At 43.0% G+C, this 72,089-nt stretch overlaps 1 pseudogene; it reads right to left on the bottom strand.

The window, feature by feature from the left end:
- Positions 1 to 33,148: 33,148 nt before the first annotated feature.
- LOC146823037 (small ribosomal subunit protein uS14 pseudogene) lies at positions 33,149 to 33,379 on the bottom strand (annotated as a pseudogene).
- Between the last annotated feature and the right edge of the window lie 38,710 nt (positions 33,380 to 72,089).

Below are 72,089 nucleotides of genomic sequence, written 5' to 3'. Positions count from 1 at the left end.
TAGTTTTGCTGGCACCTAGCAAAACCTACAAAACCTGTATATTTTTTAAAACTATCAGCTAGTGGAAATCTGGATGGGGTGACGTGTGGCTCTCAACAGGTTGTTTTACCCAAAATCCATTGCAAACCTCAAACTTTGACAATAAAAGCACATGTTCCTCACATTTCTGTGATGGAAAGATCTGGAATCTGAGGTGAGCTACACATTTTCTTTCACCAAGTATTCCTCAAAGTCTTATGATAAATATGATAGCTCATTTGTATGGGTAGGCCCATGACAGGAAACGGCCCAAAATGCAACATGGATACATCAGATTTTTCCACTCAAAACTGACCTATTTTCTGCAAAGTGGGTATCAGTGGATTTTGTGCCCTAGTTCAGCTGGCACCTAGAGAAACCTGGCAACCCTGCCCACTTTTGAGAAATAGAAAACTAGGGTAGTCTAGGGTGGTGTGCCTGGAGTGGATTGCATGGGGTGTTTTTACCCACAATGCCAACCTAGTGCCCATGACAGGAAACGGCCCAAATGCAACATAGATACATCAGATTTTTCCACTCAAAACTGACCTATTTTCTGCAAAGTGGGTATCAGTGGATTTTGTGCCCTAGCTCAGCTGGCACCTAGAGAAACCTGGCAAACCTGCTCACTTTTGAGAAATAGAAAACTAGGGTAGTCTAGGGTGGTGTGCCTTGAGTAGATTGCATGGGGTGTTTTTACTCACAATGCCAACCTCAAACTTAAACCACACAATTTGATTAGATTTATGTCATGGAAACTTCCAGAATTCACAGGAATCCACAAAGTAGGAGTCATCAGATGCTAAATTAGCTGGGGGCCTTTCTTGTGAATGGCGCAATGAACTAGACAGAGTGTTTTGCACATGATTCTCTTCTGAATCGGTAGCCAGTGTATGGCTGCTAACGCTGGTGCAGCTGACTGATGCTTGGGAATGTTTTAGAGAATCAATGCAGCGGCGTTCTGGACTGCTTGAAGTCGTTTTCTCATGTATTTGTGGTTGTCTAGGTAGAAAGTATTACCGTAGTCCAGACATGAGTTGACCAGTCCCTGCACATATGCATATTTTTTTAATTAAACGTATGAATAGCATATCTGAGTGTTCCAAAGTCCCACAATTTCCTACTATTGTTTATACTGGAGTTGGAATAGTAAATCGTATGCCTTCAAAGTCCAACACTTTCCCTACTGTTGCTTACGTTAGAGTGCCAATTATATATCTGGCCCCTCCAAATCTAACACTTTCCTTAGTGTTGCTTGTGCTGGAGTGAAATTATTAAATATGATCCCTTTAGAGTCCAAGACTTTGACTACAGTTATTCAGGTTGGTGTGAGGATAGTAAATCTGACCCCACCAATGTCCAACACTTTCCCCACTGTTGCTCGGGTTGAGTGGAATAGTAAATCTGACCACTTCATAGGCAAACACTTCCCTATTGATGCTCAATTTAGAGTAGGAATTGTAAATAAAACTCGTCCACTTTCCCTACTATTGCTTTTGTTGGAGTGGGAATAGTAAATATGATCGTATCAAAGTTTAGCACTGACTGTACAGTTGCTCAAGTTAGAGTGGAAAAAGTAAATGTGACACCTCCAGTGACCAATACATTCTCTACTTTTTCTCACTTTGGAATGGGAATAGTAAATCTGCCCCCTTCAGAGTCCGACACTTTCCCTACTGTTGTTTATGTTGTAGTGGGAATAGTAAATGTAATCCCTCAAAAGTCGAACACTTTCACTACTTTTCCACAGATTGGAGTGGGAGTAGTGAATTTGACAGCTCAAATCAAATTTTTATGCGATTTAAAAAAAAAAGAAATTATAATATATGTTTTTGTTTTTTAATTGTAATAATATTTGAATTTAAATTATTGTTTAGTATTTATTTTAGCAATATTATTTTAATCAAATTATTTCAGTTTAATTTTCATAATGTTATTGTTCATTTTGTAATGCATTTTAGTAGCTAATATTTGTTTTTAGCATTAAATCTTAGTAGTAAATTTATCATATTTCTTATGTTTATTTCAGTCAGTCAGTCAAAATTATTTTTTTTGCTTGTTAAAAAAAAAGCACAAAAAGTGTTCTATCATCACATAAGATCAAAGATACATTAAAAAGTGCTTAAAAATTACAATCAAATCTTTAAAATAATTAAAAGACAAGGTCATAGTTATAAATTGTAAAATTATCCTCATGATTGGCTTTTGCGGGTCTTTAAAGCGCTATGTTGAAACCTGGCACCACACAATACAGATATACGGGTCAGGAAGCTGTTTTAGGAGATAAAGTGCTGGTCGACATTGCCTCAGCCCTAGTTTACGAAGGATAGGACAGATACATCTTTTCCTCTCCTCTCTATATAATGAGCAAAAGAAGAGGAAGGCGGGGCCAGCATCGGCCCCGCCGCCATTATGGTGGTCGGCCGTGCCCCTACCGCAACTGTGCCCCCCCCAATCCTGGTCTCTCCCTGGTGGACGTGCCCCGGAAGTGATTGAATCACTTCCGGGTCACGTGAGGCTCCCCCGCGCCCCGGAAGTGATCTGATCACTTCCGGGGGCGTGGGCGACCCTCTGGTCCTTAAAACCGGGGGGGAGCTCAGGACTCATTCTCTTGTATCCAGATAGCACATCGGGTGCATGTGCTCCACCTCCCTCGGGAGGCTATCTAACCGCTTGGCAGTGGTGACAGAGCGTTTCCCTGAGGAGGCACCGGCGATGGCATGCTACATGTCTAGGATTTCTACGGCGCAGGCAACAAAAGGGGGCTCGGGGTGGTTGGAGTATGACAAGAAGTTCAGGCGTATCAGGGCTTCTGATCCTACGTTAAAGTGGAATCAGGTAGAGGGCATCTCATGGTTGGATCATGTAGGCGGCCTTTCAACGGAAACTGTCAGTGACTCGCCAAAACCTCAGCCCTTTCGGGCATTCCCCCCAGCTGCGCAAGGCGGGGGGGGGCGGAAAGAAGGGATGTTGCTGGGATTACAACAGACGCTCCTGCGTTAGGGCACCAGGGACATGCAGGTTTAGGCATGCATGAAGTTTCTGTGGTAACGCAGGGCATGGCGAGGCAAAGTGCCTTAAGAAACAAAAAGATAGGGGGTGGAAGAAACGAGACGGTAGGGGTTTCCACCAGAGCTAGGACTCCCATCCTCCTCCACGCCATGATGCCCTGGTTGAATCGATATAGGTGCGCAAACTCTGCTAAAACTTTAATTGAGGGTTTCAGAGACGGTTTTAGAATCCCGGTGGAGAATTTTGTAGGTCCCTCTTTCTGCAGGAATCAAGTATCGGTCGCCCAAAATCCTGGGGTGGCAGAGGCCAAGATTGGTAAGGAATGTAGATTGGGTAGAGTGGCAGGGCCTTTTGACAGCATTCCTGTGCATAACTTCGTGTGTTCCCCCCTGGGGGTAGTCCAGAAGAAGGAACCTGGGGAGTTCAGGCTGATTCATAATTTGTCGGCGCCTCGGGGGCAGTCTGTGAACGACTCCATTGATGATGTTTGCTGCTCTGTGCGCTATGCATCTATTGATCAGGCGATTGAGATGCTGAGGGGTCTGGGGCCGGGCGCACTAATGGCAAAATCAGACATAGAGTCTGCTTTCAGGCTCCTGCCAGTACACCCGAGCGATTTTCACCTCCTGGGCTTTCAGTTTGGGGGCAAGTTTTTCATGGACATGTGCATGCCAATGGGGTGTTCTGTATCATGTGCCTACTTTGAAATGTTTAGTACGTTCTTGGAGTGGGCTTTTAGGCAGGTGACAGGTCATGGGCAGGTGCTGCATTACCTTGATGATTTTCTCTTCCTGGGACCTCCAGGGGGCGCAGGGTGTGGGCAGGCACTGGAGCAGTTCTGCGCATTAATGAAGAGCTTTGGGGTACCCCTGGCGCAAGGAAAAACCGTGGGCCCCTCCCCGGTAATAGAGTTCTTAGGGATTGAACTGGACTCAGTCGGGGGGTGCTCACGGCTCCCCGCTGACAAAGTGGCTAGGTTTGGGGAGACACTGAGGCAATGCTTGGAAGCAAAAAGGGTAACGTTGCAGCAGCTACAACAGGTTGTAGGGCAGTTGAACTTTGCACTACGCATTATACCTATGGCACGCCCCTTTTCTAGGTCCATTGCACAGGCGATGTCAGGCCTCAAGCACAAACACCATCACACCAGATTGAGCGGCGAGGTCAAGCAGGATATGCGGATTTGGCCAGCATTCCTGCGGGACTTCAATGGCTCTGTCCTGTGGCCCAGCCCTGTCACTTCTTGCAAGGAGTTGGGTTTAATGACAGACTCTGTGGGCAGTGAGGGGTTTGGCGCCATCCTGGGCGTTCGGTGGGTGGCGCAGCGTTGGCCAACATGGTGGGTGGACAGTGGACTAACGGCTAACATTGGTTTCCTGGAATTGTTCCCCATTTGGGTGGCATTATGTGTCTGGCCGGAACAACTACGCAATAAAGCAGTGGTGTTCTGGTCTGATAACATGACAGTAGTGGAGTGTATAAATAACCAGGCGGCCAAATGTAAACTGATTCTGCGTTTGATTAAGGAAATAGTGTTGAAATGCCTTCAGCTGAATTTACATTTTAGAGCGAAACATGTCCCGGGGTGTTGAATCATGCTGCTGACGCTCTGTCTCGTTTCAAGATGCAGGTGTTCAGAGCACATCTCCCGGGAGCAGCACCATGCCCAACGCCGTTTCCCGAGCAGCTCTGGCAGATTGGTGCCCACACTTACCAGACTTGGTGGCAGCAAGTCTAGCACCAGGAACGCGCAAGGCTTACGAAGGGGCGTTTGGTGCATACTGTAATTTCCTACAGAGTCAGGGTGGGACACATTGGGCAGATTCTGGCGGGGTTTGCTGCTTTTTGCAAGCCCTGCGGGACAATGGGAAGGCGGTTGGGGTAGCTAGGAGACACATAGCTGCAATTTCATTCTTTGTACAGCTGGCCAGCGGGCGGGATCCTACGCAATCATTCATAGTGCGTAAAGCATTGAAGGGCTGGCAGCGTTTGCAGGGGTCTGCGCCGGATACTAGATGCCCTATAGGTTTGAACACCCTGACTGCAGTCTTGTCAGCGCTAGAGCAGATCTGCAACGGCGTTTTTGAATGCTTATTGTTCAGGGCAGCTTTTACTTTGGCCTTCTATGGGGCATTTAGAGTAGGGGAATTAGTGGCTAGCAACAAAACGGACCTGGAGGGTGGTTTACGGGTGGGTGACATTCATTTCCATAACGGTGCTTTGCAAGTTACGATCCGGCGTTCAAAGACCGATCAGCAGGGGAGAGGTCAGGTAGTGTTTCTCAGCCGGGCACCGGGCAATCCCTGTTGCCCGGTTTATCATGTGGAGGCTTTCCTGTCACACAGGCCGGGTGATAGTGGCGGGCCTTTGCTAATACACATGGGGGGGGATCCACCGACAAGGTTCCAATTTAGGCGGGTTTTAGACAAGGCAATAGACAGAGCGGGTCTGGACCCTGGTAGTTTTGGGACACATTCGTTCAGGATTGGAGCTGCCACCGAGGCGGTTGCGCAGGGTCTCGGGGAAGAGGCGGTGCGCAGGATTGGGCGGTGGGCTTCCAATTGCTTCAGGCGTTACGTGCGTGTGGATATGTTGTGACTCCATATGTTAACGGTACTGACGGCATTCTTTTCTTGTCTACCACCCCAGTTCCCTCTGCCTGCCACGCGGGTAGAGCGACGGCGACGTCCCACCAAGACAGCATCACAGTCAAGTCCACCAGGATTTCCCAGAGGACACAGCGGGAGCGCCATGCATGTGTTTTCGGCCATTCTTATGTGTCCCGGTTGGGCAGTTTTTTCAGGGCAAGCAACGGGGCAGCACGTGCACAGCGTTTAGGCTTCAGGGTTTCCTTTTTCGGCCATGGGGGCTTGCGTTTTGACAGGTTCAGGGAACGGGTGGGACACATGCTCACCTCTTTGGATGCTCCTCCAGACGCCATTATTTTGCATCTGGGAGGCAATGATTTGGTACACCTCAACAGGAGGGTCCTGATAGAGACGGTGCTGTCGGAGTCGGCATGGCTGGCAAAGCAGTGCCCGGAGATGGTCATCGTGTGGTCACACATGATACCAAGACATGAATGGCGGGGGGGGGGTTTCAGTGAAGGCGCTCAACCGCTCGGTGCAGAGGGTCAATAACAAAATAGGCAGGCTGTTTAGGACCCCTAGATTACAGGTGATTGCTCACGGATGCATTAAGGGGGACATGTGCTACGTGCAAGACGGAGTCCACCTCTCTCGGTTGGGTAACGAGTTCTTCCTGGGCAATATTTTAGCTTGGTTGGAGGGTTTCCATTGGTAAGTATGACCTTGGGTTTGCGGGGGGCCTGATAGTCGGTCTACTATGCAGGCCTGTGCGGTAAGGTCATAGGTTGGACAGACTAAATTGACTCATCTTTTGGGGCGTCTCATTACGTGGGCCGCCCAGAGGGAAGGGACATTTGGTTCTCACCAGACTCCAGGGGCAGTTACAACCGGTTGGTTGGAACGGTGCGGGGACAAGGGGGGGGTTACGCTTTCCATTGGCTGGTTAGCCACCCCGCACGCGGGCGTAAGTAAGCTGCGCTGTCTGCATGGCCCCTTTATGGAGTAAGTCCTGAACGTTTGGGGGTTGCCTGGGGGTAAGTACTTCCGGGTCAGCTGGGCCTCCGGCGCATGCGCATCCCGGTTGGGGTGCGCGGGACAGTTTCGGGGTAAGGGGGAGGGGCCAGCTTTTGACCTTGCCGTAGGCTCAGACGAATACGCAGAAATGTGAACTACAATGTGTTTAGACTAGGATAGGAACATTTATGTATTAGAGTTTTGTTAAAGCTAGGATATAAGCAAATGTACCGAATCCTGTCTTGTCATTTCTGCGTTATGATATGTTATGAATATAATTTGTTTGTATGTTAATAAATACGATCGGGGGTCAACGACCCCCTATTCCAAAAACAAGAACGACTTCTTGTTTTTTGTCGCTGTCAGGGGAGGTGGGGGCGTTAGGCCGTACCAGACCATAGAGGAAGGCGGGGCCAGCATCGGCCCCGCCGCCATTATGGTGGTCGGCCGTGCCCCTACCGCAACTGTGCCCCCCCCAATCCTGGTCTCTCCCTGGTGGACGTGCCCCGGAAGTGATTGAATCACATCCGGGTCACGTGAGGCTCCCCCGCGCCCCGGAAGTGATCTGATCACTTACGGGGGCGTGGGCGACCCTCTGGTCCTTAAAACCGGGGGGGAGCTCAGGACTCATTCTCTTGTATCCAGATAGCACATCGGGTGCATGTGCTCCACCTCCCTCGGGAGGCTATCTAACCGCTTTTTTCCCCACCCACCATCCCTGAATTAAGAGTTTGTTGTGAAAATGTATATTTTTCTGTAAATTTTTTCCACAGGATTATCGAATTTTAATTATGTTGTGATGCCTTTTTTGTCGTGTTTTTAGGCGATATTCCGTAGGCGAGTGGTAAGGTCATAGGTTGGACAGACTAAAATGACTCATCTTTTGGGGCGTCTCATTACGTGAGCCGCCCAGAGGGGAGGGACATTTGGTTCTCACCAGACTCCAGGGGCAGTTACAACCGGTTGGTTGGAACGGTGCGGGGACAAAGGGGGGGTTACGCTTTCCATTGGCTGGTTAGCCACCCCGCACGCGGGCGTAAGTAAGCTGCGCTGTCTGCATGGCCCCTTTATGGAGTAAGTCCTGAACGTTTGGGGGTTGCCTGGGGGTAAGTACTTCCGGGTCAGCTGGGCCTCCCGCGCGTGCGCATCCTGGTTGGGGTGCGCAGGACAGTTTCGGTGTAAGGGGGAGGGGCCAGCTATTGACCTTGCCGTAGGCTCAGACGAATACGCAGAAATGTGAACTACAATGTGTTTAGACTAGGATAGGAACATTTATGTATTAGAGTTTTGTTAAAGCTAGGATATAAGCAAATGTACCGAATCCTGTCTTGTCATTTCTGCGTTATGATATGTTATGAATATAATTTGTTTGTATGTTAATAAATACGATCGGGGGTCAACGACCCCCCATTCCAAAAACAAGAACGACTTCTTGTTTTTTGTCGCCGTCAGGGGAGGTGGGGGCGTTAGACCGTACCAGACCATATAGCAAATGGAGATCACATGAGGAGTCACAAGGGCAAGGAGTCACGGCATTCAGTGAGTAGGTGTTAGCAGGGTATCCAAGCATCAATGGAATGTAATTCATGAAAAATCTTATCAACAGAAATCTGTGGTGATGATTAGTCACAAACGTTAAATAATTAAAACCCAAAGAATTTATTTTGGGGTCAAAATAATATTGTCTCAACCCGGGTTTAAGTTGATTTTTTTCCCATCTCTCCTCACCCTGCTTTACAATGAGTAGTTTTTTCAACTTTGTGCTAGAAATGGAAAAACAGGTTGTTGGGTCATCAAATACATTTGGAAGCCCAATACTGTTTAAGGTATTTTTGATAAATTGCAGCCATTTTATTCTGCTGCACCCATCTATTTTTAAACAGTCTCATAGAATGTCTTTAGAGTGTCCCTCCTCCATATCAAATTCCAAAGAAGAGTGAGAGCAGTAAAAATCTGGTCAGAAATGAAGGGGACATCTAATTTGGTGTGGCAGTTAATGGCAGGACAAGAGTGGGGAACACATAATATACGCTTCCAAAATTTGTTCTCTATATGTTGGAGTCTACAGGTCAGACTAACTCCCCACACTGCTGCACCATAGGTTGCGACTGCAATTGTTTTCGCTTCATATATCTTTTTTATAGTTTCTATAGGCTTGGTCCCTAGTTACTTAATGATGCTAAAGATGCCCCCTATGCTTATTTCCATCATAAGGGCTCAGTTTTCTAGCATATTGTGCCATATGTTTTTAGAGTCAACAGTACTCCCAGATATGTGAACGATTTGACTACTTCCAATTTCCTCTCTTCAGCATACCAATTCTTCAGCATTTTCAGTCTGGGTTCCGCCACAAGAACGAAAGACTTTGTTTAATTGACTTTCAGATCTGAATTTCGCATGAAACTAACATAATTATTTATTAGCCTCTGCAGTGCCTTCCCCGTTTGAGCCATCAGGACCGCACCATCTGCATACAGGAGTATAGGAAATGGTGCTGAGTTAATAATAGGAACGTTGCTCGTGGTCCTCACCAATGCTGCCTCCAAACCATTTGTTGTAGAGGGAGAATAAGAAGGGAGCAAGTGCGCAGCCCTGCCTTACACCTCAAGCTAAAGAGAAGGGGTGGGAGCACACCCCTTCTCTCCCCATATATACGCTAGCCACAAGTGAGGAATGCATTTCATTGATAAAATGTGTTATTGTTCTATCTATCCCCATTTTGGCCATTATGGGCCAGTGCTTCAAATGGGCCACTAGATCGAAAGATGCTGACAGGCCCATAGAGGCCATGTAAAGATGACTCTTTTTAGCCAGCGTATAATTACCTATCAGCAAGTTTAAATTGAGGCATTGATCCACTGTAAACAAAGAAAGGTACGCAGTCCCCCAAGGGGGATGGAACAACGTGAGTGGAAACCAAAAGGAGGGGAATCCTCCTAGATGGAACTAGAGTCTTCACACACCCAGCAAGCTAGATGTCATGCTTCATCATATGGAATTGCTCCTCGTCGGGTCGGCGGTGCAATACCCAACGGGCACCCATAAAGGGGCTCTTTAGCAGAGATCTTCTGTTCCTGCCGTATGGTGCCATGGGTGTGAGGGCCCTAGGGGTAAGTGTAGATGTGAGTGAGTGATTCTAAAAAAGGTTGGATAATCCACAAGAGAATTTTAATGGAGTGTTCATCCACCTTATTAAAAATACAAAAGAGAGGCTGCCTGCTGGGTCAATGATCCAGGGGAGCAATGCTCTACTCTAGAATTATGGTCAACATGTTTCACGCAGTGTGTTCAAAATGATACTGTGCATTTCATCAGGACCAATAAAAACTATCTACACATGGTGGATAGGTGGAGGAGTTCCTGCCTACCACTATTCTTACGTGCAAGCACGTTGTACCGCCAGATCTAGTGGTAACCTAACTAGGTGATGGCGCTGGCTTCTACGATATTCTCAGCACTTGACACCTCAGTGTTGGGTGTCCTGTCCATAGTTGAACACGCGCCGGAAATCTACCCTTGCGCCAGGCTGAGAAACCGGAGCTTGATCCACTGACCCTTTTTACTTTCTGAAACCATATTCTGATTGAATAAATATGTTATTCTCTTCTTCCCATAACTCTACCCTATTCAGCAGGAGTCGTTCCATTAATTTTGCAGTGCTGTCTAACAGCAAGATAGGGCGTTAGTTTTTTACTAGCGCGTTGTCCCCCTTCTTACAAATTGGTATAATAATAGACTTTTTCCAGGAATCGAGTGGGTACATTTTAGAAACTGTATTGAAGACATTGGTGAGCAACGGGGTCCAGAGCTCCTGGTTGTTTAAAAATAAGTCAATGGGAAACCCGTCGGGGCCTGCTGCCCTTAGGGGACTACATTGGTTTAGTGCCACTTTTATTTAATCTAAGTTAAAAAGTAAGTGAGAACCCTCCTGTGGAGGCTGACACTAAAAATCCTCTAAGGAGGTTTGTTTTTCACCACCAAAGACCCCAGAGAAATGTCTTACCCAGTCATCCTCCATCACATGTTGGTCTGTAGATGGATCAGACTCTTCTCTTAAAAAAGGGGCATTAATTAAATGCCAGAAATCTCTACTATTTTTTAGAGTGTCTGCTTTGGTTAATTTGTCCCATGCCTCTTCCGTTAGCTCCCTTAATCTATTCTCCCTTTCTGTTTTCCAAGTGAAACGTAAAGATTTTACCAGTGAGGTATCCCTTGGGTTAGCATGCAGGGTAGAATAAAGATTTTTGAGAGCTTTAGTACAGCGGTCGTTGAACCAGTGCACTGAGCCCCTGATCGTGCCACTAAGGGGACAAAATAGAGAACCATTGATTTTTGTTAAAATTCCATCAAAGGCTGTGCTAGTTCCTCTGGGTGTGAGAGTGGATCTAAACAAGTTGTGATTTCCTGTGCCTTGGTAGTAACTATACTGTGAGTGAGATTTTGTATATCCACTTTCTTCCACTTCAGGGTAGTTCCATTTTTTCTTGCGATAAGAGGTTTGGGAACTCGTTCGACTGAAATAGGGGTCTTCCTACCCCATGGTATTTGGCAGCTAATTGCTGCATGATCACTAAAAGGATAGACTGTTGTCTTGATAGAAGAGACCTTGGATCTTAAATTTTCAGAGGCCAGGATAAAATCTCTCATTGACTTTCAGGATTGGGCAAACAAAAGTATGTTCTGATTTGCCTGTGTTGCTATCTACTTTATTTATTATCTCCAAATTATGGATCAGTAGTAGTCTGTTTAGGAGAGTGCCATAATCATTGTGAATAAAGTGGCTGTTCAAGTCCCCATGATCATCTGTGATACCACATACTGGGAGGTGTGACCAATCACACGTGTGAATGTTAAAATCCCCCATCCATGGAATATCTACTGGATTAGGATTGCTTTCCTGTAGTTTGTCTATGTCTTTCTCAATTGCAGCTATTACCCCACCATATCGCCAGCAAAGTTGTTGTTATACGTATAAATTAAGAAGTATCCAATACCCTCATTGCCTTCCTTCACATAGAAGAATGTAATAGTATATCAAAGTATTTGTAAACATTTTTACTGTAATCCCACTATTGCAGGCTACTAGACTAACCAGCCCCCCTCTTGTATGGCCTGAGCGTGATGCTACTGCCGATGTCTGTTAAGTTCTATACCTATCTATACTGATCATTTTCAGCTCCCAAGTTCTTGGAGACACACTATGTCAAATTTAAAAACTATTTGTGACCATTCATTATCCTGTGATTTTTTTATTTAATCACTCTGATTTCTAAAGAATGTGTTTTCTTGCATTTATTTTAAAGGATATATTTGTTTTCTATGCTTGTAAGTCACACATTGTTTTATTTTTTTTATACTAGATATATTTTTCTAATGGAATATTTTTTTTAAGTCACATTTTTTAAAGGTGATTTAATGTTTAATATTAGAAATTTCATATACTGATCTATTTTATGATAGTACTTTAGCTTTCTATATTTTTGCAGTCAATATTTTTTTCATTTATATACAGAGTGCTTAAATTTGGTATTTGTGTCCTTAGGGGCCGATTACAATGGTCGGAAAGCATTCTGACTGACTCGGTGATGGAATGCTTTCCGACCAACTCGGGTTTGGGGGAGTCTGACCGACCGATTACGATGTTTCCAAACACTGTTCTGTCGGAATCCCATTGATTTCAATGGGAGCCTATGTACCCACCGACAACACAGGCTCCCATTGAAAAAAGGAGTTGTCCAGAAAAAACTTGCACCCTGTGGCAGGCACCCCATGGTACCTGCCACACTGTGCATGGCTGTAAAGAGGGGTCCCATGGGTACCCCCATGGGGCCCATTCGGAGGCCGCCGGGTGAAGAAGGGCCCGCTACAGGCCCCCAAAGTCAGTCTCCCACAGCCTTTTCGTGTCAGACAGACCGAGTCGGAAAGGCTGTCGGAATCTGACATCGTAATCGGTCGGTCGGGAACATGGCCCGTAGAGCTCTACGATTCAGCTTCGACCGACTTGGACTCTCCAAATGCCGGTTGGAACAGATTCGGAATGGCCAACTGACTACCTTGTATCGTGATCGGTCCGTCTGAAATATTTCCAAGTTGGTCGGAAACAAGGGTTCCGACACGGTTCAGATGAACTGAATGTCATTCTGAGCCTTTCCGACCAACATCGTAATTGGCCCCTTAGTGTTTTTTGGTGATATTTTATGTCACTGTATTTGTATCAGCAATATTCTGTCATATGATCAGCATTTTGTTTGACATTTATCAATCTGTGATGGGATTACAATTCCTGCATTGAGAGATCGACTTGTTATATCACTAAATACTGTAAAATAGAAGGCCTTGCTTGAATAAACTCCACATCTTTAAGATGATTTTTCACACCACAAAACAATGTAGTTAAATGAAGGTCTCCCTGGATGTGCATTTTTGGCTCAAATGGTTTCAGATCTATCACATAGACTATGACACTTCCCGACCTGAGCAGAAGGTGTTGACCTCAAACATGTCTGTCAGGCTCTGAGCACAACATGTGGCCATCAGGAAATACCCATACCAAGTATTTTCCTCGTGCCCATTAACCTGATAGGCACAGATTCAATGTGTTAAAGCCCTGGGCATTGTCAGTGTTCTTCACCCACCTCCTGCATCCACTCTACTTGAAAGCCCACTGACCATGATCTTTGGGTGCATGACATGACTTTAAGTCATGTGAACAGCTCCCGCTACACAGAGCCTCCTTAGTGCAACTTTCAGATGTGCAGAACAAGCTCTGGTGACAATCTTCAGTCATCCCTTGTACTGGGTCTTGGTAATCCTAAGCAAGCAGGATCTGTTTGCTATACCTAGTGTACTCTAGGCCATGGGCAAAGCATTAGGCCATGCCCAGTGGCCAGTCATTTGACTTACAGATGTCACCTTTGATCAAGTCAATCATCTGTTAAGTCAGCTCCTATCCATTGGGGAACTTAGCTTTTTTCTGATCACAATGAAGTGTGAATACCAGACAGTGGCTTTGAGACATGATTACCACAATGCTCAAACCTTTGCTGCTGTTGATCGTGACCTATGGCACTGGGCACTAGATAAAGCATTTTACCATGCCCTGTGTCAATGTCTCTAGTGTCCTTTCCAAGTACTGATTTGGAGTGGCCTGCAACTGTGCCTAATGAGCATTGGGCATACATTGCAAACTTTGGTTACACCAGGTCTCCTTTCCTCCAGCATCCACATGGAAAGCTTGAAGTTGTGTCCTTGGTACAAGATATGCATGGCCAGCTGCTATGCTCAGGAGCAATGGACAGAAGAAGTAGCCTTTAGCCATTTCCAGTTTTCGAGACCCCATTAGATTCTGGACATGATGTAACTACATGCATTGAATGTTCTCTGGGCAGGGATTATATTTTGCAATGAATTGTGGCCAGTATTTTTGCCTTTTATGCCTGATGGGAACAGTCTGGGGCTGTACATTGGAGCGCTTGCTTCCCAATATTGTAGCCTGAGAGCCGTCTAGGAACGGGGGGGTTGTCCTTCACCCTGCTGCTTGTCTCTCAGTATGTACCTGGCTAAAGTAGCTCCTGTGCACTATGGACAGTAGATGACCTTAATACTTACCTTGTACCATTTCCAGCTTCTGCCAGTAACGTCTGGCAATGGCTTGCTTCAATGCACAAATAGTACTGTGTATAGGGCATGGTCTTCAACTTTGTTGCCTGCCTACTACTGCCCAGTGTGTGGTATGATACAGTCTAGCCTTTCGCCATGCCATTTGGTCATTACTGTCTATTACCATTTATGTTTTGAGACTTTTTTTACCTTCTCTTTATATAAAGTAATTGTTCTGTTTTACGATCTGTATTCAACGATCTTTAGGAGGGTGCAACCCTGAAAGAAAATCAACGTGGTTCACAAAACATGTAGCAAATTTTGCATCTTTTATTTGAAAAAGGGCGTTTTCTAGCCTTATATAATATTTCCTGTTTACAGCTGGGGTTAGGCTTATCTTGCCCTCACAAATCCAAAGAAAACAAATTTTCATACTGAGGTTTGCAATTAATGTTTTGCCCAGACTAGTTTGGCACCATGCAAAATGGCGACAGAGCTAAAATTGCTCAGCCTTCACAGCCAATGAGATTCCAAGTTCAGGTTCAAAAACATTTTTCAGTATTACATTTATGAGCATTAATGCATTTTTTAAACAGTTTTGTACAGATCCGTAAAACGTGGCAAACACGATTAGAGGTCAATGGTGCTCTTTCAATGCAATGTGCAAGTCAGATGCAAGTGCAGAGGTCCAGTAGATTGACTTCCATGCCTAGAGCAAATTATGGATTATCAGGGATTCCCAAAGAATCCCAGGAGCACTGTTTAAAAGCTGTTTCAGGCAAATTGACCAGGCTCCCCACATCGATATAATTAATGTATGTGTGCAGATTTTCCGAAAGTCTGAACATTTCACATGCTGAATTTTGATGGTAATGTGCATTTGCACATACAACTTATTTAAATTCCCCATCACTAAAATACGATGTTCTTATTCAGAAGATAGATTCAGTCTTGTCAGGGAGTAAATGTGTGCACCTTTTTAGGGTGGGAAATTGCAAAGGAGCGAATGTGCGCACATGTTCATCTACTTTTGCAGGCAGGCCCCAGCAGATACCCCACAAACCTCCTACATCAGGTTTCAGTTGGCGAAATCCCATCTTCCTTGTGGATTTTATATTTATAAATGTCATTTTCAAAGTTAACCTACTTCAGTTCTGATTCTGTTAATTATGACAGAAAATGTAAGTACTTTAAACTGAGTTCTATATACACCTCTATTGAACTTAGGTGAAAAAATGCTTTAAGAGTTGGGCCACCAATAGAGAGGTTTTAAGGCATGTGCAAAGTGGGCCCTGGCCCAGGGCCCCAGCCTTTCAGGGGCCCTGATAGAGCCAGCTCAGTTCTCCAGAGTCTTGCCCCATGACCTTGTACAATTCTTAAACAGATTGTTTTAAATACCGTTTTCCTTTAATGTATTTTTTATGTGGGTGATGTGTGATTGTCTATTACAGACATTTTGCAGAAAAATGTTGTGTGTATGTTTCATGCAACGTCCATTAAAAAAGTTTCTTTTTCATCAAAACAAGACCTCACATATTAGAAATGGGAGGGTGTGATGGAGATTATTTGCAGTAATATTAGTGAGCTGCTGATGTGTTACAATATTGAAAACAAACCACTATTCCTGAATATTAGATGGAAACACATTTAGAATTTGGACAAGTGTGCCTGTGCAGTGTTAGCGACCTAACCATAGAGGGGATGAAAGAGTTCAAATTCGATCACAAATTCAAAACTGTTCCAAACAGGGGCCCCAAAATATGTTTGGCCCAGGGCCCTCAAAATAAATCAGTAAGATGTCCCTGGCCATCAAAGAACTCCGTAAAAACAAGGCTCAGGATAGCCGGTACTGTGTGAGAGAGAGAGAGGGACATGCGGACACACACACACACACACACTCTCACTCTCTCTCTCTCTCACACAGACACTGACTCTAACACAAACACACGCACCCAACGACACCAACGTGTGTGCGCACTCACGCACCTATGGGCACGTGCGCGCTCCTCGTCTTCAGTCGAACACTTCTCTTCCTGAACGTCTTAACATTCTGCTGCAGGCAGCAGGTCATGTACTTCGGAGCATATGCCATTAGAATCTTAAATTTAAAGAAATTATACATAGGAATTCATTTTTTACGAGCAGTTACAGGAACCATAAAAGAATATATCAAAAGCATATTGCAACACGATTTGCCCAAAGCTTTGTCTTGGCTATATAAAGAAATTATAGGTGTAGACCAATTTTTGAATTAGCATGAAAATTTCTTTTTATGCGAACGCATAAGAAATGCCTTTGAAACATCTTGCCAGGGGCCATTTTGTCTTCGGGTTACTATAAGAAAACATGGTCACCGAAAGATGAACTGATCCTCTTTCCACCTTAATCAGATCGACACTCGTATCCTAACACAATTTGTCCAAATCCATTTTTGAACATGCCAGCCATTTATGATTCCCAAAGACAGGCGAGAGTAACTATGGTTATATGGAAATTCTGAGTGCTTCATGCTCTATATTTTACTAGTTCATAAAAAATAATTACATTTTGGGGAGGCATTATGGATTCAATGTATATTCTAATGCAAAACTGCTGCTGCGTGTCCTGTAGTCATATCGTGCTTTGATAGCAATGTGCACAATGCATTTCACAGCTCGCCAGCCAGTTTCATCATAATTGTAGGCTGCTTAATGCTTTTTTATGCAGGTTGTGCGTTTCAGGGCATGATTGAAAATACTGTGGCCCAGATTTGCAAAGCTGTCATGCAACGCAGCGCAGCAACCAAAGTTGCTGCGCTGTGTGAGAGAGCAGGACAGCGCCACAGCTATTAAGATTCAGCACTGTCTTGTTCTCGCTAAGGCTGGCGCACAATCATTCTGCCTAGTGCCACGCACACACCTTTGCACCATAGTTCATAGGTGTCTGCATCATGTCCAGCAGAGGTTTTGTAATTGAAGTGGTACCCTTCCACTACAAAATTCTATGCCTAGACAAGCACTTAACATTTTCCCACTTTGTATGTGTGCTGTACAGTGCAGCGCACATGCAAAGTCGGAAAAGTTAGGAGAAATAAAAACATTTCTTCTTTTTAGGCCTACCTCAAAGAGGCATTATATTTTTGGGGCAAAACATGATTATTGTTAGTAGATGAGGCTTTGTGTCAAAAGCATGGGTGATTACATGGGAAAGCCCAAGCACCACCCAAGAACCTCATCCTTTGACACAGAGTAATGTAAATGCACAGCTTTGCGTTACGTTCCAGTAACATGAATTGTGCTGGAAGGTACATTTATGATGCAAACGTTAGTGAAAATGCTCCTCTGTTTACATGCAGAATAAAAAACACAGGGTGTCCTGCAATCACAGAGAGGAAACATTCTGCTACAAAATGAGATATGGTCATACACCATGAAAGAAAACAAAAAAGCTGGCACGTCTTACAAACAGAATGCCTCTTGAAAATCATGCATATTCCAAGTATGAGTGCAGTATGGTTTAAACCCATCTATCAAGGCACAATGTATATGGCTTGAGCAATATTTAGTCTTTCAGTAACTGCACTATGCAAAAGTGTGTGCATTTATCACACATGACTACATTTATATAAGCATCTTCAGCCTAAAAACTTGAGTTGTTGGAAGCTTGAGTATTACTAGAATATGGATCACAAAGTGTGTCATTTTAATCTCTTCAGTTCAGGTGCCGGACAATGGCTGACACCGCACTACCTTCCCAATACATCTGTTGCCCATTAGCCGGCACGGCAACGGTGTATAAAGGCCTCTCTGATGCTCTGCATCAGAGGGAGTCCTCTATTTCATTTTTTCCTTGAGTTGCTCTAGAAGAGCTTCCACACCAGCCTGAGTCTTTTTTTTTCTTTAGAGTAATGACGATCAGCGTACAAGACACCCTGACGTCTATATACTAAAGGGAAACTAAAATGAGCCGATGGGGTTGTTTTAATTTCACGAATCACTGCTTGGGGGCCAGAAATCAGCCTCACAAGCACTGATTGCTTTTGGAAAAGTATTGTTGGAAAGGGGAACATCTCCCCTTTCCAATAGCACCTCTGGCCAATGAATTCCTGCTTGGGGATCACCACAGGAGAGTGATCCCCAAACAAGGATCCACCCACTAGAGCACCAGCGGAATGGAGGAGCGGCCGCTTAGGCAAGGGCTTGTGCCTCACCACCACCACCACTCACAATTCAGTTTTTTTGCCCCCTCTGGGGGGTGGATGGGGCTGATTAGTGATTACCCTCAATCTGCTCAACCTGGGAGCTGAAAGCCCACTAGGTACCAGGGAAACTATAAAAATAAAAGGTAGGTGTGAGGGGCACCATCAAAAATCAACAATCTTTCTGCCCCTGAGGGCAGATGTGGATGGTTGCACCCAATCCTCCCCCATGGGGAGCAGAAAGCTCACTAGTCACCAGGAACATTTCCTTTAAAAAATATACAGGGGTGGAGGCTGCCAACTATGGGCATGGTCTTGCTGCCACCCTTATCAAATGTATCAATAGTCTTCCTTCTAGCCTTGGATGGGCATATGGGGTAATTTCCCCAAATCTGCCCCCAGGGCGGCAGAAAGCCCACTAGAATCTGGGGAAATATTATTAGAAAAATATACAGGGGTGGCAGAGTACATGTATGAAGACATTTACACTGAGTGCCTGAACCCATCAGTCACATAAAAAGCACTTTCTTTCATAAGCCAGAACTATTGGCATTGCCAATTCATGTTTATTTCAGTATTCATTTTATATGTACAGTTTTGCTCCATTCTAGTTTGATGCCAATTAAATTATTCTAATTTATTTAGTTAAAGAAAGAGCACAGTTTATTATAATTGAGACAGTTTTAATGAATTTAAAACATGCCAATAAACTTTAAGAAATGGATAATTGTTTTGTATAGCTGTATATTTTTTGTTATTCTAAATTCTGTCACAAATCTGGATTTCAAACTAATCGTAGGTATTTTGGGCGTGGCTACACTTTCGCTTGATCAGTATTCAGGAAACAATCTAATAATCTTCTCTTGGCCCCCAGTAGAAGGTGCATTGTTTCATAATTACATTTGATTTTAATCATAAACAATACTGATAATGCTAGATCACTGAGCTTTGAAGTACACAAATCAAATACAGAATGGTTTCATATTATTTTATGTAGCTACTAAATGGTTACAGTTTATCTTATGTAAGAAAGCGCCGCTTTGCACGGCCCACACAAATACATATTTTGATAGTTGAGAAGAAGATGGGGATAGGTAAATGCATGCATTTTCATAAGTCTGTCTCAAGTACATCTCATATGAAAGTACATCTTTCACCGAATAAAGGAGTAATTACCTAAAACTGAACAATGGTAACAGTTGTGTGTGACATGTGCAAGGTTCTATCAAATATTAAACTATTTTTCAGAGAATGCGAAGGGGAAAGAAAATGAGTTTTAAGAACAAAGGAAGGACAAGAGAATCTTGAATTCTCCTTTTTTCAGTGAGTGTGGCTGCTGTGTCCCAAGCAGACCCTAGTGGAGGGAAGCAGGGATTGGGTCGTTCGCTTGATACTAACACTAAAAATATTTCTTTTATGCATTGCACAAAAATGGAAGTCTTTATAACTAGCCACCAGATTTCCCCCATCTGTAGTCCTTACTTCATCCAACATAAGGTGTTGCCTGTCTAACATCGATCATCACCTCAAAACATTATTTTAAAATATTAACGACAGTGCCTGTGTGTCTGGAAGTGTGAGTTGTGGGCTTTGTGCTTGTTGGATTAAGACAGCCATGATATGGAGACAGTGGGCTGGCTTGTACCAAGGGTGGTGGGGCAGCGCAAAAAATGTATAATAATTAAAATAGACTTACCTTTTATCTTGCAGCGCAACGTCCTGTGTCTTCTCTCTTCACGGAAGCTCCCGATGCAGGAAACTGCACTACCCAATCCTGGCGCTGATCACAACATGAAAGCAGCACCCGAATTGGATAGAGCAGGCTCTCCCAGCGCTCCTACGAGTACTGGAGGCTTGTGCTTTCTCTATCCTAGCTGTGAGGCTGGCCCAAGACGGCTGGCCAAAGAAACATGTGCATTTTAAAGCTCTCTGCTGCTGCCACTCTGCAGTGCTGACCCCACCCCGTCCTGACACATAGTTTAGGATGGGTTACTGGAAATTAAAATGGTAATAAATGAACTTTATTACCATTTTATTTTTCAGCTCTGGGGCTTGGGGGAGACGATTCTCCGCTCAAATGTAGGAGCCGTTCCTGTGTGGAGGCAACAAAGGGCTCATTACGAGTGTCCTGGTATCAGTAGCGGTCCGTGGAGGGAGTTCCGTGGGGCGGTGAGGCGGGGCGGGGGAGAGGCAGGGAGGGGGAATGTAAATACCGGAATATGGATGAACGGAGGTAAGTACACATTTAAATAAATAAAACAAATTCCTTTGCCCGCGCTGCATCGCAAAATGCGATGCAGCGCGCGCAACGAAATTCGTTTTATTTATTTAAATGTGTACTGACCTCCGTTCATCCATATTCCGTTGTTTGCATTTCCCCACCCTGCCCCTCCCTCACCCCGCCTCACCGCCCCACGGAACTCCCTCCACGGACCGCTACTGCCTGGTATATTGGAAGTTAATGCTGCACCCAGCAAGTGCAGCTTCCACCAGGTGAAGTATTTACCAGGTGCAGGTTTATCTCCCTAATCCAGGTTGCACGCGTCGGAATGGATGAGAATGAGGTAATACGGCACGTTGTCCATGTTCTGAGCCTCAAAACTCGTATGATGCAGCATTATCCATGCACAGATCCCACTATGCTTTACTTGGTGAAATCTGTATATGGAAAGCGCGTGCTATTATCGTGCAAATTGTAACCCGAATTCAGGTACAAACAAGAGTCACCTCATGGACAGTGGACCAGAGTGTTTAGCAATTAGAAAATTATGAAAAAATCTGATTTGCGCTTGTCACTCCTTGATCACTTTGTTTATGAACTTTGGCACCAATTTAATCTGTAATACGATAAAATCAAGATGCATTATAAGAGTCTTGGCCTTTCATAACATCCATGAATATCATTCCAAATGCCCCCAGTATGTCACAGTTTTTTTTAACCTTTTTTTGTTAAAGGACCCAATAAAATCCGTCCATTCTCCCCTCTCCATGCCCCCCTGCAGCCTCGGTGTCAGAGTGCCTCTAATGTCTGTACATTCTCCGGGAGGCCTCTCCAGCTGCGTGCTCTGTGTTTCCTCGGCAGATTAATGACAGCTAATAATATCTGATATATCTGGACACTGCCACATAATGAGCTGCAGTCCCACTGGGTCCCTGAAGTGTCACCACTAACAAATTCACCGGAGCTGCACATAATTAGCATGGAAAGGGAGTGATCAGGCAGTAAATCTGTACAAGAAGATGGAAAGCCACAAAGAAGGAAACAGAGGCAAACACCCTCCCTAGCTCCCACACAAAATATACCTTTCTTGACATGAATATTATCTTGATAACAAACCGTGGACAGGTTACCTTTACGGTAACATTATTCCTGCTCGGCTGATAGGCACAATTTCATTATGCCGTTGCTAATGTTACAATATTTTCTGCCAAATGTCACCGTATGTAAATTAGGTTAGGGGTTCATTTGAATTCATAGTGTTTTTTAAGGATGCACAGCCCATATTTAATATGGCCCAGTTCCAGTCTGACTGGAAGCATTTGACAGGAATGACTTTGAAAGGAGGCAGAGTTATAATGCCAAAACTCCAGCATGGAAGGCAGTATGAAGAAGCTTGATGTATGCACACAGGTCACCCCTCCCACATCCCCACGATATCTGGACACAGTACCTCAAAAATTAGGGAACAAAGTGAATGTAAGACTTGCTCATAATAAACACCCAAGGGGCATATCAACAACAAGTGGCGATAATTATCGCTGAGCGCACTTAGCGGTCGGATAATTATCGCTGGCTAGCGCTGATTTTTATCGCTGAGATAGCGTGCTATTAGCAACGTTTATCTCATCAGCGATAAAAATCCTAGTGCTAACTGGCTAACGTGAGATTATCGCTGGAAACCCAGCGATAATCTCACGTTAGCTTGTTGATAGGGACTCACAAACTTAGCCATGATATCCTCCTTCCATAGGATATCATGGCTAAGTCAGTCCTGAAGCAGGTGTTAGGAAAGTAGCGATAACAGGTGTTATCGCTACTTCTCCTGACGCTATGCTTCATAGCGTGGGGCTTGATGATGGGAGAAATGTCGCTTAGCGACATTTCTCCTATCATGTCAGGTCAGGAACGCCCACTTTGCATCTCATTAGAGATGCAAAGCTGGGCGTTAGAAAACCCCACGCTAAAGCAAGGTTTCACGCGTTAGCGCGACCTTGCTAATATAGCGATAAAATTATCGCCGCTTTTCGGCCAAAAACGGCCACCAAAGCGGCGATAATTTTTTATCGCCTCGTTGTAAATATGCCCCTAAGTTCTGAGGTTTTTCCCAATATTAGCATGGTTCAATAACTCTGATAGCATAGGATTTTTTTTTTAAGTACACATTTTTTGAATTTCAAGAACAATAAATATTGAAATCATGACACTACATCCTATTTCTATTGCCAGTTATATTCCACTTTATGTCCATAGCATAGTGAAAAAATATGTAAGATGTCCTCGCTGCATCAAAAATAAAGCATGCCACATATAATGCACATTCATTAATTAGACCATATCCAAAGAAAATGGGCATGTGTTAGAGTGAAGTAAAACAATCAGTGGCACTGAAAATGGGCCTGGAGTAGGCAGTGCACAATATATTTGCAATTATTGTTTTTATTATACAATATACAAAAATAATTTGATAAACATAGAAATATATAACAATAAAGGAGTGGCCCACCAACCCAGGCACACCACCCCTGCACTGAAATGCACTCTTTTTCAGGTCACATTTGCTGAGGCTAGATGCTTTCACTTACAGTGTAACAGTGCCAATGACTGAAGTGGGCAGAATTATTACCATATGCTGTGAGCTGGGATGTGCAAAAGCATATTATGAATGACACATGCATAGACCAATGGTGATATGGGGCTAACTAATATCCCCTGTATATGTGTGTGCATGTGGAAATGTATTATTCCATATTTAAAATTGCAAACTAAATCATAAATGAAAAAATAAAAGGCAGCGCATGAACATTTAAAATGAGCAGTTCAACATTTAAGCATATAACAGACGACCTGTAAAACAAAATACAAATCTAAATTGACTGTTACGACTATGTGCAGGAAAGAAAAACAACAGGTAAACAATCAAAATAAGTGTGCTTATTTACACTTGTCGACTACACAGTAAGTCATGAACACAAACAGTTAAAAAACACAATTTGAAGCGTCTGTGAAGGAACAAAAACACAACATATCAACATCAGCACATTATCACTTGTTGACATTGAGATAAGAGATATAAAGAAATGTGGTAAATAAAAAAAATAAAACGAATTTCGTTGCGCCCGCTGCATCGCATTTTGCAATGCAGCGCGCGCAAAGGAATTTGTTTTATTTATTTAAATGTGTACTTACCTCCATTCATCCATATTCCGGTGTTTACATTTCCCCACCCTGCCCCGCCTCTCTGCCTCACTGAACTCCCTCCACGGACCGCTACTGCCACACTGCATTGTCTGAAATTGGCATCTGTGTGTGGTATTCCTCCAGATTTTTTGCCTTCTTTTACTGAACATGTTTTGCTGGCAATAGGACTCTGGGCACTTTACTCCTGCCTTTGGTAAAGTGCATGTACTCTCCTCCCTAAATGTGTCAGATTTGGCATATCCCTAATTGACAGATTTAATTTACTTGTAGGTTCCTAGTATATGGTACAACATGTACCCAGGGCCTGTAAATTAAAAGCTACTAGTGGGCAGCAGCCCTCATTTTGTGACCCAGTAAAGCCTCAAAGTAAAACATGTCGCCAGACCTGCCATTGCAGCCTGGGTGTACAGTTTTAAACTGCCATTAAGATCAGGCCGAATAAAACCCTTTGCCAGACCTAAACTTTTCTTTTTTTACTTAAAAGTTATCTCTAAGGTAGGCCCTAAAGGCCCATAGGGTAAGGTGCATGGTATTTAAAAAGTAGGACATGTATCATTTATGTTTTATATGTACTGGCAGTGAAAAACCTACAAAGTCATTTTTCAATATGGCAAGGCTGACTGTCCCATAAATTAACATTGGTTATCATTGGTTTGAACTATTTCCTTTAATGAGTGCTAAATTCAGTTTGGTAGCAGCTCGAAAAATGTTTCAATTACTTATTTATAAAGTAATTGAAAATCAAACGTAATGGTCAAGTCAGATTTTATATTACTTTCTGGAAATGGCACTTTCAGAAAGTTGTTATTTTCTTGCATAAAACAAAAAAGATTCTCCTGTCAGTGTCTAGCTGATACCTGACCCGTGATGGCTCCCCTGTGGTGAGATATGTGTTGCTCCCAAACAATAGACAAAGGACTGTGGGTGTGGGGAGTGGGAAGTGGGAATCCTCCCATGACAAGATGTCCTGGGGGCTGAGCTCGTCCCCTTCCTGAATTACAAAGCATACCTACATTGTCACTGACAGATGTAGCTCACACCTAGGCCTGCCTTCCCTTTGTCTCTCTAGTCACGATAGCATCAAATTCAGTGGTGGTAGAGGATTGACCAAAACTCGTTTAGGTGGTGGATAAAGGCTTTCCATCCGCCCACAGATTGGCACTGGGCATAACAATGGACCCTATAGACTCCTCCCAAGAACACTCCTGGACCTGTGAAGAATCAGAAGGATTGACCTGCTGTCTGAAGAACCTGAAGGAAGACTCTTCCCACTTGCCTTGAACCTAGGACCCCAAAAGTGACTCTAGGGGTCAGTGGGCTGCCTTCTGTGCTACAGCGAAACAGCAAGCTTTTAAAGGTCTCTCTTCCTTCAACTGCCCAGTTGACCAGTTCCAGCTGGACCTGCCCTGGACCTTGCTGCTGCCTCTGCTGGAGTGAGTCTGACCCCTAAATAGTGCCCTCTGGGTCCTTGACCCTTGGCTGCTGTTAGAGTGTACTTCTCTTGTCCCCAAACTTCAAAAAGAGAGACTTTGAAACTCTTTGCCATCTTTCTGCCTGCAGAACTAACAGAGATTAGGATTGCCATCAACGTCAAATCATCAGTTGGCCTCGTCTTGCTAGTTTGCCCTGTGCAAGAGATCTGTCTTCCAGAAAAGGCTTCAAGTCTAAACATAGATGGCTTACCTGGGACCATGCTAAGTCAAAGCAAATTGACGACGAGGCTTTCCTGGGGATGGTCTACGTACTTAGCCAGCTCAGAGTTTTCCCCCCTTTTTCGACGATTGTACCAAGACCCAGTGCTTCAGCAACCCTCTGTCGTCAAGTTCCACTTTAGATTCAGCCTGCAGCTTGACTCGCCGTCAATTCGTCAACAACCAATTTTTATCCATAAAAGTTTCAAAGTCCAAAGGTAAACTTCCCACTGGGAAGAACCTGGTCCCTGTATCTGACCCATGATCCATCGTGGTCAGCCTTGGCTTTTGACTTACTGGTCTAGCGTGAACAGATAATCATGGTTGGCTATTTGTGCTTTTTGGCACTATTTTTAATTCAAACTTTAAAAATTCACATCTCTGGCTCTCCCTATTGGATTTTTGCTGTTTTGATGTCATTTTAGTTTTTGCAATTTGCTCTGTTTTTCTAAATTGGTTTGAGATTTTTCTTGTGTTGGGTTTGTTTTTTGCATAAATACTTTACAGATTGCATCTATGTTAACCCTGATAGAATTGCGGCAAGCTACCAGAGGATTAAGCATAGGTTTAGTTAGTGGCTTTTGTGGTTCAACCTTCCAAGGATTGTGATTATTATTTTAATTATTATTCAACTAATTCTACAATTTCTTACATGCATCAAAAAAGAATAATAAACAAAAATACCCCACATAGCAGGTAAGAATAAAAACGTTGTATTACGGGAAGGCATGTGTAACACACACACACTTGGAGAGGGATGTTTCCGGGGAAAAGAGCAATACGCAGCTGTGATGTAGAGATACGATCAATGGCCTAAGATATGGGGTCTGCTGATAAAGCCCAGAGATCCTCTATTATATAATAACACTTATTCTGTCCACGGGAAGAGAGCTTAGGCACTGTAGTCCTGTCTACATTGCATCTGTATAATGACATCTCCCTTTATAATGTATGGACTTGCTGCAATGATGACAATATTTGTATTATGCATTCTTACGGTTGTGGTGGCACGGATACTGCATTTTAGAGCATGTTAGTTAAAATAAATATTTTAAATCATTTCAGCGACTCTGTCAGATCTTATTGTGGACAGGTACGAGAATGTGCGCGAAAGAGAGTGTCTTGTTACTGCAATTCCTGAGAGATCCGGGAGTGTTGTGTTCTGGGTTGTCTAATCATGTGTTTCTCCATTTGTGAGTAGGAGAGTGAGTGAGACACTATAGCTAGTCGGTCCTGGGTTCGTGGGTACTAAAGAGGTAGGAAGGCTTAGCCCCTATACTCCGAGGTTCCATAATCCTGTGCATAGTTCTGTGTATGTGCAGAATCCCTGCAACATTGGAACTGGATATGCAGGAAAACACCAATGGTCATAGCGAACATTCACCCATCAGACTAAGGCCCTGAATATCAGTTGGTCTGTATATTCTGACTCGTGTCTAAACCCCTGTTAACATACATATCGGAATTAAAAGTTGCTAGGTATTTAACACATCTAATAATTATCAGATGCACTAAATACCTCAACCTTTATTACATTTTGGCAGATCAAACCTACCAACATTTCACAGGGAAAATTGTAAGGTATTTATCATGAGGATTTTGGTGCTTTAAACACCAAGCCACAAGTTATTTCCCACCAACTTTTAATAGGTATTATTTATCACACCCGATCCATAACGTACCCCCTGGTATCATTATTGATCATGTGCGATAATGAACACCTAAACTCGTAATCAGGGCCTAATGTGTTGGACATGTAGGCTGGCCTAAAATTTGATTGATGCTGAAAGTAACAAATGGCAAAGGAGAGCAACTTTATTTCTAAAGGGAAGACTGTCTCATCTTTCTTCAATTCAGTGTCTAGGTTCTCTCACTCAATTCTCAGGAAAGTCAGTAATACACTTTTCACTGGCTAGAAAAGTAACCTTGTCTCCATCTTGATTACATGAACAGGTGCAGAGCTTTCAAAATGAAACCCTCAGGCTAATGTCACTTACCTCACTCAGACAATCATTTGGTGTATAACACCCTTATCACATGAAACATTCATCTGCCAACATGGTTGGGATCTCGGGACTGGGATCCAGGCTCATATGTAGTTGTAGAACTTTATATGAGAGAGCAAGTAGGCCTCAAATCTCGTGACACAGATGAAAAGGTAAGCTGCAACCTCCATGCAACAAGCATTAACATGTGACAAGAACAGTAGTTCTCTGCCATTATTCAGGGTATGCATGGTATGCCCCTCTAGGTCCAGGACAGGACCAGGAAGGGCTTTTGTCACTGTGAAGAATAGATGTGCATGAGGCTGGGGCAAAAATCCAAGAACCAGGATACCAGATACTCGAAGCTGGGCATGCAGAGCATTGGACATGATTGTACAAACTGCAAGTGGCAGGAAGCAGCTTTAAACTACTTCATCTTTTCATGGGAAAAATATGTTTCTTTGAAATAAGGGGTGGGGGGAATCTTTCATTCTGCATGCGGAATTGGCAGAATTTGGCTACTCCGCATTACTCTTGTAACATGCAGTTCTGGTAAAGTTCTGCCAATAGCGGCATGGTGAAATATTATCTGTGGGTGTTCTGAAATGCTATGGAAATTTGGCACCCCCTGGTGCCATTTTCTAATGCAGGCATGTGCAGTCAGAAGGATGCTTCTTGATAGAATTGCTGCCGCTCAAGCAGCAGCAAAAGCAACTTGAATTGCCGTGCGCTCTTGCACTCTGCATGGTGCCACGTGTGCTGATTTCATAGCATTGCTTGTACTGCTGACTCTAAATTGCAGTGTGAGCAGACCAAAATGCATATTTCCGCCCATTGGCAGAACTCTGTGGTTCCACCCACCTTTAACTAAGATGAATGTGCCACAGCACAAAAGCGATGGCATTTAAACAAACGTAATTGTACACCATGTGCAACTACACTGGCCGAATTTTTAATGCATAGGAGTCATAAGTAATTCACAAACATTTCCCTGATGTATGTCTGGAAATTAGACTGGTGCAGCTTTTAAGACATAATTCAAGATTGTTTTGCGAATTTTAACAAGTCACAAGTATGTCCCATATGAGGGGTATAACTCTGCATGTAAATGTACATTTATTTTCAAGAAATGCTCCTTAGTGTTCTTCTACTGCCCAATGGCATTTGGCAGAGAAAAGCTCTGCAAAAGATGAACTTGTAAAGAAAAAAGCATACATTTTCCATTCTGCATAGAAAGGTTCCACAAAAACTAAACGTGCAGCGAAGGTTTAAGCATACCTTTTCATGCCTGGCCAGTTTGATCAGACTGTAAGAGCCATTTGCACAAAACAATTGTGAATCGGTATTTAGTCACAAACTGAATACTGGTCGCAAAACAATGAAATCAAAATGTAAGAACCTCATTTGCAGTACTAAATTAGCATTGCAAATGATTAACAATTCAATAATTTTATTGACTCCAAATAGCAAATCACAAATAAGAAACCATTATTTGTGATTTGGCATTCATATGTTATTCCAAGCCACAAATAGGGAACATCAGCAAAAACACCATTTTGCACATGCAATTTACCACCATTTTGCCCATGCAATTGGCCACCACTTCGACAGTGGTAATCATGTGCAAACTATATTAACAGCCCCAGAATGCATCTGAATTTTCCAAAATGGCTGCTCTGTATGTCATGGCAAGGAGAATGAGGATTTTGGCAGGAATACAAAGAAGGCAGAGAAGATAGGAGAGTATCTTCAGATTGAGGGTCACACTTTTTCAACAAACAGATGAAGAGATATATATCTAGAATAGGCTAAGTAGTGCAGTCATCCTTGATATAATTGTTGATTTAAAGCCTCCATTTCAGAGACAACCTTATGCAGTAAGTCCATCCCCACACATGTGCAGTTTGCATCTATTAGCATCTAGTAACTATCAAGGTGTGATTGCAGCAGCTGGTGGTGTATCCCAGAGTGCACTGTCATGGTTTTTCAGTGTGTTCCTTGATGCATTGTTAATGTGCATTAATTGCTACATATATTACCCTAGAAATGCACAGGATTTGCATATCACCAAGATAGACTTTTATTGGATAGCCAACTTTCTCAATATCATAAAATATGTAGATGGCACACTTGTGACACTCTGCCCATCCTCTGCCATTGAGTATATATTCCACAACTCTATGAATATACAAGTGGTGTGTGATGCAAAACAAGTGATTACAGACATAGTAGCAAGTTTCCCAGGGAGCACCCATGATTCATTCATATTCAGACACAGTGGCATTCAGGCAAGTCTACAATGATGGGAGTTGATTGGAATAGAAAAGCACAAATATTGTTACTGTGATGTGTAAAAGTATACATTGCTATTTCAGGTGATAAAGCATATGCCATACACCAATGGATAATGACTCCATATATCAATCCATCCACATGCAGTGAGCATTTTTACAGTGTGGAACATAGAAAGGTGTCATGAAGCGCACATTTTGAAAATTGAAAAGAAGACTCAGATGTCTGCACAAGAGTGGTGGTGCCCTACAGTACTCTTCAGAAATCTGTTGCTAGATTGTTGCAACATGTGCAATTCTAAACAATGTAGCAACTGGCAGAGGTTTAGAAGCTACTGTATCTGATTTTGAAAGTAATGCTGAAGTAGAGCAGCCACCGCCACATATACAACATGATGCATCAGGATCAGCAGAGGGTCAAAGCCGCCCTGCTACCATATCTGATAATTATGTTTCTGGGTATGTGAACTAGTAACACGATATTATAAAATCAAAATCAAGGGCCTGATTGTAGAAAAGGGCACCTTTATGACATGGTCATTCCCTCGTTTTGCCTGACCCCTTCCAGCAACCAACGCTTGTTTTAATTCTAATGCGGACTACAAAACCTAAAAGACTGACTAGCCGACAAGGTACATCAGCATTGCAGTGACCAGCACCAAGAGTGGCACAGCTGTCCTGTTTTGCCCCCCTCTGCAGGTCTAACCAAGAACTGTGAGTGCTTTTGATGCACGGGCCTTGCTGACCAAAAACCCTCTTCACCTGGTCCACTGACATTGACTGTGCCCCCCTGCTCCCAGGACCCTCATGAACTGTACCCCCTGTTGGGAGATTCAAGACTTTCCCCCAAGCCTGTTTCTAGGTTGCCCCCCTTCTTTGCCTATTGCGTAGCGCATAAGGCTAGCAACCCATCCAGTACCTCTGCACCCGGACACCTCAAGGCAGATAAACCCAAACTGCTAGTGAATTTTGTGACCTTGACACCTTGCGTCTTAAGTTCTTAAGGGGACCCCCTAAATATGTTTGCAAAATACCTGTATGCAGTATATGTTTATTTCTCCATAGGAAAGCATTAACCCATAAACATGCATTTGTGTGACATTTTTTCTTAACTGTAAAAAGTGATAACTCTGAAAAGTGCTTACCCAATTGCAAAGTTCTTGAAGTTATAAAGAATACAATAATAGCTGTTATTTTTCTAAATTGGTCTTGAGTTTCTTCTTGAGTGTGTGTCTCATTTATTGACTCTGGGTGCTCAACAAATGCTTAACACTACCCTCTGATAAGCCTAAACTGCTCACTCACACTACCACGAAAGAGAGAATTTGAGATTACTAATTTATTATTTATAAGGGTTGTCTGGACTTTCTACATAGTGTACCTCATTTTGGTGCACTACAAAAAAAGTAAGCTTCCTATAGTGTTTGAATGTAAACATAACCCAATCTTTCTTCCTATGTTCTGCTAGGAATGTAAGCAAAGAAATTTGACATAACATCTTGTCACAAGTTTTCTTTAAAAATATTTTGAGATATGTGTACAGACACACAGGAAATACAATATAAAGATGAGGACAACAGCACATGACTTGCGTTTGTAATGAACAGAAGTGCTGGCACCCACATTTACACCTCCAGCACTTTGATGCCTGATTTCACGCACACTCATAGTGTACTGACAGATATGCTACTGACCCTAGCTTGGTCATCACCCTCTGGACATTCTACCTGACTGACACCTTCTATCTGAGTTGTTTGTAATTTCTTTATAGCATTTGCTATCTGTATCAGTTCATGAGCCACATCACCGGTGTAGTGCCCATTTCTACTTGGAGGTTGACAGCACATCTTGACAACACAGATGTTGCATTTGCAAGTTTATTTATTGATCTTATCACTCCATCAATATGGGCGGACTGTTGACATTCCTTGGGTCTCTGATGTTCATGGTGGTATTAAGATCTATGCATAGAGTCTTTTGTGCGTCTATGAGATTGTCAATCTTTGTATTTATGATATTTTGAATATCAGTCAGGGTTTTTTGCAATATTATCTAACCCTGTGGTTATACCTTTCTCAATGTTATTCATTTTTGTGTTAATCAGCTTTATTTCCCTCTGTTGCAGGTGCTGAACCTTGACCATCGATGTCTCCACGCCACCAAACACTTACATATTTCGAGAGATGTCACCACTTTCAATGTTTGTTTGAAATTTACTATTGGCAACATGGCGAGAGTGACATCTACATCTTCAATACAGTTCTCTTGACCTAACTTCAGGTTCTTGCCTCAAACGCTGTGTGCTTCTTCCACAGACTTCATTTGCTGACTGTTTTCTGTTCTACGAGTGTGGGGCTCATTTGCTCAGCTTGGGGTGTTGTGTTATAGCCCTCAACATCAAGTGGCTCTTTGAGTTGCATTTTTGCCAATCCTCAAGCTCCTCTCCTTCAGAAACATCACTCCCATGAGCATAGATATCTGTTTCAAAATGGAATCATAAATATTTTCTGCACTATGGCTAAGTAATGTATGTTTAATTTTGCTATTTAGAAAATAAATTTGAGAGAAGTCACACCATTCTCTAGTGAATGTACTCCATCTCCCATGATATACTGTTAATATGCAAGTATAACATATTTTAATAACATATTTTTAGGGCCATATGTTTAATATTATTGCTTTTCAATATACACACACATATAGGCCATCCTATACTATATTTAATGTATTTTTGTAAAACCTAACATAGTTTAGAATATTTATCAGATTCTTGTAGTATACTTATTTTGAGAGGCACTGGAAAGTATCAAGTGTGCTGAATCCTTCCCCGGACTCTGGCTCAAAGGTTGTTGCCACAAATGTCTCTATTGCAGTGGGGGAGGGTAGGGGATTGGGGGAGGGGCTACTCTTATTGTCAGGCCTCCTCCAGTTGCTATATTCTCCTTTGTCCTGGATCTGAGGTCATACCATCTTTTAAGGATTTCCTCAGTGGATCTTGTTGTGTCTCTCACTGCATTAATTTTCCAAATGCTTTCTTGATATTCTGGCACTGCAAGGGATGCCTTCACAAATAATTCATCATGGTGGCACACACATTCCTCCATTAGTATCTCCAGTTCTTTCTCAGAAAATTTGAGTTTTCTTTTCCTTGCCCCAGCCTCATTGTCTGTCTCTTTTCTTGACATTTCCAAGAACATTAGGTGTGCAATAACCATTTATTTCCAAGCTGTTCACAAAGCAAAAAGCCGCTTCAACATTCCAGCCTTATCTTGACTGCCATTTATGTAGAATATTGCAAATGCTAAGCAAACATGGTGGAAGCACAGTGCATTTTGTGTATCTCCACATCTTTCCTTTCTTTGTCTTTGCCACTCTTTCCTTCGACGTCCACGCAGCAGCCATTTTTTTTGTAGTTTAGTCCAACTTTACAAAGCCGATATCTTTGGCATACTGCCTGAAACACAGGCGACACATGTTCAAACCTTACTTGCAAATCAGTCCGTGCTTGTTCAAGCACACGCGGCAAGATCGGGAACCCTGTCCGAACTTCCTTGGGTGGCTCTAGTAGAGCTGCTGGTGACCCATCTTGTTCTTTCACAGGTGTGTAATAAGAAATCCTCAGGGAGATGGAGAATGGACTCACAAACACACTTCAAGCAGCAAACCTTTCAATGTTCAAATGTGAACTACTTCCTGGTTGTGATGTCATCAGACAGAGGCAAAAGTATCAATTGCTAATTGTGGACCAATTTGCTTTTTAAATAATCACTATTTGCATTTACCTAAATAATGATCCAAATGAATACTGAATCGCTATTACAACTGCAACCACTTTCATACATTTCAAATTGCGATTACCAATTTGTGATTGGGACAAAGTCACTAATAGGTATTCGCTATATGGAAATTCTATACATTCACCCCTCAATTATCTCATGATGCTACGAAAATTAACTCACTTTGCAGAGAAAAACGTTATGCGGCCAGTGGTTTAACCAATTAACTTTACAAAGTCTAAAGAGTAAAAAAATAAAACTGTGCACATACATATTGTTTAGTTTCTTTCATGTAAAACCCAAAGGAGTAGGGTGCTAACACGTTTTACACAACTAATGGGTTCTCCCTTAGGATTATTAATTATGTGCTTTTTCAGGTGGATTAACAAAATTCTAGAACCATAGGTTTTCATTATATAGTAATTTTGAGGTTTTGTCCTAAATAATGAACATTAGATAGAGGTTACTGAAGAAATGAATGGCATTTTGGGGTACACGTTTTTGTGTGGACAGCAGCACAGTAGGACAAATTAACTAGTATATGAAATTAATTTTATGACATATTGTTCACATACATTTAAAGAATGCATTTATTTATTTACTAGTGTCTCATAGCGTGAACAAGATCCAGGGATATCAGAGCACTGTACATAGGAAGTGAGCCAATAAAAGCAATTCCAAAAAGATTATCTAAGTAAGTCACACCAAATCCATTGGTTATAAGAGTATCTTCAATCTAAAATGTCCAGCTGTTTTAGTCTGCCTCTTCTGAAAAGGTCAGGGGGAGGGGTTTAAGAGTTTTGTTATATAGACACGTGGGGATTAAACATAAATATTTTCAGCCTGTTCTTGAACAGTTCAAATGAGCTAAAAATGCTAATTTCCGGGGTAATGGCATTCCATAGTCTGGGAGCATTGCTTGAGAAGGACTGCTTCAAAGGCTTGATTTTCTCATCCTATGAATTGTAAGAAGGAGTCTTTTCTCCTTAAATTTCATGGACCTCCTGCAATGCAGAGTCTTCTTGCTAAGAAATTGGGAGAATCTCTATGTATAGCTCTGTGGATGATACAGGCTCATTTAAAACTAGACTAGCCTCAGAGGGAAGCACGTTTAAGGCAAGTAGAATGAAGGAGATATGGTCAGTTATTTCAGTGCCAAAGACCATTTTGGCAGAAACATGTAGCTCTGTTTTGATTGATGCCAGGTAAGTTTAAGGCAATGCTACAGACTAGAGTTGCCGTAGTCTAGCTTTGGGAGAACGAGACCCTGTGCAACTTGTTGGAAATCCTGTTCTGGTATGCAGGGCCGGCTTTAGGGCTGGTGGCACCCTGTGCGACAATGTTTTTGGTGCCCCCCCCAATGACCACCTCCACCACAGATTCTTTCACTATCACCCTTTAACAGTGACCAAGTCTCCATAACCACACTCTCTCAGATGCATTGAATTAGTTATATAGCGCCACTCATACCAGTGGAGGGTGTCAGAGCACTTTGCATCACACACACATTACACAGAGACAATCAATCATACGTGTGTAAATCAGTGTATAGGTTACTTAAGCCAAAGTACTAAAAGAGTAGGAGTCGCATGTCATCCATACTGGTAGGCAGTATAGTTTAAGAGTGCTTGGTGTGGAGAAGCACAAACTCAGAGTCGAGAAAGAAACAGCATAGTTGGGAGTTTTCTTTAATAATAAGAATTGATTTCTAGCCAAATTTACAGTTTTTGCAACATTAATCAATGTTCTAATGAATACTTTGCAGTGTGTATGCAGTTCTATGATGAAAGTTAATAGCTTACTGTTCGATATTAGGACTTTAAGTTATAAATTGCAAGTAACAAAAGGATGTCTCTTTTGAAAGCAGTAACCTCTGATCTGTTTACATCATACGCACTCTGTAATCTACTTGGTACACGTTCTTTGCAGCAGGCATGTTAACCCTCTGCACTAACTTCATATAAGTCAAAACCTCAACTATACAAAACTCTGATCGCTCTCCAGGAAGGACATTGATCACAGGACTTATCGTGATATTTTTTTGAGGCTGTTAATTGCCGAGGAAAGGCAAGTGCTTCAGAAACATAATAAACTTGCAAACACGGTGCCCCCAGGAAGCCAGCACCCGGTGCGGTGGCACCGGTCGCACCGCCCTAGAGCCGGCCCTGCTGGTATGTACTGTGTGATTCCTCTTAGTAGTTTGAGCTGGGACTGTGCACATTTGTTAGTTCTTTAGGTCGAGCATTCAAGACCTCTTGTATATACTTTAGTATATACTTATAAGTGTATGTACTTTGTGGGCTCGGGAGATCAGCCCTAGGACTTGTCTGCTTTCGCTTAGGGACTTTTTTTCTGTTCAACTGCCTCAATTTAAATGTCTTGATAGAAAACAACCAGTAGACGTCAGTAAAATACCAGAATTGCTTTCTGCTGAGGGACGTTCTTGTTTTCATTTTTCTGGCAACTGCCTCTATTTAACTTTCTTGATAGAAAACGACCAGCAGAGGTCAGTAAAATACCAGAATCACTTTAGCATTCTCTAGATTCCAGTCCAGTGAAATTGTCTTCCATGAGAACCCGTAGACAATAATATTTTTTTCAAATCTTGTATTTTCAGTGATATGACCACCGAAGGCCCTGACTTTATATTAAAAATAGAGCTTTAGAATATACCATTCCCAGCTGAAAGGCAATATTTCTCTCCATGTGTTCCCATACCTGGTGTGTCACGCAGTTTAGTGCTTACTTTCCCTCCATGTTTAAGAACAGTAGATGTTTCAGCACCCAGGCTAATGTGCTGCATAGCTAAATACATGTAAGGTCCCAAAGGTGAGACCGATTGAGTTGCAAATGCTTGTTTGTAGATGTCGAGGTAGAATCTCAAAGACTTTGCTGATTCATCAATACTTGGAGTTGTACTTCGGGGAATTAGATCTTTGAACCATGACTTTATTGGTAGAATACAACTAGGTGGGGAGGGAGCAATTAGATTTTTTTAGGCTTGCGTTTCAGGTGATCTGCAGGAGACCGTGAGTGGATCATGTTCAGGGTATTCAATACCATTCTCACGCCCTTGAGGGAGAAGAGTTTTATACAGAGCTTCATATCATCTGCCTAGAAATGATAATTGATGTTGGAAAGGCTGAGATTAAAGGCCAGTGATTTTAGGTAAATGTTAAAGAGTGTAGGAGACTACAGATAATTGGGGAATGCCTTGTTTTTTTGAGAACATGTCTACAAGGTGCTTGATTAGTTGTGTCCAATTGTAAAGGAATGATAAAAACCATTGATGCCCATCCTGTCTCTGAGGAAGGTTAAAAGAGAGTTTTTATTTAGTATATCAAGGAGGACTAGAAAACAGGATCCTCCTTCATCAAGAATGTGGTGTACCTCATCAATAATATTCAGGGTTGCTATTTTTGTGATGTGACCAGAACAAAATCAGATTGTCAAGAAGATAATTGTCTTTTGAGAAGTGCTTGAATTGTGTTTCACCACTTTGTTCTAGTACTTTTGTCAAAAAGGAGAGGTTTTTAAAGGCCAAAATTTGTTTGCTTATGCCATCGGAGTTGGCTCCTTGTTTTTTTAATAATGGAGAGGCTTGACCAAGTGTGCCAGGGACAGTTGCTTGATTTTGAGAGAAGTTGGTGAACTTCATTCAGATTAGTCCAATTGTGCCTTTTATCTCCTTCAAAATAGATGAGGAAATGGGTTTTCACAGTTAGAAAGATGGTTTAGTTTTGAGGGTGAAGTTTGTGAGGTCTTGGTTGTCAATTTCTCAGAATAGAGACAAACATTTTTCAGATTTTCTCTTCCGTACTATGTGAATTTGTGGAAGAATATTAAATCTTTTTTTGAAACAATTTTATGAATGGTTCACATTTAAATTCAGAGGCATTCAAGAGTGATAATTTGGGTGAATTAGTAGCATATTTTACTGTTTTATTTGCCAGTTCCTGTATCTATTGTATTCCCTTTTGGTGAAATGCAATTTGGCGGCAAATATTTTTTGTTTGTAAGCAGGTTTAGTTGTGCCGGTTTATTAAGGGAAGAGCCTGAGGACTCTTTTGCCATATTTATTTTCGCAAAACAAATAATTCTTCCTTGACTTCTTTAGAAAAGCACATCACTGATAATTTTATTTTTGTCTTTAAGGTTTTGGTTGCTAGAGAGTCACTGCTCATTGTCATGGAATCCTTATTACAATTGAGAAGTTTTTAGTGTCCAAAGAGGAAGGGAAGTCTTATAATTCTTGTTTAAGAGCCGTGGTAATCAAAGTATGGCCTGGGGGCCGCTTGCGGTCCTCTTAAACTTTGCCTGCGGCCCCCCTGGTGAACAGCAGCACGAGCTGTTGTTTAGTTGCTGAGCACTAATATTTAGTGACCCTAAAATAAATGCTTGCCCATTCATTTAACATGTTTTAGACCTCCTTTCACAGTCCCTGACCCACCCAGACCCTCTACCACCATACTGCTGGCATCTGTGCAGCCCTGGGTCATACCACACACCTACTTTGTGGCCCCTGGGCAAATGTTTGAGAGTACCCATGTTCTAGAGCAAAAGATAGAATGGCATTATTCAGATTCCTGACGTCTCTTGACCAGATTTAGGGTCTCATTTGCTGGACGCTCAAAATGTGAGAGACTGAGTTTATTGAAAAAATGATGAGTGAATGATCCAACCATTTTACAGAACTGATGGTGTTCAATTTTACTTTTTTGATTAGGTCTAAAATGGCTTATTTGACGTGAGTCAAGGATGTGCAGAGTTGACTAAGACCATATTGCTCAAAGACAGTTGATATGATTGAAGCTACAGAGTCTGATTTGCCATCCCAGTGGATGTTGAAGTTCACAAGCGAAATGTTGCTTGAGTTTATTTAATTAAGAGTTATTAATTTTAAGAGATGATCTGTGAAAATAATTAATTTCCTGGTATGTGGTAAATTAAGTGTAACATACTGTCTCAGCTCTGCTGATGCTAATTCTAAAGAGGGGCGTGCCAATTATGATATTTCTTTTTTGTGTTGCTTTTGCATTTAATAAAGATTGCAGCTATGCCCCACCAGTTCTGTTAGGTCTGTTGAGCTGTAAGAATCATAAGCTATATGACTGGTTAAACAAAGTGAGCAATATTTTTGTTATGAGTGTTAAATCCAGCCTGTGTACTGAGATAAGATCAAAGATTTCAATGTTGTGTATTATTACTGAACTACAATTGTGAGGCAGTCACTTAAGAGATTACTTTAGCTGGGTAGTTTCCATGGTGTTGCATAACAATATTTTCCATAAGTTATTGTGATTATTATCCTTTATACCAGCTGGATAAATAATCATCCTGCAAAAGAGATGATGGGCAGGATATGAGAGTTTGGAGTGTGATCTTTGAGGACCACTTGGTGTGTGTCTGCAAGCTTAGAGGGATTTTTAAGAATTGTCAACTTGCTTCATTGTGTTTATTTTGTTTGGTTTGTAGTCCTTAAGTAGTTTGCCAATTGGGGCTATTTACACAAATCTGTAGTAGGCCAGATAGAGGGATGAAGTGAAGGAGACAGGTAAGTTGTTTGGTATTCCTATGCATTTGGAAGTGAGAGGTGATGACTGGATCAAGATTTATTTTCATTGTCAACGATGGAAAATAGAGAGCCCTCTTTAACAGTGAAGCAAGCATGATATTTAGAGTTTTCTCATATATGAAATTTTTGAGTTTTTTTTCTCCAATGTTGAAATAGTGGACGAAAACCTCTAGTCAAAGATTAGTTTGTAAGTAAAGAAGGTAAAGAAGAGGAGACCAGTTTTTATAGAGCCTAGTTTCAGACAGTGGTAATGATCCCTGCTGGGAATTGCATCAAGGAACAGCGTGTTAAGTTATTTTTATAATTTTTATGTGATTAGATGGATATACAGTTTTAAAATAGTTACGTCCACTTTTTCAGTAAGGTTGATTGTACAATATACATGAGATCAGGAATAAGTCAAAGAGAAGCACTAATGTTATATTCCATATAGGTACCATAATATAGGCCTCGGTAACTTCATTACCCTTCATCTATATTCTTCCCTACATTATACTTGTCACGGTTTACAGGGACTGACCTTTTACCTAGATACTACACTGCATTCAGAACTTGGGTTTTCCCTAGTTTGAAATCTCATACATTATGCATGAGAATTTTTGGAAGCACAGCAGGACTACCATCTCCTCTATAAAATTAATGTACAAAGTTTATGCTCAATGTCATCCTTAGGCCGACACAGTAATACAGCGAGGTAATAATAATAATAATAATATGAAATTTATAATGCGCTCAGCTTACCCGAGGGCATCCCGGCGCAGCAGAATAGAGGTAGAACAGAGGTAGGACTCCTGGGGAGACCTATGGGTAGATATACATCACATCTTGCTGGGATAAGACAGAGGAGACTTCCTGGCCGACACACTGACCAGAGACGCTGAGGTTCCTGCATGCAGACACTCCAGCTCGCAGTGGTCTAACACATCCCTTGAGGGGTGTCCAATTCGAGACCAGGACGGGGTCCCACAGTCTCTCACGTCAGGTAATGGGGTTGACTAAATCCTAGAGGGATTCTTGGCTTAACACCTACCACCATGCTAGGTACACTTAGGTACATCTAGTTAGGGAAGCAACGTAGGAGTACGCATCTTTTTATCATGTGTTTTATATACTCGGATGTATTTGTGATTATTGTTAGATGGTAGAGCTATACCATCCATTTACCTTTATCGTACATCATTTATCTCTTATACTGCCTAGCGGTTGTTGCAGCTCATCTATTTTACACCAGAATAACAACTGTTTAATAATTGCTTATTGAAAACTCCCAGCCATTTATATATTGTGTATTTCTCTGAGACAGACTAAGTAAGCACAAGTGACTGAGCGAAAGGTAGTATATTGTTTCCAAGGTCCTGAGAGAGCAGGGTTGTCATGTTCGATGGTTGCCAGGAACTATGATCAGACATGCCCAGAATTCTGAGGACTCGACTACTGAAAGGGGACTAGCAAATGCAGGACAGTTAAAGGTCTCTTTTGGGAGAACCTAACGTTTGGCTATGACATTTTATTAGCTGAACAGGATTGTCCGCCAGCATTTATCATGGATTGCCCTAGGGGAGCAACGGTAATTTTACCAGCATTTTCCGACCATGTTCCCAAATATTTAAAATATAAATATGCGCAGGAGTGGGCGGAAGCCCAAGACCTAGCATTATACAAAAACCATGTTGGATGGGATGAGGATTCAACCCACCACGTAATTCCATTAAAAAATTCTCCTTCTGCACAAATGCAGTATCCAAGAAAGCAAGAAGCTAAAAAAAAAAAAAAAGGTCAGGGATATCTTAGATCAACTTGAATACCAAAGAGTGATTGAAACATGCACCTCTCAAATGAATAACCTTTTCTTTCCTGTATCAAAACCGAACAACACATTCCATCTAGTGTTGGATTACAGACATTTAAACACTTGCACTAAAACATTTACAGTACAGAATGCACACAGTGCTGAATTAATGAATAACATTGTGCGGAAAAAATACAAAACAACACTAGATATCTCAAATGGATTTTTTTAACCAAAAGATAGCGCCTGAGAGCAGATATTTGACAGCATTCTCAGTGCTAGGATCCCAGCTGCAATTTTTTCAACTCCCCCAGGGGTATAAGAACAGCCCAGGGTTGTTTTCGGCTAGGTTAACTGAATTACTTCAAAATCTAGATGAGGAGGCATTGTCTTACGTAGACAATATTTATCTGATGGATGATGGAGGAACACTTGAACAGAGTAAATACCTCAATTTGGGGATTTGCCTCTGAGTGTTACAAATTCAACTTCAAGAAATCGAAGATTGCCCACCTTGATGTCCTTTTTCTAGGATATGAGCTTTCAAGTGAAGGAAAAAGCCTGGCAGCTAACTTTTTAGAAAAGTGTGCGCTGCTCCAACCTACAAAATCATGAAAGAATTTACAATCAATCCTGGGATTCCTCAACTTTGGCAGGACATACATTTTAGATTACGTGGAAAGAGTAAAACCTTTCTACGATTTGATAAAACCTGATTTTTCAGTTAGACAGTGGACACAGGAACACACAGATACTCTTCGTTCCTTACAAGCTGACATGATAGCTTCAAAATACTTACAGACACGCGTAAATGTACGAAACCTGGTGATCGGTATAGTTGCGGGTCAATCTGGGTACACCTATCTAACATATAATGAAGGTGAGACAGTACCAACAGCATACGAATCACATATGTACAGAAATGCTGAGATGTGTTTTTCATCAACTGAAAAGTTTCTAACAGCAGTACAGACTGCTGTAGTCAGAGAAAGAGCTCTGGCTCAAGGGAAACGTATAATAGTCCTTACCCCGGTTCCAGCCTTAGAGGCTGCGACAAAAGCAAGCGTTCCCAATGCTAAAGCTTTACATCCAAGATGGATAAAATTGGCTAATTCTCTCACTGCAACAGATGTAGAATACAGGTACGACCCAAATCTAAAAACACAAGCATTTCTGTAATACGAACTAGAATATCCTCTACCAAATGAAAAAATGCCTCTAGATTAGTATGGATATATAATTTACACTGACGGTTCTGCGCAACCGGCCATAGGGAGCAAACAGCAATACAGCGCCGCGTGTGCTATCATTAAAGGATGAATTCAGGATGGAAAGTTTCCCCCAAAGTGTAAAAAACACACAATCTCTAGGAGCGCAGCTGGCAGAACTGGCAGCTGGCAGAACTAAAAGCACTAATACTGGCACTGGTAAATACAGATCGAGAATTCCCCACACTAGTCTGTGTGATTCCTTTTACTCTGTACAGTCATATAATGAATATTTACATCACTGGGTACAAAATGGGTTTAAGGATGCAAAAGGTGGCACAATAAAGCACAAAACGCTATGGGAACAGGTAGTGGAGTTGAAAAATAAACTACCAATGGCTCACATGATACATACACTGAGTCATCAATGTGATGAGGTTCACATTCAAGGGAATTCATTGGCTGACGAAGCCGCAAAGGGGGCTGTACGTACAGCTTCTGTAGCTGCAATCACTTGTTCAAAAACAAGAATAGACGTGAGATAATGGTTGCGATTATTGCTATATGCAATACCTCAGCAGTACCGAAAAGGTTTCCACTCAAATACTCCTACAAGTTAGATGCAAACAATGTTCCATTTGCTCAAATTTCTGAAGTGGGGGATAGAGTAATACCAAATATGGATCGTAGGTTAGGCTTAATTCCAGCAGCACATGAGGGTATATGGTCTGCACATGCAGGAGTTACAGCAACTGTTTCTCTACTGAAACAGCGCTATTGGTGGCCAGGACTAAGAAATCAGACTAAAGACTACGTCTTGAAATGCGACATCTGCCAGCAGATGAAAGGCTCCCACATAACACGTCCAACGCAGACACCATTATTAATATCAGACAAACCACTGGTGTGTGTCTATTTGGACCACTGCGGCCTCTTACAATCTGATGGGGCTTACAAGTATATCATGGTTGCAGTGGATTTCTGTGGCTCACTAGTTAGAGGCGGCAGACCCGTAAGCAGAGAATCGGCCAGGGACCAGGGTTCAATTCCCGACGCGGCAGGGTCATGGACCAGGGTCAAAACGGACTCGATAATTCTCACCTCGGTACCTACTCTAACCAGGAACACACTCGGCAACTCTGGGCATTAAGCTTGCCTCATCTCTACAACGGCCCCCCACAGACGCCGGGGATGCCTGGTTTCACCTTGGAGATACCCAGAAAGGGACCATCTCACAGGGATAGCCAGGACGGGTTCCCCAGCGGTCTACAGTGCCGGGACGCCCCGTTGCTGGGGTAGCTGTGCGCTTTACAAGTCTACAACATTTACACATCTAGGTTCCTATGGGTGTGGCCCCAGCGCTCGGATGACTCTTGAACTGTTATAAAAGATTTGCGAGTCTTTATAGTGACATACGCAATTGGCATATTACATTCTGACCGTGGCCCCGTGTTTAACTCTAGGGCTCACAAGGAAGCCATGCGAAGTTTGGGTGTAGCATTGCGGTTCTTCTCTCTGCACCATCCAGAGGGATATTCGGTTGTGGAGAGGAAAATCCGGGACTTAAAGCAGTCTTTAACAGCTGGAGTATTAGGCACGGGTGGAAATTAATTAAAACATCTGTATGGAGTTCAAAGGGCATTAAATAATCAGCCAAGAAGCTCTCTAAGGGGTTTCACTTCTTATGAGGTCCTATTTGGGACAAGAATGTGGCTGCCTGATCTTGATTGTGAAGGCACAGTGGCGGATGATAAACCTTTTGACATCCATAAACGTTTGGCTGTTTTACAGGACCTAAATGACTCCAGGGCCCTACAGAGTAATGTCCAGGTGAAAAAGACCGCCACTGGGAAGTGAAAAGTGTCACGGCAAGACCTGTCTGGATCCCTAAAGTTGGGGATCTGGTCAGAGAGAAAATAGCGGACAGAAAAGAATTTGGGCGATCACACAGAAAACCTGTACCTGTCCTGGCAGTTGAAGGAACAAGAACAGTACTTCTGCCACCTCTTGCAGGTAAAAAATAGAAACAATGTGTCTCAATTGACTTAATCAAACCACACTATGTGGCCAATACTGAATAGTAGGCCACGTGGACTCTGGAGTAACAGACACCCTCCTCTCACAACTATACAAGAAGTTCAAACAGAAAGACTCATCACGTTTGAAAAGTTACCTACACAGAATGAAGGACTATGCAACAATGCAATGGAACTGGTTCCTCTTGATACTGAAGTTCAAAATGAAAACTCAACAGAAAGACCAGTTTCAATTCGACCAAACACGGATATCTACGTCAACATGCCTCAATGAGAGCAAGCTACAGTTTCAAAATATCCTGCGGTATTGCAGAAAATTATTCATACTGCCTCTGGCTATTTCATTGACTTTGATACCTTTTCATTGGATCCAAGTGAACCTGAAACAATGCCAGCCCAAAAATCATGTCTACAGCAATTCAAAGATTTTCTGAACTTTCTTAAAGAGACTTACCTGGTATTACCTTGGGTGGAACTTTGGGTAACTACCAAGGTACTTTTCTTTCTTTTCTGGATAGGCCTAGTAACTGTCTCTAGTATGCTTATTAATGGAACTTATCTTTGAGAAAGCTCTGCAGCACAAAAAGTGAATGTGATTCTGAAACCGCATCTATCATCACATCGTGAAAAAAAAGACCTCTCATCTGTGAACATTACAGCAGTTCCTATACATGACGGTATAGTATGGGACAAGGTTGATTATGATATATTTGGCCCGACTCAACTTTTAAAAATACCTCATTTATTTAAGATTTCATTAAATGATATTATTACCTCTAGTACATTTTCAAATGATTGGGAATATGAAACTGTAAATTATATATTGTCTGATTCAGAAAAATCTGCTGCTTTCTCTGATAATGAAATGTTAGAGGGCCCATCAGACTTTGCAACAATGTATTGCTATCAACATTATGGTCATCACTTTCTGCATAAATCTGCTAATCCCAGAAATATTTTCACATACCACCAATGGGACCATTGCTCATCACCGCCGAAATGCAGTTCAAAAACATTTGCACAGAAATTTCCATATTTTTCAGGGTTTAACAAATCAGACCCGGCCTCATAGTATTATAAAGTTGAACTAACACCAGCACGGAAAAATATGTTAACAAACACCAAACAGATGTATTCTGCTACATTTATTGCCCAATTGTCTCAACAGGGATTTGACTTATGGAAAGACATCATAGACTTAAAATTGGTCTGGGGTATTATAGAGTGTGGCAGGTCCAGGGAACAGAGGCACTATTTGGAGCATGCCTGTTTCCTCAGCAAATAATGTTTTTAAATGAAATGGTGCAGCAAACGACCTGTCTTTGATTAGCCAAGAATAAGGACTTGAATAAACCTCGGATGCCTCACCATCACACACTGAGGGTAATATAATATCACAAGAAGAGGGTACACTAGATGACATCATGCAATACAATAGATCAGACCCCGATTGTAAGGGATGGTTGATTTGGCCCACAGACACCAATAGCTGTCAGGAAAGATTCTTGGGTAAAACTAAAGGATTTAGTATCAATAGGCCAGATCCACATTATGTACAGAGACAACACCCAGGGGTAGTGACATCTTACAGTGTTGGAAAGTTATGCCTTGATTGGCTAAAGACCTCAACACTCACACAAGTGAAACAACACTTATCCTTATTTTCAGAGGATGTGGACCTGCTGAATTTTTTTATTAGGTCCTAGGAAGCCACAAACGTTCCTACTATGCTGTCTACAATGAGATTTTTGAAAATATCACAGCAAGAGGCCGCGGAAAGATTACGAGAAATAGATCGTATAAATCTAGAGAAAGCTCTAGCAGTGGTTGACAATGGGTTAACAACACTAACCTCCAGAATATATTCTCTAGGCAACATTGTATCTTCTGCTATTGATGTACTAGAACAGGATCTGTCCATATTACAACAAGGGCAATCACAATTGCGGTCTAATATGTTATTAAGTTGGATGCTGCAATCTTTGTGCGCAGGGTGTGTGCCTTGGCATTTCATAAACAATATGTCTGTTTTCTTCGTACAATCTGACAGAGAAACAGATATAAATAACACAAAGAGGAGCAAAATGTACAATGCTGCGTATTGAAGAACTGGATAGATTAGCATTTACAGTGGCAGAGTCACTGTCCACGGAATGGCTAATCCATGGCCACATAACTCTCAGGGTCACAACTTTTCAATTCCAATATTCCCTTGAACAAATGCAGGCAGGCAGATATGAAGTAATGGGTAGGGAATTCATGAAGGAATCTTGGGAATTACCGTACAGATTTCGATGCCGGAGTGGGGAAAAGAAGTGTTTCTAAGCGATACAAACTGCAACAATACATTAAGTGGATCACTTATATGCTTCATGGGGCATGTAACGGTTCGGTAGCAAACTTATCCTGTCACTTGAAGGGTGCTCCAGGTGCCGTGATCACTCCAGTGTTCAGGCTACTTTCAAATGGGAGTTACTTGATGCTGAACAATTAAGGTTGCTGTGGGATGCTTCCGGGCATCGCATATCTAGTAACTGTGAGTTCCAGGGTTACTTGCTGTATGCAAGTATTGTTTCCACCATCACATACAGTCAGGGAGGCGCCGTTATGGCCTTCACTAAACCTTTCATTAATACGGTGTCATGCTTTGAGCAGAATGAAAGCCATGCTTATGCAGAAATCTGTGCTTTTGACCTCCACTCAAGAGACCTTTGATCTTCAAGTAGCAAGGTCTTCGGCAGAGAGACAGACCCTTATACGTACAAATTGCCCTTTCCATGTCACAGAAATGGCAAATCGTATCTTTAACATGTCTGATACGACAGGCATTGTCCACCTATTTAACACCATTGGTTCTGGACTATTAAGCACCTTTCAGACGGTCCTTGGAGTTATACTCCGTATTTGGAAGCATATTTGGAGGGATGCCGCTGATCCTGTTTCTAATAGCTGGTATCCTGATTGTCATTTTTCTGCTACGCAATGGACATCCCAGTCACCAAGGAGATGGAAACAGTACTACTGGAGAGAAAATACTGTGATTGCATGGTAAAAATTCTAGGCACACCTCGCCTAAGGGAAATAAGTGCTTCTTGGTTCTTGTCATTTAGACCAGTCTGGATGGACTGCATGGGAAACACCCATTACAACGACGGTCTTTTCACGCGCTGCCATCGCAACGCGACTTTAACATCGCAGGAGGCTTTACATCGCATGCTTTTAGAACGCATGCTACAACTGCGCATTGACTTTTACATCGCTAGCAATGTGTGCAAGATGATGGATTATGAGAGATGCAAGATGATGAAAGAGTGGGTGGATGGATGGATGAAGGATGGATGGATAAAAGGTTGCATGGATGGATGGTGGATGGATGAATGGTGGATGGATGGATGTGTGAAAAGGTGGGTGGATGAATGATGGGTGGATGGATGGAAGAGTGGATGGGTGAAGGATGGATGTATGGATCTAAGGATGAAAGGGTGGATGGATGAAGGATGGATGTATGGATGGATAAAAGGTTGCATGGATGAATGGTGGATGGATGGATGTGTGAATGGATGGATGAAAGGGTGGATGGATGAAGGATGGATGTATGGATTGAAGGATGAAAGGGTGGATGGATGAAGGATTGATGTATGGATGGATAAAAGGTTGCATGGATGGATGGATGTGTGAAAAGGTGGGTGGATGAAGGATGGGTGGGTGGATGGATGAAAGGGTGGATGGATGAAGGATGGATGTATGGATGGAAGGATGAAAGGGTGGATGGATGAAGGATGGATGGATGTGTGAAAGGGTGGGTGGATGAATGATGGATGGATGGATGAAAGGTTGGATGGATGGATGTGTGAAAGGGTGGATGGATGATGGATGGATGGATGAATGGGTGGATGGTTGAAGGATGGATGTATGGATGGAAGGATGAAAGGGTGGATGGATGAAGAATGGATGTATGGATGGATAAAAGGTTGCATGGATGAATAATGGATGGATGTATGTGTGAAAAGGTCTGTGGATGAAGGATGGGAGGATGGATGAAGGATGGATGGATGTGTGAAAGGGTGGGAGGATGAATGATGGATGGATGGATGAATGAAAGGGTGGATGGATGAAGGATGGATGGATGAAAGGGTGTATTGATGAAGGATGGATGTATGGATGGATAAAAGGTTGCGTGGATGAATGGTGGATGGATGGATGTGTGAAAGGGTGGGTGGATGAATGATGGGTGGATGAATAGTGGATGGATGAAAGGGTGGATGGATGAAGGATGGATGTATGGATGGAAGGATGAAAGGGTGGATGGATGAAGGATGGATGTATGGATGGATAAAAGGTTGCATGGATGAACGATGGATGGATGGATGTGTGACAAGGTGGGTGGATGAAGGATGGGTGGGTGGATGGATGAAAGGGTGGATGGATGAAGGATGGATGTATGGATGGAAGGATGAAAGGGTGGATGGATGAAGGATGGATGTAAGGATGAAAGGGTGGATGGATGAAGGATGGATGGATGTGTGAAAGGGTGGGTGGATGAATGATGGATGGATGAAAGGGTGGATGGATGGATGTGTGAAAGGGTGGATGGATGATGGATGAAAAGGTGGATGGTTGAAGGATGGATGTATGGATGGAAGGATGAAAGTGTGGATGGATGAAGAATGGATGTATGGATGGATAAAAGGTTGCATGGATGAATGATGGATGGATGGATGTGTGAAAAGGTCGGTGGATGAAGGATGGGTGGATGGATGGATAGATAAAAGGGTGGATGGATGAAGAATGGATGTGTGAAAGGGTGGGTGGATGAATGATGGATGGATCGATGAAAGGGTGGATTAATGAAGGATGGATGGATGAAAGGGTGGATGGTTGAAGGATGGATGTATGGATGGAAGGATGAAGGATGGATGGATGTGTGAAAGGGTGGGTGGATGAATGATGGATGGATGGATGGATGTATGAAAGGGTGAATGGTTGAAGGATGGATGTATGGATGGAAGGATGAAAGGGTGGATGGATGAAGAATGGATGTATGGATGGATAAAAGGTTGCATGGATGAATGATGGATGGATGGATGTGTGAAAAGGTGGGTGGATGAAGGATGGGTGGGTGGATGGATGAAGGATGGATGTATGGATGGAAGGATGGATGAAGGGTGGATGTATGGATGGAAGGATGCAAGGGTGGATGGATGCAAGGGTGGATGGATGACGGATGGATGTTTGGATGTGGCATTGGCTATCTTAATGCACATTCAAATATTTGCACTGTGCGTGATAAGTCCCTCTTTATCAGTTTATGGGCTGTGTATTGTGAGCATAGGCCGGGATAGCCCAAAGCCGCCCCTTGCCTCTAAAAGGGCTCCTCTCTCTAGAAGTAATGTTCTGGTATGTTCAGCTCTGCTGCATCTCCATAGAGTGTGGCTGGAATGCATTGTGAGCAGCGCCCAGGGTTGCGAAGTGCAAAGAACGGAGGGCAGCAGCGTTTGATAACCACATTAAAGCACACCAACATCTGTTGAGGCCAAAGACAACACCATCTCCAGGAATTAACCTCCTGAACCCCTTAATCATTAACCTCAGTGGAGAGAAAGTTAGACAACAAGAGCCTATTTGTCAGTGGTCCCTCGGAGAGAAGTTTCGAGCAATATTTTAGCAGGAACAGCGTGAGAAGGACTCGCGGGGCTCTGCACATTTTAAGCAACTAATATATTTGTGTGGGAAACAAGAGCACTAAGGGTGTAAATACACAGCTGACCGTACCTTGAAGTTTCTATTCAGGCTTCGCAAAGGATCGACTGTCTTGGGCTGTTAGGTAAAATAGAAACACCTCCTCTAGACAATTTTAGGACTTGTAATGTGAATAAAGGCGTGTTGTGTCTCCTTTCAGCGGGATGGGAAGGCATTGAAATCAACAAGAGGACAACACAAGGACACATGAAATGAACAGCATTTTTATAAACGTCGTGTCTCTTAATTTTATATACGGCATATTTTGTGCTGACACTTTGGCTGTTATGTTCTGGAAGATGTTTTAAAAATCATGTTAAGATATTTCTTTTACAATTAATAAATTATTTTTACTTGTAATAATGGAGAACATTTTAAAAAAATCTATTGGTGAGCGTATGTTGGCATTTATTTATACACTACACAAACATTAAAAACCAGGATTACAAACAACACGGCCCAGAGACTTCATAAACAAAAGTGAAAATAACGATGTAATAGCAGGCGATTTGGTGACCTGCGTTGCAATGCCCCAAAGCAGCAGAGACACTACAATCACGTGGCTACAGCATGCGCAGTAAATGCGTGCGATGTAATGCCTTTTACGATTTAACAACAGCGTGGTAATTGCTTACGTTGTTATGGTTGGCGATGTATCATCATACATCCGGACTGCATCTTACCTGTCCTCTAATGCCATTTTTGTGGAGAAGAATTTGTGTTGGATCTCTGTCTGACACTCCCATTATGTGCGCAACTGGACATTGATACATTACTGGACCCGATAACGGCCCATGTTCTGCAGTGTCCCCAGCGTATTACCATGTTGATGGCGGCATTCCTAGAACCACCACAGGTAGTATCTGCTCCTGTTGGTATGGACACTGGCTCCTCCTCTGACACCCAGGCCTTGGATGCTGCACAGGCTGCCCCAGCACCGGCTGTGGACAGTACGGAAGATCATATGTGCTCAATTGACATAATATGTGTGGTGTTACAGGGACCGTCTACTGCGGAGGCAAGCAACAAAAATGTTGCGTCTACCAGCCAGGACACATAAACATTTGATTCATTTGGCCCGTCGTGTGCTGGGAAAAAAATCGACTTTTGGAAAACAAACGGAAAATTGGAAACTCTGTATCAAAATGTACATTCTTTTTGAGCATGCACGGCTTTCAAATGCTTATAGTAGTTCAAACTATACGGAGCTATAGCTATAGCTTGAGTGTCAGTTTCTATTTTTTCTTTTACAATATTTAAAATAAAAACTTTTGACTTTCTAAACATTGTTTTTTGTAGCAAAACAAAAAACTGATGCTTTTAACGATTTACGTACTAATATCTAGTCAGCCTAGTAGGACGTTTTGAAATTTAACTATGTTGACCAATCGGAAGAGGAGTGGGTGTTATATTCCATACTATAGGCTTCTGCAACTTCATTACCCTTCCCCTATATTCTTCCCTACATTACACTTGTCACGGTTTACAGGGACTGACCTTTTATCTAGATACTACACCGCATTCAGACATAGGTTTTCCCTAGTTCTAAATCTCATACATTATGTATGAGGATTCTTGGAAGCATAGCAGGATTACCATCTCCTGTATAAAATCTATGTACAAAGTTCATGCCCAACGTCATCCTTAGGCCGACACAGTAATACAGCGAGGTATGACCCCTGGGGAGACCTATGGGTAGATATACATCACATCTTGCTAAGATAAGACAGAGGAGACTGAGACTTCCTGGCCGACACACTGACCAGAGACGCTGAGGTTCCTGCATGCAGACACTCCAGCTCGCAGTGGTCTAAAACATTCCTTGTGGGGTGTCCAACTCGAGACCAGGATGCAGTCCCACAGTCTCTCACTTCAGCTAATGGGGTTGACTAAATCCTAGAGGGATTCTTGGCTTAACACCATGCTAGGTACACTTAGGTACATCTAGTTAGGGAAGCATCGTAGGAGTACGCATCTTTTTATCATGTGTTTTACATACTCTGATGTATTCATGATTATTGTTAGATGGTAGAGCTATACCATCCATTTACCTTTATCGTATCGCTAATCATTTATATCTTATACTGCCTAGCAGTTGTTGCAGCTCATCTATTTTACACCAGAATAACAACTGTTCAATAAATGCTTATTGAAAACGCCCAGCCTGTTTCTTCTGTGTGTTTCTCTGAGACAGACTAAGTAAGCACGAGTGACTGAGCGAAAGGTAATATATTGTTTCCACGGTCCTGAGGGATCAGGGTTGTCATATTCGATGGTTGCCAGGGATTATTCTCTCCTTGGTAAGAGGAAATTCTAGTGGCACTGTGAGCTAGTTGGTACAAAAGGCCAACATAACTGGTGGGTGTGATCAGAGTTTGTCTGACACCAATCCTACAGTGTATGTTGTCTAAACACACAGATCCTGTATACTTCTTATAGGAACTACACAATACTAACAGAACTGAGTTGGGTCGACTTGAGGAAATGAGAGGGGGAGCTTATAAGGAAAAAGAATACAGTCAGATAAGGCCAATTAAAACTTAACCAGTATTGTGGGTGGTTGAGAGGCCAGGGGTGGGAAAGAAGTGGTATGCTTTTTTCCAGCCACATTAGACGCTGGTTATGGATTGATTGAACCACTGATTTTATTGCTGTTAATAATCTGCAGTCCTTTCCTGGTGATTAAGTATTATACCATATAAATGTTTCATATCCAATGAAATGCACTTCATCCATCACAGCCTCCTAGTATAGCTCTGTCTTGTTTATCTGCAGATCTGTGAACATATTAAATAGCAGTCCTTTCTCTGTGCCCTTTCTTTGAGGTTTAAGGGAAGTTTAGACCTTTCTTTGTGTCAGAGCTCTTAGAAGGGAGATCAGCAACACTGGAGAAAGGACTAGTCCTACAATTCCATAGATTTTGAGGACATTAAGGGGATTCTTCAGGATTCACAGATGAATTTATTACTTGTTTGTGTCAGAGCTCTTAGAGCAGTAACACTAGAGTAAGTACTACTCCACTGGTTTTGTCAACAAAAGCAATATGGAGCTCTACGGTTGTAAGTGGAGCAATGCTCGCCAGGTGCCAGCATCAGAGAGAGAGAGAGAGAGTGAGAGAGAGAGAGAGAGAGAGAGAGAGAGAGAGGAGCGCAGTAGCAGACTCCTGCATGGCTCTCTGACAATCCAGAGCCATGAACAGTGCCATTGACATTGGTTGAACAGCTCCACTTCCCTTTTGGGCCCAGATGGAAGAGAATGATCATGAGGGCAAGGTAAGAAGGAGAGTTAGGGCCACACATGTCTGCGCAGTGACTCACACTCACTAGGACTGCATGTAGCAACATCAAGAACCCTAGGACCTGCATTCTGGCCTCCGCATTGAGAAGCACAGAGTCATCAGACTTCCCAGTCAGGCAAGCTCCATGTTATTCCAAGCCGTCAGCACTACTATGACGGAATCCTCCAGGCTTGAGTTTTCTCCAGCGAGAGGCGTAGCTAATTACATCAATAAAAACACAGAATTCAGACACGAAAGTCAATTTCCATGTAAGGCTTGATAGCTGAGGCAAGATTGAGATAAGCCTAAAACTTATGATACTTCATAGCTGAATTAGATTTTCAGCCAGCTAGAAAAGGCCGTAGCTTGAATGCCAGTCTCTTGGTTTTATGTTATATATCTCACATCAATGTCTTTCAGCTTATGTGCCAATATGTTCACTGTTTAGGTTAAATATCGAGAGTTTGTGATCCGAAACAAGTATCATCTATAGGGAATAGTACTTTTTCTTTCAGGCAGTGATTCTAGCCGTCAAGTGTTTCAACTTCAAGAGATATAAGGGCAATGTGATTTATCCATCTTTTCAAGCAACCCGAGTAGGTTCTTTACCACGACTGTCGTATTGTGAGTGCGTACGCTTGCTAAGGTCTAAGTTTATAGATTGGTAACAAGTTTGCCTTGCAGCACAGTCTGGCTGTGTCAGTCTGTAATAAGGATTGCTTGGTCCTGTTTCAAAGTAAGGGAAAGGGGGTAGAGTGGCTCAATCCCTAGATTTGCCATATCATGAGGTTGAAAATGTATTCAGTTACAGTACATATGATACTGCATCAGTAAAGTCACAGAACAACAATCAGAAAGCACATTAATATTCACTTACTTATTTCTATGCGTGTTTCAAAAGTAAAATAGGCAATACCTATAACTAGAGAGAGGTAATCACAAAATCAATGCTGGCCTACAACTTCGTATCATAAGTTATTGCATGCTCATGCACTATTTATTCAATTTTTTTAAATCAAACTTATGTCCTTATAGTGGTTGCCAAAGATTCAAAATGTATTATGTCACTCAAACATCATATAAAAAAATGCCCTTGGATTTTGCTTTAGGAGATGCAAAATCGTGGCCAAGAGGACCATCCCATTTTCTGATTTCGTTGTGAGAATATCTTTCAGTAGGTCCATCTGGAAGCTAACAAAAAAGAATTCCTTCTGTCATTCTGACTTTGGATGTGCAAAATAGTCTTGTTTTTATCTTTTTGTCTTTCATGATGGCCCATGAATGAGGTAGGTGGTTAAAATAAAAAGTGTCATCAAAACGATGAGCATTTTACAATTCTAAATAAGACTGCATGAAGGATAGTAACCTCTGGAAAAATAATTGGTGACATTGTAGGCACAAGAGGAGAGTAACCAGCTTTACCACTTCAAATACCTATTATATGGAGGTGGCACACGTCTTGGACACAATTTCAGTAGTTTGAGGGCCAAATAACTGATGAAATACATTCTGAAAATACCAGACCAATAAGTAAGTTCTATTAAGACTCTGACAGGCTCAAGAGATTTTCACCAAAAGTAGGACAATTGTATCCATTTGTTGGAAAACCACACTCCCACTCTGAAAGGGTGGTGGTGGTCTTCCGGACACACACTGTGGTAGCTTGGCTCGAGTGGTCAGGAAACAGGCACCGTGCTAAGCATACAATATACCCATACAATAACCATGCGTGCATCCGTTCCAAAAACGACTCTACACCGTAAAAATTATGAAAATATTCTTCTTTATCTTTTTCTCTTAGTTGCTGATTGGAAAAATAAATAAGACAATCACAATATACAAATTTAAATAGTGCAGGTCAAATAAATACTGTCTGGAGATTCAATAAATAGGGATGATCATAAATACAAGGGACATAAATATAAGTGCAGGTAATACAGGCAATTAAATATTCTGAGGCAATAAATACCGTACCAATAAATATTGTGCACCAACAAGTCCTGTGGACCAATAAATATAGTGAAGCAATAAATAGGTAAAACACAATAAATACAGTGCCCCCAATAAATAATTAGAAGTATACAGCAGCACTCATATAATCAGATCACTTTTCAATTCCTAAGGGCTGATTTGGCCCAGGCACAGCTTGTAGGGTTGTGGAAGGCTTGAGGGGTTCTACTCCCTGGCTGGGACAAGGCTGAGGCCTAAACTGAGGTAGATCAAGGGGGGAATACCAGTGCCCTGGCTTTCTCTCTCCACACAACCTCTCTAGGTTAGTCCCAGTTCACCCCTGGCACAGTCAGGTTGGTTTCAGCACCTCCCTAGCCCCTTAGAGCAGTCTCTCAGGTCTCCACAGGGCCTTAGGCGCCCTCTACTCCACTTACTGCCCTTTTTCTGATGTTCCGACGCCGCTGGAGTCGTGTCGATGCCGTGAGGCGGTTCCGGATCGATCTCGGCGGCCTCGGCACAATGTCAGTTCTTTGTCGACGCCGGTAGGCGGTTCCGGTCCGATGTCGGCGGCCTCGGTTCGATCTCGACCTCCGATTCGACGGCGTCGGGCAGTCTCTACTCGATGTCGACTCCGGGTGGCTCCGGTCCGATGGCGCTCTCGGCTTCGATGACGTCAGCCGGCCTGGCCTCGATGTCGACTTCCGGCGACTCCGGGGTGCGATCCTCACCCCCGACCTCCGGTGCTCCTCTCCTCGGGTTCCGGCGACTCCGGAGTGCGATCCTCACTCCCGACCTCCGGTACACTTCACCTCGGTCTCCGACGACTCCGGAGGGCGGACTTCACTCCTCCGATGACGCCGCTCGCTCGACCTCGGTTAACTTCCTCCTCGACCTCTGGTATTCCTCACGATCTCCGTCGGCGCCCTCTCACGACCTCAGGCGGCTCCGGGTACGACGTCTGCTTCTTCAGTCAGCGCCGCTTCTTCCACCTCGGGCTCCAGGTCTTAGGCTACTCGACGCCGGACTCCAGGGAAACCAGTTTCCAGGTCAGGATCTTGCTGCTTTCTGCTTCTAAGGCCTGTTCCTGCTGTCCAGGTCCTTAGGATGAGTTTTTCTGGCTTCTTCCCACACAGGGCTACAGGCTGGGATCCATCAGTAGGGACAAGTATCAAGGGTGGGTTTATGGACCCCACTCCAGGCACAAGTTTCCACCCCTGCTGCTTCACTCCTTCCTCCCTCACTGTTGTGCTGCTCTCCCTTCACCAGTCAGGTGCCAACTGCCAGCTCCAACTGCCAACACTCTGTCTTAACTCCCCAACATTCCAAACCGCCTCCAACTGTCACAGGGTTCTGGAATGTTCTGGAAGGTGCTGGTAGGTTCCAGTGGATGCTGGTGATGTCACAGGTGGCCACCATTTTGTGCTTCAGGCCCTCAGACAGAAGTTTCAGGGGTAGGTAAAATGGCTCCCTGAATCTGTAGCAACACGAAAAATGAAAACAACTGAGGGAAAAAGGGCCAAGTCCTACATAACCCCCTTCCAGCCAAAAGCCAGGGTAGACCGATCAATGCCTTGATGGTCTTCCCTGCTTGGGGCGAGAAAAGGTGGACGCAGGCCCGCAACGGCAGGAGCACCCGCAAGTTCTCCTCCGCTCTGGAACCCAATGGCTCCCTAACAAACCTCCCTGGACCAACAAAACCACCCCACGGGGGCTCCCTAGCTAGTTGTGGCCAGGACCGGCCCCTGGGCCATCCAGATGTCTCTGGCCCGGGTGATCTCGCGGAGTGGGGGGCAGTAGCCCCAGGCCTGTAGTGCCCGTTGACCACTCCGGTCCTCCTCCTTGCAGTCCTAAACTGCCTCTGGTCCTTCCTCCTGGGGTTCACACCCTTAGGCTGACCAGCCTTCAGGGGCGAGGCTCTCCTCCCCCTAACTCTCCTTCTGGGGTTCCTCATCCTACCCTGCGAGGCACCCTCAGACCAACACTTCCTCCTCAGTCTAGGGCCTTGACCCCTCAACTGATCCTTCAACCTAGGGTCTAAACCCTTAGGCTGAGTCGGTGCCCGAGGCGAGACCTTCCTCCCTCTGCACCCCCTTCCAGATTTCAGCACCCTCCTAACGGGAAAAGTACCCCTGGAAGTCAATTTCGGGGGGACCCGGTTAACCGAGGCCCCACCCGCCAGGTCAGGCAACCCCTGAGCCTGGCATCCCAGCCCAGGACCTAAACCCTGAAACTGAGCCAACCCCAGAACCTCAGGCGCGCTGGTTACAGTCGCCCTGGGTCCTCCTGACACTAGGGGCTCCCCTGCACTGGAGGGCACATCGGGACAGCCTAGGCTCCCAACCTGGGGCTCCCTTGCGGATCTCTCCAGGCCCTGAGACTTCGGTTGGGGCACCTCGGGACACCTCCCCGTCTCACGCCTTCCTACAGATAGGCCGTGAGGCCCTACAACCCTCTCTCCCTGGGACCTAGCTGGGCTATCTGCCACTTCTCCCACCTCGCTGGGTTGGGAGATCCCTGCACTACCCCCTTCAGGTTCACACCCCAATGCCTCCTCAGACACCCTGGTGATGTCATCCTGGGGTAAATAAACTTCTAGCTCCTGTGGAGCTTCTGGTATGCTGCCACCAGTGTCCTCGCTGGACACACTCATCTGGAGGGCACGCAGCTTCATCTCCTTCATCCAAAGCTCGTGCGCCATCCTTTTCTCCTCCATCTCTTTCTCCAGCCTTGCTAAGTCCCATGTGAGCTGTCTTTCCTCCCTCCGGTCTGTTAACTTCACTTTAGACAAGCCACCGCTAGAGGCACTGCTGCCCTTCCTAGAAAGTGTCCTGGGCCCTGCTGACAGGTTCCCCACCTCAGGTTGGTACATCTCGCCCACTCAGGTTAGAGGACAGGTTTTGTGCAGTAACAATGCAGGGGGGTACCTTTAATAATACCTCCTCCCACCACCAGAGTAAATTTGGAAAAAACAAAAACCCACAATTAGGAAGGCCGCTTTGAGAAAACTCCCGGTGTAGGCCTATGGACTACCCACAGTTATTGTTGAGTATACGTAGGCACAGCTCTATCCCACCGCTGAACACCAATTTATGTTGGAAAACCACACTCCCACTCTGAAAGGGTGGTGGTGGTCTTCCGGACACACACTGTGGTAGCTTGGCTCGAGTGGTCAGGAAACAGGCACCGTGCTAAGCATACAATATACCCATACAATAACCATGCGTGCATCCGTTCCAAAAACGACTCTACACCGTAAAAATTATGAAAATATTCTTCTTTATCTTTTTCTCTTAGTTGCTGATTGGAAAAATAAATAAGACAATCACAATATACAAATTTAAATAGTGCAGGTCAAATAAATACTGTCTGGAGATTCAATAAATAGGGATGATCATAAATACAAGGGACATAAATATAAGTGCAGGTAATACAGGCAATTAAATATTCTGAGGCAATAAATACCGTACCAATAAATATTGTGCACCAACAAGTCCTGTGGACCAATAAATATAGTGAAGCAATAAATAGGTAAAACACAATAAATACAGTGCCCCCAATAAATAATTAGAAGTATACAGCAGCACTCATATAATCAGATCACTTTTCAATTCCTAAGGGCTGATTTGGCCCAGGCACAGCTTGTAGGGTTGTGGAAGGCTTGAGGGGTTCTACTCCCTGGCTGGGACAAGGCTGAGGCCTAAACTGAGGTAGATCAAGGGGGGAATACCAGTGCCCTGGCTTTCTCTCTCCACACAACCTCTCTAGGTTAGTCCCAGTTCACCCCTGGCACAGTCAGGTTGGTTTCAGCACCTCCCTAGCCCCTTAGAGCAGTCTCTCAGGTCTCCACAGGGCCTTAGGCGCCCTCTACTCCACTTACTGCCCTTTTTCTGATGTTCCGACGCCGCTGGAGTCGTGTCGATGCCGTGAGGCGGTTCCGGATCGATCTCGGCGGCCTCGGCACAATGTCAGTTCTTTGTCGACGCCGGTAGGCGGTTCCGGTCCGATGTCGGCGGCCTCGGTTCGATCTCGACCTCCGATTCGACGGCGTCGGGCAGTCTCTACTCGATGTCGACTCCGGGTGGCTCCGGTCCGATGGCGCTCTCGGCTTCGATGACGTCAGCCGGCCTGGCCTCGATGTCGACTTCCGGCGACTCCGGGGTGCGATCCTCACCCCGACCTCCGGTGCTCCTCTCCTCGGGTTCCGGCGACTCCGGAGTGCGATCCTCACTCCCGACCTCCGGTACACTTCACCTCGGTCTCCGACGACTCCGGAGGGCGGACTTCACTCCTCCGATGACGCCGCTCGCTCGACCTCGGTTAACTTCCTCCTCGACCTCTGGTATTCCTCACGACCTCCGTCGGCGCCCTCTCACGACCTCAGGCGGCTCCGGGTACGACGTCTGCTTCTTCAGTCAGCGCCGCTTCTTCCACCTCGGGCTCCAGGTCTTAGGCTACTCGACGCCGGACTCCAGGGAAACCAGTTTCCAGGTCAGGATCTTGCTGCTTTCTGCTTCTAAGGCCTGTTCCTGCTGTCCAGGTCCTTAGGATGAGTTTTTCTGGCTTCTTCCCACACAGGGCTACAGGCTGGGATCCATCAGTAGGGACAAGTATCAAGGGTGGGTTTATGGACCCCACTCCAGGCACAAGTTTCCACCCCTGCTGCTTCACTCCTTCCTCCTTCACTGTTGTGCTGCTCTCCCTTCACCAGTCAGGTGCCAACTGCCAGCTCCAACTGCCAACACTCTGTCTTAACTCCCCAACATTCCAAACCGCCTCCAACTGTCACAGGGTTCTGGAATGTTCTGGAAGGTGCTGGTAGGTTCCAGTGGATGCTGGTGATGTCACAGGTGGCCACCATTTTGTGCTTCAGGCCCTCAGACAGAAGTTTCAGGGGTAGGTAAAATGGCTCCCTGAATCTGTAGCAACACGAAAAATGAAAACAACTGAGGGAAAAAGGGCCAAGTCCTACACCATTGGACAAGGAAGCCCATAGAAGTCCCCGAATATGTTCTATTTGTCAAAGATAATTTCCCTAATTCTTCCCAGAGGCTGTCATTACAGTGATGATCATCTCCAAATGTTTAGCAATACTTTGAAGTTTGGCAATGGTGGGTTCTTGAAAATGCACTAGGTTAGTGGAGCCTGATTATACATAATGACTGAGATTGAGATGTTCCAATGTTGAAATGAGGTTGTGAGTCTCTGCCATTTCATTCACTTAGAACAATGCACTTAGGGGCCTTTTTATGAGAGCTTTGCACACAAAGCCACCCTGCGTGGCCTCATAAATCTTGAGCAAGACAACGCAGCGCTAATCGCTGCGTCACTTTACTCAGAGTCCTGGAGGTGTAGCATGGCCATTGCGGTGGGTTTTCCGATCAACTCCAACTCCAATGGGTTTTAACACTGCCCCAGATTTACAAAGTTATGTTAACTTGGAGGAGTGCAAAATCCTTACGCCTTCCGAGGTGAGGTGTAATGAGGAGAAATAACTTTATTTTTCCTCATTTATTCCTCTTTCAATGTGTGCTGCATCCTCAAGGGTACCTACATTGGTGCTAGGATGCCGACATGACGGCAGTTCAGGGGGAAAGGACAGGAATGCACCATATTACATAAGTACAGTTTATTCCTACCCTTTCACTTTTGTGTAGGATAGCGCAGCAAGATGACTTGCTGCACTGTCCTATGCCAAAACCCATTTGCTAAAGTTAGCAGCATCCCAGTAGTTCTATGGTGAAATGCAGAGACTGAGTTCCCTCAAAGACTTTTAGACAAAAATAATATTTTGGAAATACAAATTTTAGACCACATGCAAAGGGAGTCTAAAATGTATGCTTACATTGGCGGATTTACCGCTGACAATACTATTTTTGCAATTTCATATACACCAGAGGCAGGTGGTATTGCTGCATGTGTTTGAAGATCTGCAACACACAAATGTAAGAAGGCCTTCATAAAAGTATGCTGGTACATCGTATATGTAGGCTGAGTCAGAATTTCTAAAACACAACATATGTCCAACTGATGGATATAGGTGTAAATGAGTCTTCACGTTTTGCTTTTGTCCACTAAACCTTGTCTTCTTCCTTCTGACTATGCTTACAACTTACAATGGAATATCTTTCCTAATGTGTCCAATTCACTCTCGGATGGTATGTTGATTTACAAATCCTTAATGCAAATGTATAAGAATTGCATACATCATGCTTTGTAACTTTCTAAAAGGATTGGATGGTGAGAAAGATTATAATTCAAACCATCAGAAGTATAGATAATGTGCTCAAACATAAATTAAAGTAGTGAATCATTAATATATTGGATTCAAGGAGCCTGTTGGACCGTTGGAGGGAACATCAATCCCTACAATGGTGGCAGTGCCTGCCAGGCACCGCCGTAGGGATTACAATGTCCCTCTCCGCTGGTCATTTCATGGTGGTTTACCAGGAATGAAAAGACCTGCAGAAAGGGACATTGGGGGCCTGTAGTGGGCTCCCCTCACCCTGGCCCTTAGTTTTGAGGTTAGGGGGGCACGTATGGTGTCCCCCTACAAGCACCACATGCACCACATGGTCCCTGCCACGTAGTGCAGGGATATGTGTAATGTCCATTTTTTGTACTGCAGCGTGTGCTACACACCGCAGCACCCCGCAATACAAAATATAGATATTGCAACCACCGTGGTGGTGGTCCCATCCTAATTCGGCTAGCGGGACCGCGCGACTACGAATGGATGTCAGACTGCCATCCTAATGAGGCCCTTAGTTACTGTATCGTAAAAGCCTGCAGAAGAGTGTAGACTAGATATGTTTGTGTTTTACTAAATTACACTGGTGCATTTTTTTAACGTGGAATAGAAATATGAATGTGATGACTAACGTGTTATAGAGGTTTCATTAACCATCCTCCTTTAAATAATGATGTATGTCAAGAATTAATGAAACTAAATGTAAGTTAGATAAAAATATGAATGTTTATTGAAGAGTTTTGTTTTTAATCTTACCTTTGCTCATGTTAAAAGTGTGCATCAACAGAGAAAAAGAGAAATGGTGGCGCACGTTTATACTAATTCCAAATTCTCTGAAACTTTTAGAGAATGATCTTCATACATGTACTAAAGAGAATTACTAGAAACGATGTTAATATTCTAAATTTTTTATTTATTTTATACATTGGTACTTTGAAAATGTAGTAATGTTAATAGTTATATAGGCTAATTTCGATGAAGCTAAAATGCTTTATAAGCGCCATAAGTTGAAGAAAAAGATAAGTTCTTAGAAACTTTAGAATGTCATACATATTTCCATTAATTTATATTGTGTATTTCATATACTGAAATTCAATTTAGGCTGCATTTTCTTTTCATTATTTGATTCTTTTCTCATGAAAAGGTTTCATAACTTGCAGTGTGATATTAAACTATGTTTCATAACAAGAGTTTCCATACACATACTAGGACTATTCACTACTATTTTGCTACTTTGGGAACATCCATGAGACACTGTCTTCTTGAAGTCACTCATATGCCTTTGCTAAAAGACTATTGTTCACAACTTTACTTTTTGAATGGTTTAACAGCTTATGTGATGATCACCACTTTTTTGCCATAACATGTGTCTTCTTTATGCTGCATGACAATCACCCTATACGAACTGACCAATGTACTGAGTGGTCTGACCAGATGAGGTGACCCAGGAGGTATCATCCGCAACTTGAAAAATAAAAAAAAACATTGTGTGACAGAATTTGGGGAGTCAGAGTCATGGACATCGTCGATTTTCTTTATCTTGTTCTTCGCGGAATAAGAAACAGCTTTCACTTTTTGCGGACTCCACTGGCCTTCCTTGGGCTGGCGCATACACTGTGTGCGCTATTCCCAGACTCCTATCCCTCACTGGGAGAGACCTTTTGAGCTGATATGATTCACACACTTTTCTGAACACTACTTGTATAGCTTTGGTAAATGATGGTTCACAAGCGATAAATACGATTATTCTGTATTTCTAAATGTAAATGCCTGACATTGATGTATTTACTCTTCTAACATTTGTTGCTAAAATCTAATCTTAACTAAATCTTGTTTCAGTCTTTTCATGACTTGTCTCCAATAATTGATTGTACATTCCAATGTAGTATTAATGAGGGCTAGGAAATCTAGCAGTGAGGTCTCTGGTCAACAGATTCTAATGTTACTATTTTGCATAGCTCTAACCGAATTATTGGTTTGTATGATTGTAGTTCGACTGAATTTCAGCAGGAGATTTGATCTAGCTGTAATAATCCTGTAAATGTGTGGTATAGTTATACATATGGATCTAATTACAAGTTTTTAGGTCAATTACCCAATTCCTGGATCTCATAGGACAACTGGATTCGATCCCCTACATCCAACCACTCTTGGCAGAATTCAAGATCCATCAGAGGACCAAGAAAATGAATCTGAGATGTAGAGTAAGGAGATAAAGTGAGACAAAGTAAATGGGCCCAGTGGTGCTGCAGCAGATACAGTTGTTTGAAAGTTTTGCATTTCAGTTAACATATTACCATGGTGTCCATACTCGGATTCTATCCAGATAGCATGGCTAAAGGAGCTCTACATTTGTCTGGAGTCAGCCGGTTCCCACTCTGCACAACATCTAAATACATTTGCAGGAATTTTAATCATATCAATCTAACTTCATTATCCCTGCAAATTGAATTGATGTGCTGGTTGGTAAACCCTAAAGATCTCCAAATTCCTGACATAATTATCAGAACTGTTGAAGCCCGAAGAAATGTTATGAGCATATTTTCAAAATGAGACAATGACATTCTCAGTTTCTCTCCGTTTATTAACTCTCAAAAATGTCTTGCTTCCAAGGTGAGATTTGCAGGTGAAAAAGCAAATGGTAATCTTGCCCAGGTAGAATATTTTCAACCCTGAAAATGTAGTGACAAAGCCCTATCTATAATGTGGATTTGGCATTATATGGTTAAAAGCAAAGAGAAACCAAGCAGACAATTCTCTCTTTTTAAACATGTAAAATGTTTACCTCTCAAATCATTTTAAGATGTCTAGGTACTTTGTATAACTTTGACAACCTTTGCAATAATTTTTAAAAACGAAGGGGCCATTTCCTATCTTGTTCGGAAGGGCTCTGAATCGCATTTGGAATTGCCTAAACCGATCCAGAGGCCTTGTTCCTGACCGATTCATTCCTAGTTCTGAATGCCTGAGTACGATGCCTGGAAAGCCTTACTGCTGACCGAATCAGTTTCGGAAGGCATATGGAGAGATAGCGCCCTCCGGAGCCGAATCGTACAGCTCTATGGAGTTGGTTTTCCAAGCGAGCAAGTACAATGACAATTCGGACAACCTTTACAATTCGTTTTGCCCGGATCAAAAAGGCTGCGGGAATCAGTCTTTGGAGGCCCATAGAAGGCCCCCGTTCTCTGGGGCCCTCCAAATCGAGCCCGTGGGGGTACCCATGGGTCCTCCCTTTCAGGCCATGCACAGTGTGGCAGGCACCAAGGGGTGCCCGCCACAGGGTGCCCGATTTTCTCCATCCACCCCTTTCTTCAATGGGAGCCTGTTTAAGCGTTCAGTACACAGGCTCCCTTTGAAGTCATGGGGAGTCTGACCGAATCGTATCTGGATGCATTCACGTGCATCGTACTAGTTCGGTCGGACTCCCCCGACCGAGTCATTCGGAAAGCGTTCCGGACATGAGTCGTTCGGAATCATAGCAACAGAAAAATCATTCTCAATATTTTTTTAAATATAACTTTTTTGTGGCCAATTATTATGAACAGTTTTTAGACTCCTGCATAAGTAACCTTTGGAAAAATTGTCCTGTTTCTTAAAACATTAAAGTGAATATTTTGTGATCTATATCAAGCATGCCTAAATCCTTCTAAAACTTAAAAATACCTCGGTTGATCAGACGGCATACCACTTTGCATAAAGCACTACTGAACTGCCTTGACTGCTTGGTAAAGGAAGTATGTCAGAATATCAACAGAAATGCATCATCTGACATAGATATTGTGACCAAAATATTGTTACAAAAATGTTGCTCGATTGGGTGTAGATTTTCTATTAACTTGAATGCACTGATATTTTTTAATACAATATTTAGGACACTACCATTTTTGGCAGACGATATTTGGGCCACAAAATTCTGGTGCCAAACCCCTGACAAAAAACTTGAGTAATACAACGACAGCTCTGTATTAAGGAACTAATTCCTAATCTATCGTTATTACACACAATTATTTTGAATAGGCTATTTATCAAATACACCATAGAATGGTGACATTTACTGGTTGTCTGTTTTGGGCAATAATTTAATTGAGTGGTGTCTGAAAGTGCCTCGCATATGTTATGCCATAATTGTCTGGATGCTTGGTTGAATCGAATTGTCTCCCCTAATATCCCCAAAGAACGGTAGGACACACAGATGCATTTCTACCAAATTACTCATTTTACCCAAGTCATCGTTTGTACTGATGGGACACATTTCTGATCTCTGCCCACCCTGCAAGCGAATGTCCCTACCACAAGACGCAACACGGCCAAAATGTGCAGGTCGTCAGAAATGCAGGATTTCTTAAAAGAGAGAGTGGGGCTTGTTATCCAGGGAGTACCCATGTCTCATACATTTTCATGCACTGTGGACTGAACGACTACATTCCAAGAAGCAAGCTATGTTGGAAAGCTAGAGAGTAAGTCATATAAATATATTTAAAAATAGACATCTTGGTTGTCACAATGTTCAGACATTAAATGTTCCTCCTAAATATTATAAATGTCATTGCATATGTAATTCCTGCTTGGCTCATTACATAGTATCTTCATGCTAAATGAAAGGAGATATGCTTATGCACACAGACAAACCTTCCTAGTCATAGAACACACACGTGGACTACTCGGATGAAGATTCAGATGTCCACATAAAAGTGGTGAGACACTGCAGTATTCCTTGGAGACCTCGTGTAAAATCTAAGCCTAATGTGCAGAGTTGCACACAATTGCAGCAAGAAAAAGTGTCCCCTCTGCACCTGTGATAACAACTGAGAAGATGTGAAACCCCTTCCCCACCCAGCCGGGGGAAGTACACACTGATGTCTGGAGAGGGAAGGACACACTGTGCCAGCATCACAGACATCTATTTCTAAGGTAAGTGCTATATATGTTAGATGGGAATATGACTGAAACTGGGAGTTAAAACTAACTTTTCTGTTTATTCACAGCTGTAACATTATTTGTAATACGAAATAGCAGCCAGTCCTGGCAAATACTCCATGAAGAGAAATTACTAAGACTACATACACAAAAAAAATCATAAATAATTGTTTAGTTCAGTTCAAATAACTTTATGTCGGCCTAAGCCATAAAAGCGAGCAATAAATAACATACAACACATGCAAACAACATCACTTCAACATTAAAGAATCGCAACTGAGAGCAACAAATGATCGTAATTAACAACATTGAAGTCGTTCCAATTAATTCTAGGATTTCCCAAATGAATTTCTTGCGCAGAAAACACAATAAAACAATCATATTAAAATAATTAATTTATGTAAGACTGAAAGCATTTTAAAATCTTAAAACACGTTGACATGACAGTGACTGCCAATCTTTTAGCAAATATTAAACCCAGACATAAGATTCATAAAACGAAGTGTACAGTTTGCTGTCACAATACAAGTTAATTTCTATTTTTAAATCTTAAACTCACATACAGCAATGGCAGCCCTTCTTTCTGCCCACATTAGGCCCAAGAATTTACCAACTGCACAGACATACAAGAGGGACTAAATAATTGTATCAACATAAATAGGATCAATGCCTCTTTCTCTACACTGGCCCTCTCAACAGGTGTAGTTTCCCCAGCCCCTTAAACCGCAGCACTAAATATCCCTGTGTGTCCTCCATTCTGTATTTATTGCACAGAGGCACCAACTGCTTATGTGGGATACCTCCATCCCTGCTTCTTGGAGCTGCCACTTGCTATACAGTGGCACTATGTAACCGCTGCCGCTCTTTCAAAGCTGTGGTACCCTGCACCATCCCTCAGCAAAATCCCCACCGTAATGGCCAATCTCATCCTGGATGATGACGGTGCATCTGGTCAGCACAGCAGTCGCATTGGTCAGCTTGTTTACAGACTAGCAAATACGATCCATTCTTGTGAGAAGGTGGCATCTATGCCTCTGTCTTCTTAAGACATCATTTAAAGCACTGCACAGGGCCTTCTCACCATTGATAAGTGATTTGTAGCCCAGATTGCTGCTCTTGACCACATCCTGGTACTCTTTGTTTATGTGTGTGTGTAAAGTCCCATGAACCTCTTACTAATGATCCATCAGACTCTCAATTATTGGCACTCCACACCCAGCATTGAGGTCTCTAAAAACCCAAATTGACCAGGGGTGGGAAATTCCAATCTCTTTGCCAGTCATTGATGCTTTTTGGCCTCATTCCAGTATGGCTCCTACTTAAATATCTGAATGTCGATTGATTTGCATTCACTACTGCCTGTGCCTGCACCTGTTGTTTTGGCACAGCCAATATTCTTGACCTTGTGTCTGAGAGCTTTGGTGGTGGAATGCTCCTGGGTGGAATCTGCTGGGCTCACCAATGCCTATATCTTCATATTCTTCTACCATGTCTCCTGCTCATTCCTCCACAAGTAATGGGCTGTCTGTAGGAGTAGACATTGTGCACTGCTTTGTTGCCGTGACATGGCAGAGAAAGAAGCAATGGTCTGAAAGCTGAATTGCAGTGACCAAAATTCCAAACTCAGGATGGTTGGCGACATTTTATATAATGAATCAATTCGAAGTGGTGATTAAAACATAAGGAACATTTTAAAAAGTCTTTACGCATGGTTTGAGCATTTGTGACAAATGGCTTGGATGACTTTAGACACACAAGGGTCATGTAATTGTTGTGAAAATAAGATATTGTGAAAGAAATATTTGTTACCCAGTAATGATGATTGCATTAACGAACCCCATCGTTTATGTAATGGCAGGTAGAGCACAGCATATTTTGGGTTAACACCTTAACAAGTTAGCAGGATGTTCAGCATTCATTACAATGGATGACTTAACTGTTATAGCCAGTCAGTCAATTATCTTTATTTTGCAGAATTTCTACTGCTTATAAAGTGTACAGAGTAAAAAGAAAGACATTAAAAACAATCTAAAATCAATTACATTATTAAAACAATATTACAATCAGTTTAAAATACATTGAAAACAATTACTAGTTCCTTTAAAATTCAAAATAAATCTTGTAATGTTTCACCCCTAGGAACCTGGAAAGATTGGTGTTATAAAGTGCTGAATGGCGACTAATATAAATACATTTACTTCTTAAGTGGACTCAGGGTTCCCAAGCTAGGCAAGCTCTCCTCCATTTCATACAGGAGCAAAGGAATGAAGCTAACACAAAACATATGAGTGAGTCATTATGTTTTTTAAAGAAATAAAGTGCTGGAGGAAATTGGCAAAAATTACATTGACGCAAAAGAGTCAGGATGCACCTTGACCTTTGTTCTTTATAAAAACAGCAAAGGAAGATTTAATGAAGATCAGACTGATCAGAACTACCATTACAAGGGCATGCTGTTAAATCACTAAGCGAACACCTCTTCGGAGGGAAACCCATCATCAGGGGGATTAGATTAAGCCGGAACCTTACCGTGATGAATCTATGTTGTAAATTCCCCACCCTATCTAAATACGAGTAGTCCCCCTCCATAGTGGGCGGGGTCATTTGATATAACCTTGCAGAAGATTTAAATTAGTTTTCTTCTTTTCTCTCGCATTTTGCTTTTACTGCAAAAATTGCCTTTAATCTAATTTTTGGGAACTTCAAGCAGCTCCTAGGGTTTGTATACAACTCGGCCAGACCTAGAGAAGTCAATATGGACTTTACATACTGCAACCATATGATCTTATGTGCGTTATCCAGCGATAAACAATATTTTAAATTGTTTGGGTTAGATTGACAGTATCCCTCCTTCAGATCGAGTGGCATAGTAGGATGGGGACAAGCCTAATGCTATCCAACACATATGGTTAAGATAGTTCGATATGGCAATTGTAAGGCGAACAGGAGTGAGGAAGGGCCAATAACTTCTTAAGAAATCCATCCTCAAGCCTTTGCAGGAAGTCAGTTGCCACAGTAGCGGTCTGTGGAGGGAGTTCCGTGGGGCGGTGAGGCGGGGCGGGGGACGGGCAGGGTGGGTAAATGTAAACACCGGAATATGGATGAACGGAGGTAAGTACACATTTAAATAAATAAAACAAATTTCGTTGCGCGCTCTGCATCGCATTTTGCGATGCAGCGCCCACAAAGGAATTCGTTTTATTTATTTAAATGTGTACTTACCTCCGTTCATCCATATTCCGGTGTTTACATTTACTGTAATGTATTTTAACGATCAAGAGGAATTCTTTGCACTGTACTGCATGGCATGATAACAGGGCCAAAGTACTTATGACGATTTCATCAAATAAATATTGCAATGTTGTCTCAATTTTTTTTTTACTCCATATTCTTTTTGAAAATACACTTATAATTTAGCACCCACCTTTTGTGTTGGCCAAATCTTGACCTCAAAATGATTAGCTGCTGAAGTCTTATAAGAATGTTAATAAAATCTGCAATCTCCTGAACCTTTGGGTGTGGCCATCTTGGGGTCAGGTCGCTCGCTCCATGTTGAACAAATTGTATGTAAGTGTCTGTTTGTTACACACACCCATCCCACCAACACTCCATCCCATCGACCCTTCCTTCCCATGTGTTGCTCCTCATTCCTCCATGTTCTCTTTTCTCCTGTATGTCTGTGTTTTGCTTCACATACCCTCAACCTCAACTCAAAGTGCATTTACTTTAGTACTACCAGGGCTAGGTATTATTTTCTTTAAGCCGGAACATGTCTTTGTGAGACCTGAGTCATATACATCTACAGTGTATGATATAAATAGCAGTCCCTCTTACCCAAATAGTTTCTTTCTGTAGATTTTTGCTATTCAACTAATCCCTGGAATGTACTCTAAATTACTTAATGCTCTTGCTAATTCTATCCTTCTTCCCCATGTAGTCTTTCTAGCTTTGGCCACTCTCTATAAGTAATGCTACAGTTTGTCACCTCACACGTCCTGCAGTCTATCTCTCCATATAATCTTCCAGCAATTTCTTAACACACTCCCTGCATATGTCCCAGCCCACAAACTCAGCGCTTAATTTGAGCTGTTTGTTCCTACTGCTCAGCACCGGCACTTAATTGTTAACACCGGGGCTTGTAACAGTCTGCCACATGGTGGCACAGTCTACCTAATTTAAAGATGAGCATAACAACAGTTGTTTGTTAATTCAAGATACATTAAAAATTACTTTTGACTGCCGCCCAAGTCATTCTTATAGCTTTGGAGGCCTGAAATAGACTGAATTGCCACACTTGTAGGACAGTGATGATTAGCAATTCTGTTGGTACTGCAATTGGCAGCACTGGGAGGGACAACTTGTGGTGGAAGCTGCAGTGACCTACTGACGAGAACCTTGGCACTTATTTGTTGTTACAGATTAAGCACTGCACACACTCCATGAAGCTTCTCTGTCCTCTTATTCGCTTCAGTTCTTTTCCCACACTCCTTACATTTTTTCACCATTCACTCAAGTCCCTGCAGTTCTCTCCATCTCCCTGGCATCTTCTGCTCATCACGCCACACACACTGCAGTCTTATTCCCATGCCTTCCTTGAAGGCTTCTACTCAAAACACACAACCACGGTTTGTCACAGCATGCTCCTTGTGGCCTCTCTCTCCACACAACCTTCAGTTTCTTTTTCCACGCAGTTCAAGCAGCCTGTTCACATAATCATTGCAACCTCACTTTCTGAATGCACGCTAACCCGTCAAACGGTTTGATTCAATGCCTCTTCAGTCTTCCAACACACAGCCCCTGCAGCCTCACCCCCTCTCACTTTCACAGCAATCTCTCTGTACATAATCCCATTGCTGTTGGACTTGCTCTCAGCCTTCAGTCTTCTTGTACACACTTGCTGTACTCTGGCTCTGCCCTCTCTCTCATGGCAGTCTCTTCAATCACATGTCCATACTTAATTTGCCGCATAACCTCTACATGTGGTCCCTGCCAGTCTGCTCCCCTTATTCCTCGTATCAGTCACAATCTACATGAATTCCCTGCATCAACTTTCTGGCATGAACTACTTTTTCCTCTCTCACCCTATATAATCTACATCTTGCTGTGCAGTCCAACCAGTCCCACTCCCTTTGAAAAACTCTCTGCACTCTCCATCTTAATGCACAGTTCCTGAAGCCTGTATGTCTCTGAATAGCTGCCAGCTGCCACCCATGTCATGAGGGTGTCTTTCAGCCAGTTCTGCTTTTGTCAGTCAACATAGCTAAACATTCTGGGAGTTACAGGCCCTTCAAATAATGGAAGAAATGAAACTACAAGTCTTGGTATGCTTAGTGCGGCTGTAAAATCAGGACGGGCTGTAAGTCATCCTCATATCTTCAGGCAAGTGTATACTGAGGTCAAAACCCTGCCGATTCACAGCGGGGTCTCTCCCCTGTAACCTCAGCTAAATCACCAGTACCCTGCACTCTCATTGATGCTCTTACACTCCATGTAGCTCCTCTCCCTCTCTTCACACTTCACCCAAGCTTCCTTTTCCAAAGAAAAAAGGTGATATGTATTGAAGGCTCCCTTGCATTCAACACAGGCCACTTTTTCTTTTCGTGCATGTTTTGCTTTTTCGTGCATACACAGGGGGTTGATTCTCAAAGAGCCTCTGCACTTGGGGTGAGGCCCCACAGTCGTGGGGGGGGGGTCCCGCACTCCTAGGGGGGCCTCCTCAGCGGGCAACGGCAGTACGGAGGTCCCACCATGAGTGCAGGACACCCGTCACAACTGCAGGCC

The sequence above is a fragment of the Triturus cristatus genome, chromosome 5_2 (genome assembly GCF_964204655.1).
Source record: "Triturus cristatus chromosome 5_2, aTriCri1.1, whole genome shotgun sequence".
Taxonomy (NCBI): Eukaryota; Metazoa; Chordata; class Amphibia; order Caudata; family Salamandridae; genus Triturus; species Triturus cristatus.
This window is presented reverse-complemented; position numbering and strand designations above follow the sequence as displayed.